Source organism: Dendrobates tinctorius, unplaced genomic scaffold (assembly GCF_039654945.1).
Source record: "Dendrobates tinctorius isolate UK_male_01 unplaced genomic scaffold, ASM3965494v1 ptg000192l, whole genome shotgun sequence".
Lineage (NCBI taxonomy): Eukaryota > Metazoa > Chordata > Amphibia > Anura > Dendrobatidae > Dendrobates > Dendrobates tinctorius.
Genome location: NW_027361859.1, coordinates 4,243,925 through 4,316,013, shown reverse-complemented (window position 1 = coordinate 4,316,013; position 72,089 = coordinate 4,243,925). Strand labels below are relative to the sequence as shown.

Genomic DNA, 72,089 nt, shown 5'->3' with positions numbered 1-72,089 from the left:
TTATTTTAAAAAAATGAATTTATTGGGGAATATTTTTTTTTTTTTTTACTAATTTATTTGGCGATTTTTTTTCATTTATTTTTACACTTTTTTTTTAATTTTTTTTTACTTTATTACATAGTCCCAGGTGGGACATCACTGTCCTGTGACAGATCAGCAATCTGTCACAGGCAGTGCACAAGGCTTCCTCATGCCTGCGCTTTGCAGGCACTGAGGAAGCCAGCTTCCCCAGGCCCCCGAAGGCCCCCGTCGCCATCTTGGATTCGGGGGCCTGGAGGATAGGAGCCCCCCGCAGCAGCGCTGCACATTGCGCTGCCGTGGGGGGCTCAGGGAAGCACGGAGGGAGCCCCCTCCCTGCCGATGCTTCCCTTTAACTCCCGGTACACCGCGATCGCGTTTGATCGCGGTGTGCAAGGGGTTAACGTGTCGGGGGCGGTCCGTGACCGCCCCTGACACATTGTGCCGGGTGTCAGCTGTGATAATCAGCTGACACCCGGCCGCGATCAGCGGCGCTCACCACGTGGGCGCCGCTGATCGCGGTAGACGTACTATCCCGTCCCCGGTCATACGGGCCCGGGTACCGTGGACGGGATAGTACGTCTCATGTCAGGAAGGGGTTAAACAGATGACCCCAAAAATTAATTTCTCATAGCTAAATGAAGGCATTGCTTTTCCTTTGTCATACACAGCAGTACAGTATCAGAATATAGTACAATATAGAGGCCGCTACTCCCTTGCTCTGCTTTCTGAAAGAATCTCCTCTTTACACCGCTCATCATCCCTCACATATGTCTCTGTAGTATTAATATGGGTCAGATCTTCACCCTGAAACAAATATTGTAAAAGTCACAGACAGATGGAGAAGTCACATCTATGATCAGCTCTAATCCTGCCATCTCCACCGTTCTCATTACACAAGTATAAAACATATAATACTGGTGGATAAAACAAGACTGAGCACAAGACCTTCACAGCCGTCTACACATCATAGGGGAGATCTCCTGACACCTTCTCTCCATCTACCTGATGATCCTGAAGAACATTGGGATCTTCTTGTTTACAATCCTGTGGAAGAAGAGGACAGGGACATCTCTCTGGTGTTGTCCTCTTACTGGATAGATCTGGAGGAAACACATACAGGGACTGAATTCATACTTTATATAAGATAATTATAGGCCATGTGTATTTACTCCCATCTATTACCTGGTGATGTGAGGGGCTGGGGAACCTCCATCTTGATATCCTTGTATAGATCTTTGTGTCCTTCTAAATACTCCCACTCCTCCATGGAGAAATAGACAGTGACATCCTGACACCTTATAGGAACCTGACACATACAATGATACCATCATCCCCTGATCCCTTCATAGCGTTACTGTATAATGTCCCAGCATTCCCAGCAGTGTCACCTCTCCAGTCAGCAGCTCAATCATCTTGAAGATGAGTTCTAGGATCTTCTGGTCATTGATGTCCTCATGTATCAGGGGGTGAGGTGGAGGCCCCGTGATTGGGCTCAGGGGTCTTCCCCATCCCTCAGACACAGGGTCCTGACAGCGCTCACTAGAGGTCTTCTTCACTACTGTTCAATCCTGGTTATGGAGAGACACAATAATAAATCTCACTACAGACATTTCCAGAGTCCTCACCTCTCCAGTTCTGTCCATCTGTTATTCCCATAGATAAGAATGATGTAATGTGACGTCATCAGAATCTCTCACCTCTCCAGTAAGCCGGAAGAGGATCTCTAGGGTGAGGTGTAATATCCTCTCCACCATCTTGTCTCTGTCCATATCCATCCTTGATGGGTAAATCAGGAAAATTCTCTTACATAGAAGATCTTCACTGAGAGGATCCAATATTGTAGGGACCTGAATAGGAAGATGAGCTAATGTAACATCATAAAGAATCCTGTGTAATAACACAATTACTAGAAACTTTATATCCAATCGCTGGCAGCAGAAATGATGCTGACATGTATGGCACGCAGGCCCATACCAATTTAGTTATGCCTGTTCTCATTAAAAAAAAAAAAAAAAAAAAAGAGAAAAAAAGTAAAAATGTTCTACTCTGGGCCAGTTTGGAGACCAAACATGGCCTTTTAAATTATTGGATTTGAGAAACAAAAATGTGGTCAGCATATAGATGGCATCTGCAAACGTTATGCTTGCCTCGCGCATGAGCGCATATTCTTCTCCTCATAACATTGATCATCTGAAACCGGATGTACACGCCCCGGGTTCAGAGAGGTGCTCTGCACATGATCAGAAGTCTTCTCCGTCATTGACTCTGACCGTATCAATATCTCGTGGGGGTTTACGGTTCGTTGAAAAGGCTTACCTAGATTCAAGGGCAGCTGGAAATTTCATTCCGCAAGAAGTGGTAGATCGGTAGCAAATTCCCATTCGACGCCTGTCTTCGATTTTCCCATTGACCTGTTCCCAGGATATTCACCTCCTTGAGGCCGCATCTATCCTTTGTCACAAGCGGAGACCCTAGCCATGTATGAATATGTAAAGGAGAATCTGGCTAGAGGATTCATTCTTCTTCTCCTCCGGTTGCAGACGACTTCTTTTTTATTAAAGGGGTCGTCCAGTCAAAATTGAAAAGTCTGCAGTCACTCTGCATTGTGCGCTGTGAGGATTCGCAGGTTTCAGTCCCATGACCAGATGGTATGTATGAGTTATACATACAGCCAGCAGGTGTGGCCTCACTCCATACACTTGTATAGAGCTAAGGCCGAGCCCCATCTAGTGATGCGGCCGGCCAGTGGGCATGTCCAACCAGAGGGAGCGGCTTGATCTATACAAGTGTATGGAGAGCGTGGCCGCACCCGCTGTCTGGGAGTATTATAACTCATACATACCCTCCCGGTCCCGGGTCTGAAACCGCAAATCTCCTGTGTGGATTTCATAAGACGGTCCCTAATTCTGACTATGCTGCCTACATAGTAGATACAGTGACGGGTCGAAATGTCTGAGTTATTTTTGTCGCTTTTAGAATGTTTACTTGTTTTGCTCGCATGAACCTTTTGATCCTGTTATATGGACTGTAATAAATATCTTCATCATTTATCTCAAGAGTGTGCAGTGAACTTTTGATTATATAGGATCTTCACTAAGTCGGATCTTAGAGGCGTGATATCCGAGTGAAGCGTGATGTTTCACACTCACCCATAGACATATGGGTGGGTGTGTGCGATCCGAATTCAGCATGTAATTGCAGCATGCCGCGATTTTTTTCATGTCCTATTGGAGCAAGAAAAAAAGATCACAATTGAGAACAGAAACTCCGATTGCATTCTTCCAATTTAATCGCAAATGGGAGCGAGCCTTTAGTCATATACTCCAAAAATCTGGCCATTATGAAAAATAGGCAAGAAGAAAGCCAGTTTTGAAAATAAGCCATAAGGAGTCCTATTTGCAGTTTGCAAAAAGCCATGTAGGGGACACAGCTAGCATGAGGTAGAAGGTGCTCTGGGCAAATTACCAAAGCAGAACATTTTGGGCTGATGCTACATACTATGTGTGGTGGAAAACTAACAATGCATCTCATCCTGAAAACACCATCCCCACTGTCACACATGGTGGTAGTAGCATCAAGTTGTGGGGAGGCTTTTCTTTAACAAAGGCAGGGAAGCTTATCAGAGTTCATGGGAAGATGGATGGAGTTAAATACAGGGCAATAATGGAGGAAAAAATGGTAGAGGCTGCAAAAGACTGGAAACTCTGAGGTCGGTTCACTATCCAGCAGGACAATAGCTCTAAACATCCTGTCAGAGCTACAATGGATGGTATAGAATTGATCAAGGTACGAGTGCATCTCACAAAATTAGAATATCATCAAAAAGTTAATATATTTCAGTTCTTTAAAACAAAAAATGAAACTCATACTATATAGAGTCAATACAAACAGAGTGATCTATTTCAAGTGTTTATTTCTGTTAATGTTGATGATTATGGCTTACAGCCAATGAAAACCACCATGAGTTCATCGGAATTATTACTTATAGGGGTACACCACGTCATTTTTTGTGGGTATCCCCCATTTTAATAGCCAGTAAAGGCTAAGTATACATCTGTGAGCTGATATTAATAGCCTGGCAAGCTCAATGGGTACTACCCCCTTCCCAGGCTATAAACATCTGCCCCCAGCCATCGGCTTACACTCTGCTGGTTATTAAAATTACGCGGGAGCACACGCAATTTTATTTCTTTAATTTACTTAAATTTAACAGTTGCTGTCTGGTTACAGCCTATGTACTTTTGTGCTGTTAACACTCCTACATAGGCTGGTGACAATGTGTGCGTAGGTTTGTGTTTACTTATCAGCTTATAAATGAGGGTGTCAGGCTGAGTGTGAGCGTGTGCGTGAGCGTGTGCGTGAGCGTGATACAGCGAGCAGCACCAACTAATAGAATCCTTGCTGCCTGCCATCCTCGGTGACTGTCTACTTGTCAGTATAACTTTGCAGTCACCAACAAAATGGCTCCGCACTGTGTTCCTAAATGTCATCCTCTCTTATCCCTCAGCAAACACCCAGGAGGGGAGGAGAGGAGTGACATCACACTCATGTCATCAGCTCCAGCCCATATTTACTGCAGTGCTGTAATGTGAGCTAGTTGTACACTAAGTTTTTGTGTAAAATTTCAGTAGCTGCTCCCCCTAGTGTTTAAAAGTGGAAATACCAAACCTTTTAAAATTGTTTTTCATATTTTCCTAAATTATGAACAAATGATAATATTCTTAAAGAAAATTTAAACATTAATTTTTTACATTTTTTTCAACTGCTGAAAAAAAAATGTTTTTGATGGCACCTTCCCTTTCAAATAGATCACTCTGTTTGTAATGACTATATAATATATGAGTTTCACTTTTTGTATTGAAGAACTGAAATAAATTAACTTTTTGATTATATTCTAATTTTGTGAGAAGCACTTGCATATCCATGGGTGTGAATGGCCCAGTCACAGTCCAGACCTAAATCACATTGAGAATCTGTTTCAAGACTTGAAAATTGCTGTGGACAGACATCTCCAACCAATCTTATGTAAATAGAGCCATTTAATGAATACCATATGAGTAGAAAACCCCAAGAATACTAATTATAGTAAAGTATCCCCTATCCATTGTACAGTGACTTATGTTGATGGACTCCCAGGAATCTTGAGCGTAAAGCCCCTGGAAACAAGACCTTCAGCACTCTATACTAAATAAAGTGAAGGTGCACAGGCTCATTCTCCTCATCATTCACTGTATATGGGACTGCCAGAGAAAGGAGAGTATAATGCTCATATAATTCCTGCAGTCCCATAGAAAATGAATAATGCCCAAGCCGGAGACCTAGGCTATGTGCACACGTTGCAGATTTGCCTGTGGAATTTTCTGCGCGGATTCTTCCTCTCTTGGCAGAAAACGCAGTTAAAAGTCTGCTTATTTTTTATGCGTTTTTTCCTGCGGATTTGTCTGTGTTATTGTAAATTAAATAAAGATGTTATTAAACAAAAAAAAAAAAAAAAAAAGAGAAAAGTTGTGATGTAATTTCCTTGTCCAACCTCTTCTTGTACATACTCTATTGAAGAATGTTTACACAGATAGATCTATAGATTGATGGATCTATCGATAGGTAATACCAAGCCCGATATCAAATATATAAAGCTCAAGTGTGTGTATGTGTGTATGTCCGAGATTGGCATCCGCACCGTCACAGCTACAGCCACAAAATTTGGCAGAGTCACACGTCTGGACCCCGAGAGCGTCATAGGCTATGTTGTGAGGCAAAATTTTAACCCCGCGCGTTCCAATTCACCAAACAATTTTGCCCCTATCTACATAATGGGGAAAAAGTGTGTGTATCAAGCCCCGCCCCTCATTATGATGTCTTAATGGTTGCCATGGCGACGCTGATGTCCTCATAGGTTGCAAGCCCCTCCGCTCATTATGATGTCTGTTATGAAAGAGTCACCGTAGGAGGCAGACACAAAAATAGAAGCTACGTCCAGAAAACCAGAGAAGTTGGCAACTATCAGATTGCAGACCCCTGAACCTATCAACACAACTAGCAGTAGCCGTGGGGGGTTCCTACGGTGCCCTAGACCCCTCGATCACAGCCGGAGAGCTAAATAGCCTAAAGACAGAAAAGGAAATCTAAACTGCCCCAGAGCAGACCCCAAAGTAAAAGGCAGCCCCCAACATATAATGACAGTGAAGCAAGATGAAAAAACACTCACACAGACAGAAAGATAGGCTGAGCAAACTATGGGGCCCAAACTAACTAAACAGGACAGGAAAGGAAGGTTGCTGTCTGCAATCTGCCAAAACCCTATCAAAGACAAAAGCCAACAGGCTGATATGGAAAAAGACCCTGAAGCAGCTAGGCTTCAAAAGCTATATCAGCACTCAGGTACTTTCTGAAGACAGAGCTAAAGGAATTCAGCTCACCCCAGCAGGGAATGGCAGAAATCCAGAAAAACAAAGCAAAACAAAGTCAAAGCACAAATGCAAAAAGCAGAGCAGAAAACTTAGCTTTAGAAGAGCAGGAATTCAGACTGGTCTCCAAGGATCCCACAGAGAAATCACCCGCAGGGCACAAGGGCGTCGGCGGCCTTATATCCAGTCAGTCACTCCACTCAGCCAGTCATCATCATTAGGCTCAGGTGCTTGATAATCAGGCTCACTACCTTTCTTTACCAGAAGAGGGAGTTCATCGTGCCTCAGTAGTGAAGGGGAAAATGAACTCACAACAGATGTCATAATGGTTGACTATGGGATGGTGGATGTGTGATGGCCCTGGGTATATGGGCACTGGACCATGGGATTGAGGGATATGTATAACGTGTATATGGGCACGGGACTATGGGATGGAGGATATGTATGATGGGTATATGGGCATGGGACTATGGGATGGAGAATATGTATGATGGGTATATGGGCACGGGACTATGGGATGGAGGATATGTATGATGGGTATATGGGCATGGGATTATGGGATGGAGGATATGTATGATGGGTATATGGGCACGGGATTATGGGATGGAGGATATGTATGATGGGTATATGGGCATGGGACTATGAGATGAAGGATGTGTGATGGGTATATGGGCACTCGACTATGGGATGGAGGATATGTATGATGGGTATATGGGCACAGGCCTATGGGATCGTGGATATGTATGATGGGTATATGAGCACAGGACTATGGGATGGAGGATAATTATAATTTGCTATATCTAACCACAGTTAGTTACTATGCCCTGGCAGCGCCGGGCTCTTCAGCTAGTATAGCAATAAACATAATAAAATGGTACATAAAGAGTTAAAAAAACCACACAAAATACAAAAATCTGCGTCAGGCCGGGGTCACACTTGTGAGAAACTTGCATGAGTCTCGAACCTCAATATCCGGCACTGCCACTGGCACTCAGTCCGGAGCGATCAGCTGCATAGAAATACTAGCAGCCGCACACTCCAGTCCCGAGTGCGAGGGGCAGTGCCGGATATTGAGGTGCGAGACTTGTGAAAGTTTCTCGCAAGTGTGATCCAGGCCTTAAACACAATATCTGTTTAATTAAAAAAAAAAATAGAAAAAAATGGTGTCTACTCCCGCACAATTTTCTGCGCCAGAGAGGGAAAGCCAGCGAATGGAAGCCGATGTTTATAGCCTAGGAAGGGGGTAATACCCATGGAACTTCCCAGCCTATGAATATCAGTCCGCAGCTGTAAACTTAGCCTTTACTGGCTATTAAAATAGGGGAGCCCCCCAAAAAAACAACGTGGGGTCCCCCTATAATTAATAGACAGAAAAGGCTATGCAGACAGCTGCGGGCTGATATCCATAGCGTATTAAGGGACCATGGTTATTGCCCCCCCGGCTACAAACACCAGCACACAGCTGCCCCAGAAATGGCGCATCTCTAAGAAGCACCAATTCCGGCACTTAGCCTCTCTCCTCCAACTGCTGTGTAGAGGTGGCATATGGGGTAATAAGGGGTTAATGTCACCTTTGTATTGTAAGGCGACATCAAACCCGGCTTAGTAATGGAGAGGTGTCAATAAGACACCTATCCATTACTAATCCTATAGTTGTTAAGGGGTTAAATAAAGACACAGCCAGAATAAAATATTTTAATGAAATAAAACACTACACAGTTTTCCCATTTTATTGTAAGCCTAATCCATGCGACGCCCTCGATCTCCTGGAAAAAAAAAAAAACACATACTCCCTGTTCCTATGTAGTCCATTTAATAACGAGTATCCCAGGACAATCTCCCTTGTAGAACACTGACATCGGGAGATGTCACTGTTCTACAGGGCCTCCCACGATGCACTGGCAGGGAACACTTTGAGCCCTTGAGAGGCTAATGCAAAGAATCAATTGCAAATGTTAATGTCGGCTATGCCACCTCAGGGATCATGAATGGTCCAAAACCTGCGGGCTCCACACAGCAACATTTAAGCCCAAGGTTGAACTAGCAAGATTAAGGCCGAGTTCACACGTAGCTTTTTTTTGCAGTTTCACAGCGTTTTTAAACGTGCGATTATGCCACGAAAACGCAAAAATAGTATCCCATGCAATCCTATGGCATTCTGCACATGCTGTGCTAATGCTGCAGATTTTTCCACGGCGGAAATCGCGAAAAAATACGCAGCATGTTCATTCTTTGTGTGGAATCGCGGGAAAATCCGCACACATAGGAATGCATTGTTCCGCATACTTTGCATGTGGCTGTGCCCACCATGTGAAAAGTAAGTGGAAAATTTGCTGATGGCACCCACGGTCCGGAGGAGAGGAGATTCTCCTCCAGGCTCTGGGTACCATAATCCTATAAAAAATAGAATTAAAATAAAAAATCATCTTATTCTCACCTTCCGACGGCCCCTGCAGCGTCCCCAGGCCTCAGCGATGCTCCCGCCAAGTCCCGTTCCCAGCGATGCCTTGCGACAATAACCTTTGATGACGTCGCGATCTCGCGATACCCTAGCGGTCTCGCAAGACCGCGACGTCATCAAAGGTCATTGTCGCAAGGCAATGCTGGGAATGGGACTTGCCGGGAGCATCGCGATGATCGGGAATGCTGCTCGGGACGCCGGTAGGTGAGAAAAACACAATTTTTTATTTTTTTTTATTATTTTTAACATTAGATCTTTTTACTACTTATGCTGCATAGGGGGCCTCAATAATAAAAAGTTGGTCACACTAGTCAAGCACAATGTTTGACAAGTGTGACCAACCTGTCAATCAGTTTTCTAAGTGATGCTACAGATCGCTTGCAAATCGCTAATTTTTCCGCGGGAATATCGCGGGAATTTAAAATGCGGATTTCTCGTACATTTCCTGCGGAATGGAATTCCGGAATACCTGCAGAAATTTCCTCGGGAATTCCACATGTGTGCACATAGCCTAAATGTAAGCAAAGGGGAGAGAGCCAAATAGTGATCACGCCCTATAGAGCACAGGCAGCAAAAGAGAACAAAAAGATTCCAACCCATACGACAATGTGACCCTACCTGTACCCATAGGGGAAGCATATTAACGGCTGGTCAGCCTCCGTGGCCAAAAGACAGAGATCTGGACTGGAGGGGTGGGTAAAGGAGGAGAGGGACAGGGCACGAAATGCTCAGCACACTGCGATTAATAAATACATGAAATCATTGAGAAATGTAAGGTACTGCTATGCTAGCGCAAAATCCTCCAACCACCACGTCACGGTGACCTTTACTATGGACGGTGCCCATCACTAATGACCTCTCCATGTGCCGAACATCTGAACGGAGGGGGGAGATGAGTAGACCTTGTGTGGGAAAGATACTAAGGTCCGAACATTCTTAACGATTACAGCAATATTGGCCTCCATGTAGTCATATAAGTCACAGGTCAGACCCCAGCGACCGGCAACGGGGGAGAACGTGTGTATTCAGGGGGGAAACATGGAAAATGGAACAGCACAGAGATGGTAAAGAGCATTTATTATATGGGGAGGAAAAATGGCCGAGTGTGACCAGCGGCTAATCCTGAGAGAGAATAACGGGGCTCCAGCACCTGCCTCCACCTGCAGAGCCGCACTCCACATATATTCGTGATGGGTCCTTCATGAACGATCTGAGACAAAGAGCCAACTCCCTGCTGTGAACGATGGGAGCCAGCAGCCCAGTGACAGCCACTGAATTCTCATACTGACTCACTCTCACTGCGCATAAATTTACCAAGTTCGGCAGACGTAACCCCGCCCACCTGAAAGAAACCCAGCCTATTCATCAATTTAATTGGCTGGCTGCACCTTAGATATGTGTTCAGGGTGATGACAATTTTAAAAATTTTGCAAAACAAAAATGAAACCCCTTACATTGGAGGAACAATTGCATTCAAATGACGTTAGTATCATCAAATTAGTAAAATATTCAAAAAAGTTCCCCCTCTTTTTCAAAAGATTTTTCGTCTTTTAATTTTAATCTTTAAAGAAAATATCTTTCTAAGTTGTAACAAAAAGTGGTATTTTATTCACATCTAGAACATTCTGGAATATTTTAAAATATTTTGGAACTCAGTATTATCTTTTCATTTTCAGAGCAAAGCTTCAAGTTTTACGATCAAGAAGTGCATTCAGAAAATGTCTTCTAGAAATTCCAGCAACAGTGTAAAAGCAAACAGGTCTATCTGGACGAGGAATCTGCCCTCCTATTGTCAACATAAAAGATAATAATGCAAAATTGCATGTCCTTTTTTGGCGGAAAATTTTTTGCCTTATTTCATTTGAATGAAAGGGGGAACTTTTTTTTAAAAAACAAAAAAAAAGCAATACTTATTCTTAAATAACCCATAAAAGTTCCTCCATTGCACATGGTTTCATAAAAAAAATTTTTTTCTCATTACACTATGGTGAACACATCTAAAAAGGTATCCATTTAGAACCCAAAAAGAGCCGACTCTTCTTGGTGAGCGAAGCCATGAGACCCGGATCACCAAAAAGAGCCGGACTAATATATGGCTGCTCTGTGCGCACAGGACCTGGGATGAGGTCACAGGAGGGGAGGAGTCAGGGGTCACATGATCAGGGGCCTCAGTGTATGCAGGACTCTGCTGTGCTGGTTGTCATGGTGCTGGATGAGGGGAAGTTTCTGTGTGGGATCAGGAGGGGTTTACAGGGTGGATGTAGCAGAGCCGCGTGTGTGTACGAGGGGTACGGAGCAGAGCCGTGTGTGTACGAGGTGTATGGAGCGGAGCCGTGTGTGTACAAGGTGTACGGAGCGGAGCCGTGTGTGTACAAGGTGTACGGAGCAGAGCCGTGTGTGTACAAGGTGTACGGAGCAGAGCCGTGTGTGTGCGGAGCCGTGTGTGTACGGAGCGGAGCCGCGTGTGTACAACGTGTACGGAGCGGAGCCGTGTGTGTACAAGGTGTACGGAGCAGAGCCGTGTGTGTACGGAGTGGAGCCGCGTGTGTACGAGGTGTACGGAGCGGAGCAGAGTGTGTACGAGGTGTACGGAGCGGAGCCGTGTGTGTACGAGGTGTACGGAGCAGAGCCGTGTGTGTACGGAGCGGAGCCACGTGTGTACAACGTGTACGGAGCGGAGCCGTGTGTGTACGGAGCGGAGCCGCGTGTGTACGAGGTGTACGGAGCGGAGCAGCGTGTGTACGAGGTGTACGGAGCGGAGCCGTGTGTGTACGAGGTGTACGGGGCGGAGCCGTGTGTGTACGAGGTGTACGGGGCGGAGCCGTGTGTGTACGAGGTGTACGGGGCGGAGCCGTGTGTGTACGAGGTGTACGGGGCGGAGCCGTGTGTGTACGAGGTGTACGGAGCGGAGCCGTGTGTGCACGAGGTGTACGGAGCCGAGCCGTGTGTGTACGAGGTGTACGGAGCGGAGCCGTGTGTGTACGAGGTGTACGGAGCGGAGCCGTGTGTGTACGAGGTGTACGGAGCAGAGCCGCGTGTGTACGAGGTGTACGGAGCGGAGCCGCGTGTGTACGAGGTGTACGGAGCACAGCCGTGTGTGTACGAGGTGTACGGAGCCGTGTGTGTACGAGGTGTACGGAGCCGTGTGTGTACGAGGTGTACGGAGCCGTGTGTGTACGAGGTGTACGGAGCCGTGTGTGTACGAGGTGTACGGAGCCGTGTGTACGAGGTGTACGGAGCGGAGCCATGTGTGTACGAGGTGTACGGAGCGGAGCCGCGTGTGTACGAGGTGTACGGAGCAGAGCCGCGTGTGTACGGAGCCGTGTGCGTATGAGGTGTACGGAGCAGAGCCGTGTGTGTACGAGGTGTACGGAGTCGTGTGTGTACGAGGTGTACGGAGCGGAGCCGTGTGTGTACGAGGTGTACGGAGCAGAGCCGTGTGTGTACGAGGTGTACGGAGCAGAGCCGTGTGTGTACGAGGTGTACGGAGCGGAGCCGCGTGTGTACGAGGTGTACGGAGCACAGCCGTGTGTGTACGAGGTGTACGGAGCCGTGTGTGTACGAGGTGTACGGAGCCGTGTGTGTACGAGGTGTACGGAGCGGAGCCGTGTGTGTACGAGGTGTACGGAGCGGAGCCGCGTGTGTACGAGGTGTACGGAGCAGAGCCGCGTGTGTACGAGGTGTACGGAGCAGAGCCGCGTGTGTACGAGGTGTACGGAGCAGAGCCGCGTGTGTACAAGGTGTACGGAGCAGAGCCGCGTGTGTACGAGGTGTACGGAGCAGAGCCACGTGTGTACGAGGTGTACGGAGCCGTGTGTGTACGAGGTGTACGGAGCCGTGTGTGTACGAGGTGTACGGAGCCGTGTGTGTACGAGGTGTACGGAGCCGTGTGTGTACGAGGTGTACGGAGCCGTGTGTGTACGAGGTGTACGGAGTAGAGCCGTGTGTGTACGAGGTGTACGGAGCCGTGTGTGTACGAGGTGTACGGAGCAGAGCCGTGTGTGTACGAGCTGTACGGAGCCGTGAGTGTACGAGGTGTACGGAGCGGAGCCGTGTGTGTACGAGGTGTACGGAGCAGAGCCGTGTGTGTACGAGGTGTACGGAGCGGAGCCGCGTGTGTACGAGATGTACGGAGCACAGCCGTGTGTGTACGAGGTGTACGGAGCCGTGTGTGTACGAGGTGTACGGAGCCGTGTGTGTACGAGGTGTACGGAGCCGTGTGTGTACGAGGTGTACGGAGCCGTGTGTGTACGAGGTGTACGGAGCCGTGTGTGTACGAGGTGTACGGAGCCGTGTGTGTACGAGGTGTACGGAGCCGTGTGTGTACGAGGTGTACGGAGCCGTGTGTGTACGAGGTGTACGGAGCCGTGTGTGTACGAGGTGTACGGAGCGGAGCCGTGTGTGTACGAGGTGTACGGAGCGGAGCCGCGTGTGTACGAGGTGTACGGAGCAGAGCCGCGTGTGTACGAGGTGTACGGAGCACAGCCGTGTGTGTACGAGGTGTACGGAGCCGTGTGTGTACGAGGTGTACGGAGCCGTGGGTGTACGAGGTGTACGGAGCCGTGGGTGTACGAGGTGTACGGAGCCGTGCGTGTACGAGGTGTACGGAGCCGTGCGTGTACGAGGTGTACGGAGCCGTGTGTGTACGAGGTGTACGGAGCAGAGCCGTGTGTGTACGAGGTGTACGGAGCGGAGCCGCGTGTGTACGAGATATACGGAGCACAGCCGTGTGTGTACGAGGTGTACGGAGCCGTGTGTGTACGAGGTGTACGGAGCCGTGTGTGTACGAGGTGTACGGAGCGGAGCCGTGTGTGTACGAGGTGTACGGAGCGGAGCCGTGTGTGTACGAGGTGTACGGAGCGGAGCCGTGTGTGTACGAGGTGTACGGAGCAGAGCCGCGTGTGTACGAGGTGTACGGAGCACAGCCGTGTGTGTACGAGGTGTACGGAGCCGTGTGTGTACGAGGTGTACGGAGCCGTGGGTGTACGAGGTGTACGAGGTGTACGGAGCCGTGCGTGTACGAGGTGTACGGAGCCGTGCGTGTACGAGGTGTACGGAGCCGTGCGTGTACGAGGTGTACGGAGCCGTGCGTGTACGAGGTGTACGGAGCCGTGCGTGTACGAGGTGTGCGGAGCGGAGCCGCACATGTACGAGGTGTACGGAGCAGAGCCGTGTGTGTACGAGGTGTACGGAGCAGAGCCGTGTGTGTACAAGGTGTACGGAGCAGAGCCGTGTGTGTACGAGGTGTACGGAGCGAAGCCGCGTATGTGCGACGTGTACGGAGCGGAGCCGTGTGTGTACGGAGCATATGTAGCAGAGCTGCGTGTGTATGGAGGGTATGTACAGAGTCGTGTGTGTACGGAGCGTATGTAGCAGAGCCGTGTGTGTATGTAACAGAGCTGTGCGTGTACGAAGCGTATGTAACAGAGCCGTGTGTATCTGTCCCTCTCATTGGTTTCCTATCATTGCTGTCCCTCTCGTTTCTTCTCCATGAGACTTCTCACAAGAACTGCAATCACATCTGTGTTTGTATCCAATATTTAATACAGTTAATGATTTTCGGTATATTTAGGTGAGCATTGATTATTCACTGAAGGAGGATAAGCTGAGTGGGGAATAACCTGTCGGACCTCAATCCATGGTGCTTTCGGTGTCTTCAGTAATCCGGCTGGATGCACTGATTTGAGACTCTCCAAAAATAAGTAACGTCACTTGCTATGGGTCTCCCCTTGGGAAATAAACAGCAGTCCGTTATTCTAGCCTACGCATTTCGGAGGTAACATCCGCCTTCCTCAGGGAGTGTCCCAAATCAGTGCAGCCGGACAGAGCACTGGAGACACCTAATGTAGCACAGACAGAGGCCTGACAGGGTTATTCCCACTCCACTAATCCTCATTCATTGAACCATCTCTGCATTCTAACAGATCTAGGAATGACCCAATTCACAACTAAGCACAGGTAGGCAAAGGTTTTATTTTTTTCTTGCAGGATTTTATGCATCTATTATAGAGTATAATGATTTATTATATTTTAACTATATTCATTTAGCTTTGGGTGTAAAGAGAAAACTTTAAAAAAAAAGCCTGCAGACTCGTTCTCACATTATCTTCAAAGTTCATCTACTTTCTCTGCACCTATAGCCTTATTTTCCCCACTCTGCCATCCAGTGCCCCTGCTCAGCAGTTTGCAATCCTCCTCATGGTAAGTGGTCATGGAAGCCTTGTCATGACTAAAAAAAATATTAACATTCGAGAGTAGGGAGGGGAGGGCAGGGCCGGTTTTAGGAAAAGTGGGGCCCTAGGCAAAGTTTAAAATGGGGCCCCAAATGCTGACATATTGCATCACACAGAAGCATTTCGATTGTATTTACATGCGCTGAGTTCAGGCCGCTAAATGAGCGTGATCGACAATACTGAAGTTCGTTCAACACTTTCCCGGCCTCTTTCCACCGTCTGAGAAAGAATGATGGGGACAGAACAATCACTAATAGATCACTAACAGATCACCATACAGTATCATGTTATCAGCAGCACATCTACAGTTTACACCCCATAGTCCTCTGATATAAGGTGCCCCATAGTCCTCCATATAGCATAATACATTCCCTATAGTCCTCCATATAATATAATGTGCCCCATAGTCCTCCATATAGTATAATACACTCCTCAGTCCTCCATATAGTATAATACACTCCCCATAGTCCTCCATATAGTATAATACACTCCCCATAGTCCTCCATATAGTATAATACACTCCTCATAGCCCTCCATATATTAAAATACACTCAGTCCTCAATATAGTATAATACACTACTCAGTCCTCCATATAATATAATACACTCCTCATAGTCCTCCATATATTAAAATACACTGCTCAGTCCTTCATATAGAATAATACACTCCTCATAGTGCTCCATATAGTATAATACACCGCCAGTCATCCATGTAGTACAATTCACTTCCCATAGTATAATACACCCCATAGGTCTTCATATAGTATAATGTATTCCCCATAGTCCTCGATACAGGATAATGCAGCCCACATATAGTATAATGCAGCCACCCCATAGAGCATAATGCAACCACCCCAGAGTATAATGAATCCCTGCCATACAATATAATGCAACGCCCCTTAGAATATAATGCAGCCCCCCTCTTATAGTGTAATGCAGCCACCCCACAGAATATAATGTAACCCCCCATAGAATATAATGCTGCCCCCCTCATATAGTATAATGCAGCCCCTCCATAGAATATATGGCAGCCCCCTCAGAGTATAATGCAGCCTCCCATAGAATATAATGCAGCCCATTATATAGTATAATGTAGCCCCTCCATAGAATACAATGTAGCCGTCCTCATATAGTATAATGCAGCCCCAATAGAATATAATGTAGCCCCCTCATAAAGTATAATGAAGCCCCCATACAATATAAGCTAGCCCCCATAGAATATAATGCAGCCCCCCATAGAATACAATGTAGCCTCCTTATACAGTATAATGCAGCCCCCTCATAGAGTATGATGCAATCACCCCACATAGAATATAATATAATACAGCCCCCCCATAGAATTTAATGTAGCCCCAAATAGAATAGAATACAGCCCACATCCCCATATAATATAATGTAACCCCCTCCATATTATATAACACAGCCTCCCCCATAGAATATAATGTATAATGTACCCCCCATGGTATATACCACAGCCACATAGTATATAGCACAGCCCACATGGTATATAGCATAGCACCACATGGTATATAGCACTGCACCACATGGTATATAGCACAGCACCACATGGTATATAGCACAGCACCACATGTTATATAGCACAGCCCCACATGGTATATAGCACAGCCCCACATGGTATATAGCACAGCCCCACATGGTATATAGCACAGCCCCACATGGTATATGGCACAGCCCCACATGGTATATAGCACAGCACCACATGGTATATAGCACAGCACCACATGGTATATAGCACAGCCCCACATGGTATATAGCACAGCCCCACATGGTATATAGCACAGCACCACATGGTATATAGCAATGGTATATAGCACGGCACCACATGGTACAGTATATAGCACAGCACCACATAGCATATACCCCCCCTCCGGAGAATGGTGCCACAGTCCGGTACTCACAGTTAAATTTAAAAAAAAAACAAAACACAATCCTCACCTCTCCTCGTGCCCGCGCTGCTCCCGGGCTCCTGTCTCAGCGGCTGCACTGCCTGGCACAGTGAGTGCACGATAACGTCATCGCGCACCCGCAGTGTCAGAGGCATATCGGGAAATGATGGGAGAGGGAGCATCAGCTGGCGCTCTCTCCTTCATCATTGCTTTGAACTGTACCGGCATTTATGACGCTGGTATAGTTCAATGCGGCGGCGGAGGGAGTCGGCGGTGGCGACAGGTGGGTCCCCTGCCTCCGTCACGGGCCAAATAGCAGCTGCGTGACGTGCAGTTAGCTGGGGGCCCCTGGGGGAGCGGGGGCCCTAGGCAGCTGCCTGGTCTGTCTGCCGCCAACACCAGCCCTGTTCATGGGAGCAGGACACGCTTTAGAATTTACAATTGCACCGTATCCTGGTAATGCAGGCAGAAACAACCCTCCATCCACCTGAAAAACCACCGCTTTGTCTCTCTGGAGGAGTTGCTTGATACCTCTCTCCCCACCACAGTCATGCCTTTCTTTTGAGCTGGGCATTATTGATGTGGTCTTCCTTGGCTTGACAAATGGTAAGGTTTTTAATATTAGAGTTAGGACTGTCCCAACTACTGTCGCCGTGAAGAAGTGGGATGGCTTTCACATCTTTTTTTGAATAAAAAAACATGTTAGCTAAGTACCGTATATTATTTTCATGCACTAGGCTATTTATTTACTGCAGGGTATTTAACCCTTTCCCGACATGCGCCGTACTAGTACTGCTCTGCGGGATATGCATTACCGCAAACAACAGTACTAGCACCTTGCACCGATCGCATGGCCTCACGCTGAGCGTGGCGGAGATCGGGTGCAGTGTCAGCTGTGACAGCTGACACCCCGCAGCAATGCCACGATCAGTGCTAGCATCGATCGTGGGCATTTAAACCCACAAATGCCGCTGTCAGTTAATACAAATAGAGAAGTGGTGGAAGTGATGACTTAAGGCCCCGTCACACTAACGCTGATTTTGTGACACATCAGTGATCTCGCCAGTGAGATTGCTGTGACGGGGATCAGCGACCGGTCCCCCTGCCGGTTATCGCTGATCATGCTCGAGCGGCCTGGGCCGTTTTTCGATCGCTGGTCTCCCGCTGCCCAGCACGCATCGCTGCGTGACAGCAAGAGACCAGCGATCAGCGACGCTGGTTTCTAATGTAAACGTCGGGTATCCAGGAGCCGCGGCTCATGGATACCCGCTGTTTACCTTGGAAACCGGCGTACACGCTGGTTTACAAGGTAAACAGCGGGTATCCAGGAGTCGCGTGGCTCCTGGATACCCGACGTTTACATTAGAAACCAGCGTCCAGCGTCGCTGGTCCTGATCGCTGGGGCTGTCTATGTGACAGCTCACCAGCGATCAGCCTAACGATGTCCCAGCAATCCCATCATGTCGGATCGTTGGTGGGATCACTGGGACATCATTTAGTGTGACGGGGCCTTTAGTGAGCTGGGGTCAGTCTAGTGGAGGCGTGAAGTGTCTCCATGTAGCGAGTCATAAATCCAGGGGTTAGATTGAGTCCTATTGTCAAAGACTTGAACATCCTTATCAGCTGTAATTCCCAGGTTTTTCAATCTATGCCTTCCTTAAATTGACCTTTCAGTATTTAGACCTTTAAATCTGTCATAATGTGTCCAGTTCCAGAGAAATATTTTCCTGCTCATTCCTTATAGTGTGTCTGTGTAGATTCACTTTTATGTGTAGTTTTTGCTTAGTTTCCCCAATTGATTGAACCACATACTGGACATTGCTAATATATAAATACACACACACCAACCCAAAGTGTCCATGGTATTAGCAAGAGAATGAATAGCAGACCATTCGGAAAACTTAAGTGCACCAATAAAGAGAAAAACCGAACATATGGACTAAAAAAATATGTGGGAACAATAAGATTAAAATAAAATACCTTTATTAATACAAAAATACATGGTAATAATTGACACCATCACACAAGGGTGTCCGCACAGAGATAAATAAAATATTTGTTACACAATAAAAAAGGATAAACCTAGCCAAAGCACAGAGCCACCAGGTAAACTATGTGAATCCTAGAGTGGAAAAATATATACACCTACTAGAGATAGAGGGCATACCAACAAGTACATAACATCTGCAGGAGATGATTAAAATGTAAACATTCACTGTGATCTCATAAAATAGTGAGGCTGTGCAATCACTGGATGAGTATTCAGATAATCTGTATATTCAGCAAGAATGACTCCATCCATAGGTTAACTGCAGATTGAAAAGAAATGTGTGGCAGAGAATATAATGGACCTGTACATTCGCCAAGGCAGTGCCACTATCATCTGGTGCAAAATTAGGAACGGAGAATGGTGATGTATAAATACCTGGTGAATGATGGCTGGCTGTGCGGTACACTCCCCGACGCACGTTTTGACAGGGTCCCCTGTTGAAGGACTGTGATCCGAAACGCGTGCTCTTCTCGCATGGTAATGAGAGGAGACTCCTTAAAGGGGTGGGGTCGAAGGCAAAATCCTTTTCCTCCTAACTCCCTAAGGAAGGTCTGTGAGATGGGGGAAAGATGATCAGTTCAGATTTGTCCACAATCAGTTTGAGGAAGCGGGAGGAGGATATGACTGATAGACACTCTGGGATTCTGGAGAGCAGAGAGGTGACGTCTGGGCCAGAGAGGTAGATCTGAGTGTCATCAGCATAAAGGTGGTACTGGAATCCATGGGACTTTATGAGTTGCCCCAGGCCAAGTGTATAGATTGATGCCATAATCTAAGCTATTTTCTAAATATACTTGCTTTAAAGATTTCCTATAGTTTCCTAACTGAACTGTCTGTATTTTTTTTTCACTTCCTGTTTGATAACAATTCATTTGAGAGCCCGTAGTTCATCCTGGGATACTCAAGTGTCATCAGAGCAGGTGGCAGAGGCTGTGGTCACTGTCACAACCTCTGCCCCATCAGTAAAACGAAGCATCATCTGTGACGCTCGTTTAAGGGGTTGATCCCTGCTTTGTCCTCTGTCTACTGTATGCTGGGACATTATATCCACACAACAGTTAAGTATGGCGTTTCTTTATTATATGTTAATACGTCTGTGCTAGCATTTTGTTGCTTATGTTCATCTTTGTAAGAGCATTATACCAAACGCTGGACACTAAAAGGGATCTATATTGATTACCTTTTCTTCTTATCATGCACTTCATTTTTATAATATATAACATATTCTCAAACTTTTTGTCAGAATGATTTTCTGTCCCTTATATGTTATATACTATTATGAGCATTAATATAGGGCTATATATTCGTTTAGTTCACCACTGCTTATCCTTTTTTCTTATATTAATCATAATTCAGTACCAATTTTGTATGTGTGTGTAGGGAGATGGACCGGGCTAGTAATACTTCTCTCATACCAAGGCCATAACTATTGGGGCTGTCACCATTGTTGCCGGGGGGGGGGGCGCTTTCTGACCTGGACACAACTTTGCCCTTGGCTGCAGGGGGCGGGTCAGTGATAAAAGGGACGGAGCACGTGAAAGTGGGGTCTTTGGCAGGAAGGCAGAGTGCGCAGCAGGAGAAGGTTGCCTCATTCTCCGCAGCACGATGCCCGGAGACCAGGCCGCATTACCGACTATCCTCACACAGACAGATGGTGAGCAACACTTGACTGTGGACCCGCTCACCTCCGATTCTGGGGAGATGTCCTGTACCGTCCCGCTGACTGTAGATGGTGTGCGCTGCAGACCTGACCAGGGCAAACACGCAGAGTCGACCAGCATTTCTCCGATCCTTGCCACGGACTTCCATTCTTCTGCACTGGCGCCACAGACGCCTCCTCTACAGACACTCCACTCCGCTAGTACAAGGCTGCACCTAGGAGAGCCAGGATACGTCACGGCTGTCAGGAAACAGTGCCTCTCAATTCTCCAGGATCAGGCCAGAGACTTCACGCATCACTTACGGCGCCACCGCAGGATCTCCAAGCCTCCCTCCTCTGGAAACATCAGACTGATAAGTTTACCCATTTATTGAACACTTATTCTCGTTTTGAACCTTAACCTCCATATTTCCCTTATCCCTTCCCTGCGTAAAGTATTTCCTGTATTAAACACCGTTTTACTCTTGATCTGCCTCCTGCTTATCACTGCATCCCACGCTCTTGCTTTATCTTACACTTGGCGTAGTCGGCATGATGCAGTCTAACAGCATGGAGGCAGCAGATCAAGCAGTTGGGGTCAGCCCAAGGACCAGTTTTTCCCTGTTAGGGAGCTGGACTGAACGCATTAGGGGGATGATGAGAATGCACCCCATGACACCTGCATTAGAAGCCAAGGAGGCCATAATGGCGTTAGATGGAGAAGCTAGAGAGTTATGGAGCTGGACTGAACGCATTAGGGGGATGATGAGAATGCACCCCATGACACCTGCATTAGAAGTTAAGGAGGCCATAATGGCGTTAGATGGAGAAGCTAGAGACTCAGTGATGCTACGACCCCCTCAGAGAACGGAACAGCTTTAATAAGGTGCTGAAAATTTTGGAAGAGACCCATGGAGACCCCACGGACGTAGGGGAGCTGAGGATGTGTCTGTTTAGTCATAAGCAGAGGGAGGGGGAGACGGTGACCCAGTACATGAATGCTCTTCAGGAGATACACACTGCTATCGTTAGAAAGGACAGCATAGGCATAGGCCCTACTGACGTAATGCTGAAGGATCAGTTGGTGACGGGCTTGCGGGACGTGCTGACAAAACAGGCCCTACGGGAGCGCTGCAGGTAGACCCTTGCCTGACTTTTTCTGAGGTAGGAATCAAAGCACGTACACTGGAACAAGAGCAGGGAGTGACAGTCCCAGTAGGTATTTGTAAACAAGATCACCTAACCCCAATGGGTGGAAGAATTGCGGAGAGAACTTCAAGATATAAGAAGGGAGTTGGCTGAGGTAAAGAAGTCTTGGGGTATCCCGAATCTATCAGGGGGCAGAGATGACCCAGATCTCCGACGGGAATCAAGAATGTTCCACAGACAGAGGCCCCTCACCTGCTTTAATTGTGGAGAGTTTGGCTAGAGAGTGTCCACGTAGGGGGAGACCCCAACAACCTCGACCGTTAAACTAAAAGGCTCTGAGCCTGGGGGATGGCACCCGGAGTCTGAATAGTCATGAAGGAGTAGTCCCACAAATCTAGTCTCAACATGCCCTCTGGTATGGGCCAAAATGGAGGGACGAGCAGTACGTTGTCTGGTGGATACTGGCTCGCAGGTGACTACGATACCTGAAGCCTATTTCCGGCAACATTTTCCAGCAGCAATGCGGCCTGAGTGGGGCCCGATGATATAGTTGACCGCTGCCAATCACTTGCCTATTCCAGTTGCAGGAGTGCTGCAGATGCATATAACTATTTCTGGCAAGGACCTGGGACGAAAGAGTACAAAAACTTGGCACTCAAAAGAAAAATTGATTTGACAGTTCCTTTATTGTAAAAGGCATCCAGTTAAATATACTTCTTTTACTTCTTTAAACGTTTTCGGTCACACAATTGACCTTCATCAGAAACAGAATTTTTTCACAGTTGGTTTTAACTAGAATGAGTTTACAAGAAGACAAGACAGTATGGTTAGTGAACAAATAAGTATATAACAAATATCTGAGCAACAGGATGCTGATAATGACCGTATGAACATCATGTAAAGTTTAGACGGAATGGTCCCTGTACGCTGTGTCAACTTAGGAGAACAAGACATCACAATTTCCTCTAGGAATGAAGTAGCTTGGATTAGGGGTGTGCCATTGAAGTGATACCATCTCAGGCTGTGCAACTGATGGTAAAGGAGGGAGACCCCTGGACAGTGGCCGTGGAATCCTCTGTGGCACCAGAACCTCAGCATATTCTGGAAGGATGACAGATATTGGAACAGATGCGGGCTGAACTCTCCAACCTTACTTTGTCACAGGTCCAGCAGGTGGAGGCTCTACTGGGGCAATTTAGGGACGTATTTGCACATCACGAGGATGATTTTGGCTGCACTATGGCCATCACTCACGAGATACCAACGGGAAACGCCGCACCCATAAGAGAGCGATACCGACAAATCTCTCCACAACTGCACCAAGAAGTGAAAAGTATGCTTAGCCAGATGCTGCAGAAGGGCGTCATCAGGGAGAGTCAAAGTCCGTGGGTTGCCCCTATAGTGCTAGTGAGGAAAAAGGATGGCACACTACGTTTTTGTGTGGATTATCATAAACTCAAAGCCAAATTCATTTCAACGTTGGACCTTGCCAGTGGATACTGGCAGGTGCTGATGTCGGAGCAGGACCGGCCCAAGACAGCCTTTATACTCCCAATGGGTCTGTTTGAGTTCAATTGGATGCTGATCGGGTGGGTTAGCCACTGCTCCTGGAACATTTCAACGATTAATGTAGAGGTGCTTAGGTGATCTAAATTACGAGGCCACACTAATCTATATGGATGACATTGTAGATGGTCCTTGAAGGAAGCGGCATAAACTAAGACAGGCACAGGTGCTAAGACGCCTTCAGAGACACGGACTAAAGGTGAAACCAAAGAAATGTAATTTGTTCCGCACCCAAATTGAATATTTAGGCCATGGTGTCTCTGCTGAAGGAGTAAGGCCATCCAGAGAGAAAACTGCTGTGGTACATGACTGGCCCACACCAGAGACGGTGAAAGACGTCTGAGCCTTCTTGTGACAGGGTATTACCGGCGTTTCGTGAAAAATTTTGCCCACATAGTGAACCCACTGCTGGAACTTTTGAAGGGAGTGTCCTCAGGTGCAAAGAACCGGACTATCCGTTGAGGAGAATGACAGGAAAAGGCCTTTCAGGATCTGAAGAGGGCACTGACAGAAGCGCCGGTATTGGCTTAAGCTGATTTTTTTCAACCGTTCATTCTCCACATGGACGGGAGCCTGCATGGGCTTGGGGCTGTGTTGTCACAGATCCAGGACAGGAGAGAGAAGGTGATCGCTTATGCGAGACGGTCCCTTTATGATTCCCAACGAAATCTGAACAACTACAGTTCCTTTAAAGGGGTTGTCCGAGCTTTTCACATAATCTCAGTGCATATCTGGGCTGCAGAATGTTGACAATAAGTAATTTACCTTCTGTGGCCAGTTTGCAGGGTTTCCAAGATATCACTCTCTTGCTTCTAAGAAAAACGTCCAGGGAGGGTGTGTTCTGGCATTGAAATGAGAACTGGTCGTTTCCTCCTCACTAGTTTCCCTTTCCATAGATCACTGTTCAGCGTGTGTCTGGGGGAGGAGCAGCTGGGTGGTTCTGCTCTCTGCACTAAGGCTGCTAGAGGGGGAGGATTTGATACTGTGTGAGGAGGGCTTGCTCATGTGGTCGGGGAGGGCCTGTTGCTATGGAGGGTGGGGTTGTTGCTATAGAGGGCAGGTTTTTAGTAGAGTAGGAGGAAACGACCAGTTCTCATTTCAATGCCAGAACACACCCCCCCTGGACGTTTTTCTTAGAAGCAAGAGAGTGATATCTTGGAAACCATGCAAACTGGCCACAGAAGGTAAATTACTTATTGTCAGCATTCTGCAGCCCAGACATGCACTGAGATTATGTGAAAAGCCCGACAACCCCTTTAAGCTAGAGCTGCTGGCATTGGTGTGGGCTATGACGGAGAGGTTCGCAGAGTACTTGTCCAGGTCTGAAGTACTGGTGCGTACTGACAACAACCCACTTGCACATCTGGAAAATGTGAAGCTGGGAGCTCTGGAACAACGATGGGAAGCCAGAATGACAAAGTTTCGGTATAAGATCGCTTACAAAAGAGGGGCTGAGAATACTCATGCTGACGCCTTATCCCAGATGAAACATGCAAAACCTGGTTGGAGTAGGGATTTGGAGTTATAAGACCAGGAGACCCCAAAGTTCCAGGACTCTGCCAGGACGGTGGTGGCTACGCAGGAGCAGGAGCAAGTGCAGGCTCAGGAAGGAATCTTCGGGCGAACGCGTGATGAGTGGGTCTGGTTACAACAGAAAAATTAAGAACTTGCCCTAATGAGACAGTGGGTGACGTCAAAGACACTTCCCAGTCTAGAAGAAATGCCCTCTCTCCAGAGACCCTAAGGATTCTTCGGCAGTGGGAATGTCTCCAGATGAAGAATGGAATGTTGTACCGAAAAGTCCAATTACAAAAAGAGTTAGGAGTCATTTGGCAGGTGGTAATTCCAGAGACGCTACTACTATTAAAGGTGGCCACTGAGGCACATGAAAGGGGAGCACATTTTGGTCAGGAGAAGACCTTCCAGTGGTTGCAACGGTTTGTTTACCATCCTCGGCTGAAAGCTGTAGTGGAAGAAACTTGTCAGCTCTGCAAAACTTGTGATTTAGTCAAACCACCAGAACAGAGAGCTCCCATTCAAACTATTGTGTCATCTGCCCCTCTGGAAATGTTAAGGATAGACTATCTGACCATCGGGCCAGCTCACCAGGGGTATGAACATTGCCTGGTGATGGTGGACCACTTCACGAAGTTCGCCATCGTGACCAGACTCGAGATCAAACCGCGGAATCAGCCGCACATGCCATCTGCAGAAACTTTATTCAGGTCTACGGTTGTCCAAAGCGTATCCATTCGGACCAGGGGGCCTGTTTCCTAGGGAAAGTGATGGAAGAACTACACAGAATGTACCAAATTGAGAGTCTCGTACCATGCCTTATCACATCCAGGGTAATGGAGCCTGCGAACGGTTCAATCGGAGGTTAATTCAAATGTTGAGAAATCTGGAGGAAGACCGGAAGGCCCTGTGGCCTGAGTACATAGCCAAATTAGTTTGTGTATACAATAATCGGGTACACTAGACCACCGGATATACCCCATACACTATGCTGTTTGGTCGCGCAGGGAAAGATATCACCGAGCTGGACTCAGAGGAGGACTACCCACGGATGGGGGTGTCCACCTGGGTCCGAGAACATTGCCATCGTTTACAGACTTTGCATCGTCTGGTGCAGACCATATTTCAGAAGTTAAAGCATGCAGAACAAACTCCACTATGGGGGACAGATCTCCAGATTGCCAACCGTGCATTAGTGCGAGAAAAAAGCCCTAGAGACAAACTGGAGAACTGGTGGGAGAAAAGCCCATATCAGGTAAGACGGCGGATCAACTCTGAAGGTCCTGTATATGAAATTCAGCCCGAGGGGGAGAAGGTCTTGCTACTCGAGTGGTCCAATGGAATATGCTTCGGCTCTGTCTGTCAAAAGATCCTGTTCAATAGGAAGAAATTACAGATGTTCCTGAAATATCCCCACCAGTTGTAGTAGAATGTGAAGATGATGATGACGACTCGGTCACCTGAAGATTTACAGGAGACAAGCACCTGAAGGCCCCAAAGAAACTGCACTGGTAGAAGCCGACACACCATCACCCGCTCTTATGTAACCTGACTCGACCACTCTAGGTGGCAACTACTCCTTCTGACCTACGGTGCTGGGAGCGAGCTACAGCTGGGATACCGCCCCATCGTTACAATCAGGATCAATTTGTTTGGCGGCAGACTGTTCAAGAAGAAAAAGCTGTTCATGTTTACCATAACACTCGCCCGTGGAATGGCGAGCAATAGGAGAGGGGGAGTGTAGCGAGATGTACTGGACTAGTGGTACCTCTCTTGTATCAGGGCCGGAACTATTGGGGCTGTCACCATTGCTGCTGGGGGGAGCGCTTTCTGACCTCGACAGACCATTGCCCTTGACTGCAGGGGGCGGGTCAGAGATAAAAGAGACGGAGCACCTGAAAGCGGGGTCTTTGGTGGGAAGGCAGAGCCCGCAGCAGGAGAAGGTTGACTCACTCGCTGCAGCACGACGCCCGGAGACCTGGCCGCATTGCCGACTATCGACACACGCTCAGACAGATGGTGAGCAATACTTGACTGTGGGCCCGCTCACCTCCGATTCTGGGGAGACATCCCGTGCCGTCCCGCTGACTGTAGAGGGTGCGCGCTGCAGGCCTGACTGGGGCAAAAACGCAGTCTACCAGCATTTCCTCGGTCCTCACCGCTGACTTCCATCCTTCTGCACTGGCGCCACAGATGCCTTCTCCACGGACACTCCGCTCCTACAAGGCTGCGCCTAGGAGAGCCAGGATACGTCGCAGCTGTCAGGAGACAGTGCCTCTCATTTCTCCAGGATCAGGCCAGAGACTTCACGCGTCACTTACGGCGCCACCGCAGGATCTCCAAGCCTCCCTCCTCTGGAAACATCAGACTGATAAGTTTACCCATTTATTGAACACTTATTCTCATTTTGGACCTTAACCTCCATACTTCACATATCATCTCCCTGGGTGGAGTATTCCCTGTATTAAACACCGTTTAACTCTTAATATGCCTAATGCTTGACTCTGCATCCCACGTTCCTGCTTTATCTTACATGTGCAATTGTGCTTTGCAGCAATTTATAACTTTTATACTATCTAGAGGATTATCAGCCATCTAGTAGTTGGTAATTGTGTAACCTATATGTATTATCTATTTGGATTACTATACATGTCCCTCTTTAGCATAGCACGAATGAACAAGCATATTACATGTAAGAGGGTAGAAATAGAGTTATCAATAGACGAATGTCAAGTACCGCTCATATACATGCATATATAGGACCATATCAGGGCCACCTGCATCTAAGCATACCAGTCAACAAACAGACAGTCATAAGGTCCCATAGAAAATGTAAACTTTATTAAATACAAAATATACAATAATAGGTACGAAGGTAGAGGAGGGGATAAATATGCATACTCCAAAGGCCACACAAAGGCTAATGGGCTTAAAGGACCAACCACCCCTGCATCAAGATATTAATACATAACTAGTGTAATTGCATATCATGGACTGCAAATATGATACAGCAAGTGCTAGCAGATCAATGATTAATACCGGGAAAGAGCAGTCATGAATAGAAAAATCAAGGTAAAATACCTGGTGGATGCCTACAATTTCCATGCATAACTCAGATGATATGTTGGCTTCAAATCAGTAGCAAACTTTTTAACCACACACATACATCAACTATTAAGAAGGACTTTTCACAAGTTTGAGCATGTCAAACTGGCCACATCATGTTATAGTGGCTGCGGCACTTCGTAAAACCTAGCTGTCACGGGGTCCTTCTCGGATACCACACAATCAACAGAGCGAAGGAAGGGTGAACAATCCCAAGACCTTTATTACAGGCAAAATTAGAAGGTCCATAAACAATCCACCACACTGAGGATACAATAGTCCAGAACAAGAATGTATTCCAGTAACAGGATAAAATGTCCAGGGAGATGAGAGTCCAAAACTTTAGCACCAGAGGATAAAATGTCCAGGGAGACGAGATTCCAAAACTCTAGCACCATAGGATAAAATGGGTCCTTTTCTCTGAAGTGCAGTCTTTACACGATCCTCGCCACACAGGAACTGACTTGACCAGCTCCTGTCCTCCCCACCCCCTTCCTTGTGTCCAGGGGTAGTAAAACAGGTTGGGGCGGTTTCCAGGCCTCCCAGAGGAGAACAAAGGAGCCTTGGGGATTAAAGAACTACAGGGGGTCATCAAGAGACAGATACAGTCAGGCTATAGACATACAAGAAAAACACTATGAAAATAAGTGAAATAGAAATATACACAAAATGATATCCACATAGCCTATCACACCATCACAACCTCTCCCCCCCATAATAAGTGAGCACGCTATGAGGTCTACACAAACCTCTGGCCTGCTCACTTTAGTCCACATTGCTCAACCATTTATAGTTCCTTGTACAGTGGCAGGGGTAGGTCGGCCTGGGGAGCCTATGGTTCTTTTTGTCGAGACAGACCATTGGCGTTCTGGTGTTGGCTTCCCCGCTTGTATTGGATGGAGAAGCTGTAGGGTTGTAAGGACAAGCTCCACCGCAGCAATCTTCCATTGCAGCCATGTGAGGGGGTTGTGGTCTGTAACAATTGTAAAGTCTCTGCCATACAAGTATGGCTGCAATTTTTTTAGCACCCATACGATGGCAAGGCACTCCTTTTCAATAGTGGCATAGGCAACTTTCCGATCCAGTAGTTTCCGACTGGCAAAAGGAACAGGATGTTCTTCTCCGGCGGCGTTCACTTGGCTAAGTACTGCCCCAATCCCAGAGGTGGATGCATCTGTCTGCACGAGGAACCTGCGCTTATAATCCGGGGCAGCCAAGACAGGAGCAGTGACGAGGGCAGTCTTTAACGCTGAAAAGGCATCCTCGCATGCAGTCGTCCACGTCACATTCCTAGGCATGTTCTTGCGGGTCAGGTCGGTTAGGGGCTTGGCCAAGGTGCTGAAGTTAGAAACGAATTTGCGATAGTAACCAGCAGTTCCTAAAAATGCAAGTACCTGCTTTTTAGTCTGGGGTCTACACCAGTTGCTAATGGCTTCCACCTTGGCAGGCTCAGGCCTTAGGGTCCCACTCCCTACTCTATGCCTGAGGTACTGCACCTTAGCCATCCCTATTTGGCACTTATCAGGGCGAATGGTCAGTCCTGCAGTAAGGATACAGCCCAGCACTATGCCCAATTGTTTAAGATGTTCCTCCCAGGTTGTGCTAAAATAATAATAATCTTTATTTTTATATAGCGCTAACATATTCCGCAGCGCTTTACACTTATTTTCATCACTGTCCCTGATGGGGCTCACAATCTAAATTCCCTATCAGTATGTCTTTGGAGTGTGGGAGGAAACCCACGCAAACACGGGGAGAACATACAAACTCCTTGCAGATGTTGTCCTTGGTGGGATTCCAACCCAGGACTCCATAGCTGCAAGGCTGCAGCGCTAACCACTGAGCCACCGTGCTGCCCAAAAATGGCAATGTCGTCTAAGTAAGCACAGGAAAAGTCCTGACATTGCTGTAACAGTCGATCTACCAGTCTCTGGAAAGTAGCGGGGGCAGTTTTCATCCCAAAGGGCATTCCAAGGAACTCAAAAAGCCCAAATGGAGTAATGGAGGCCGAGCGCTCCCGAGTGTCCTCCGTTAAAAGTATCTGACAGTACCCCTTGCTCAAGTCTAACGTGGTCACAAATTGGGCACTGGCCAGATGATCCAATAGATCATCAATCCTGGGCATGGGATAAGCATCACTCTTAGTGGCATAATTTAATCGTCTGTAATCAACGCAGAATCATGTTGTACCATCCTTCTTGGGGACCAGGACGACAGGAGAGGCCCAGGTCTATGGCTCTCTCCTGTAAACTGGATTCAGTCCAATTTCTGTACTCACTCTGTGGGTGGTTCTCCATTGGGTTATGCTCCGTTGATCCCACCACTGCCACCAGTTGTCACGGGGTCCTTCTCCGATACCACACAATCAACAGAGCGAGGAAAGGGTGAACAATCCCAAGACCTTTATTACAGGCAAAATAAGAAGGTCCATAAACAATCCACTACACTGAGGATACAATAGTCCAGAACAAGAATGTAGTCCAGTAACAGGATAAAATGTCCAGGGAGATGAGAGTCCAAAACTCTAGCACCAGAGGATAAAATGTCCAGGGAGATGAGATTCCAAAACTCTAGCACCAGAGGATAAAATGGGTCCTTCTCTCTGAAGTGCAGTCTTTACGCGATCCTCGCCACACAGGACTTAGAATCAGAGAATCATAGAATCGTAGAGTTGGATGGGACCTCCTGGGCCATCTGGTCCAACCCCCTGCTCAAAGCAGGATTCGCTAAATCATCCCAGTCAGATGTCTGTCCAGCCTCTGTTTGAAGACTTCCATTGAAGGAGAACTCACCACTTCTCGTGGCAGCTTGTTCCACTCATTGATCACTCTAACTGTCAAAAAGTTTTTTCTAATATCTAATCTGTGTCTCCTCCCATTCAGTTTCATCCCATTGCTTCTAGTCTTTCCTTGTGCAAATGAGAATAAAGTTGATCCTTCTGCAATGTGACAGCCCTTTAGATATTTGTAGACAGCTATTAAGTCTCCTCTCAGTCTTCTCTTTTGCAAACTAAACAATCCCAAATCCTGCAACCTTTCCTCATAAGACAGGGTTTGCAGACCGGTCACCATTCTGGTTGCTCTTTTCTGAACTTGCTCCAGTTTGTTGATGTCTTTTTTAAAATGTGGTGCCCAAAACTGGACACAATATTCCAGATGAGGTCTGACCAAAGAGGAGTAGAGGGAAATAATGACTTCATGTGATCTAGACTGTATGCTTCTGTTAATACATCCTAGAATTGCATTTGCCTTTTTTGCTGCTGCATCACACTGTTGACTCATATTCAGTCTGTGATCTATTAGTATACCCAAGTCTTTTTCACATGTGATGTTGCTTAGGCCTATTCCTCCCATTCTGTATATGCTTTTTTCATTTTTATTGCCCAGATGTAGTACTTTGCATTTTTCCCTGTTAAAAACCATTCTGTTAGTTGCTGCCCACTTCTCCAGTTTATTTATAACTTTTTGAATCCTCTCTCTCTCTTCTCTAGTATTAGCTATCCCTCCTAGCTTTGTGTCATCAGTTTACCCTCAATTCCTTCATCTAAATCGTTGATAAAGATGTTGAACAATACAGGGCCCAGGACAGAGCCCTGTGGTACCCCACTTGAGACATTCTTCCAACTGGATGTGCAGCCATTTACGACCACTCTCTGGGTCCGATCACTAAGCCAGTTATGAATCCACCGAACAGTTGCCTTGTCCATTCCATACTTAGTCATTTTTTCAACAAGGATTGTATGAGATACTTTGTCAAATGCTTTGCTGAAGTCAAGATATACTATATCTACAGCATTTCCTTGATCCACCCAATCAGTGATTCCATCATAGAAGGAAATTAAGTTAGTCTGACATGACTTATTAGTTACAAACCCATGCTGACTCTGTTTAATCACTTCATTCTTATCCAGGTACTGACATACATGTTGTTTAATAATTTGTTCAAAGATCTTTCCTGGTAAAGAAGTCAGACTCACCGGTCTATAGTTGCCTGGGTCCACCTTCTTCCCCTTTTTGAAGATACGAACAACATTTGCTCTTCTCCAATCTTCTGGGACTTCTCCTGTTCTCCAAGAATTTTCAAAGATTATGGAGAGGGGTTCAAAAATTTCTTCTGCTATCTCCTTCAGTACTCTGGGGTGTAATTCATCTGGACCTGGAGACTTGAATTCATTTAGGTTAGCTAAGTGTTTCCTAACTATCTGTCTGTTTATAGATATCCTGGATTCTTCTATTCCCTTAATAGGACAGTGAAGAACAGTTGGTGTTACATTTCCTTTCTGAGAGAAAAAATATGCAAAATAGGAATTTAAAAGTTCGGCCTTCTCAACATCCTGTCTTACCATTTCATCATTTTCATTCTGTAAAAATCCTATAGCATCTTTGACTTTTCTTTTACTTTTGACATATCCCCAAAATCCTTTATTATTGCTTTTGACATCTCTTGCAAGCCTCAATTCATTGTCAGCTTTAGATAATCTGATTTGTGCCCTGCTGGTTCTGCAGACAGCATATTCTTCTTTAGGCTGGTTTCACATTTGCGTTTTTTTTCGCGGTAATTTAGCGCTAAATAGCGCATGCGGTTTTTTTTCCTATACTTTGCATGGGATGCGCTTATGTGCGCATACACATGCGTTTGTACGCGTTTTACCGCGCATGCGTTTTTTTGCGGTATGCGCTCGGGCGCACAAAATGCAACTTGTTGCATTTTTTGTGCGTCCGATTTGCCTCAAAAAAACGCATGCGCGCGCAATGCGTTTTTTTACAGCAAGACACCCATTATAAGTCTATGGTGAGCATATGTGCGCATTGGCATGCTTATGTATGCGTTTTTTTGCACATGCGTTTTATTTTTTACCATTAGTTTAGACAATGGAATTTAGGGGTTTGGGTAAAGTTAGGGTTAGTTAAGGGGGTTTAGGGTTAGGGTTAGGGTCAGGGTTAAGTATGGTTTGGTTAAGGGTTAGGGTCAGGGTTAGGGTCAGGGTTAGGGTCAGGGTTAAGTATGGTTTGGTTAAGGGTTAGGGTCAGGGTTAGGGTTAAGTATGGTTTGGTTAAGGGTTAGGGTTAGGGTCAGGGTTAGGGTCAGGGTTAAGTATGGTTTGGTTAAGGGTTAGGGTCAGGGTTAGGGTTAAGTATGGTTTGGTTAAGTGTTAGGGTCAGGGTTAGGGTTAGGGTCAGGGTTAAGTATGGTTTGGTTAAGGGTTAGGGTCAGGGTTAGGGTTAAGTATGGTTTGGTTAAGGGTTAGGGTCAGGGTTAGGGTCAGGGTTAGGGTTAGGGTCAGGGTTAGGGTTAAGTATGGTTTGGTTAAGGGTTAGGGTTAGGGTCAGGGTTAGGGTTAGGGTCAGGGTTAGGGTTAGTAAAGTCATGGTTTGGGTTAGTGTGAGTGGCCACCTAATGTTGGAAAAAAACGCAAACGCGGTAAAAACGCACTAAAAACGCATACAAACGCTTAAAAACGCTGCGTTTTTTTCATGCATGCTCATAAAAATGCTTGAAAAAAACGCAGCAGTTGTATGCTTTTGTATGCGTTTTTCAATGCGTTTTTTTGCGGGAAAAACGCGCTGCAAAAAAAAGCAAGTGTGAAACAGGCCTTAGATATGCCTCCCTCTTTCCATTTTATAAACATTTTTTTCTTCCTTTTTAGCATGTGCTTAAGTTCTGTGTTCATCCATCCTGGCTTCCTTAAATGCTTCCTATTCTTCCCTCTTTTCGGAATTGTTAACAACTGTGCTTTGAGAATTTCATTTTTCAAGATTTCCCATCCTTCCTGGACATTTTTGTCTTTAAGGATATCCAGCCATTGGATCCCTCCAATTCTCTTTCTGAATCCCTTAAAATCTGCCTTTCTGAAATCTAACCTTGACGTCTGAGTCTTCACAGGTCTTCCTCCTCTAGTTATCCAAAATTCTAAAATAGCATGGTCGCTACCTCCTAGGGTCCCAGCCACTTTTACCTCCTCAACCATTTCCTCCCTGTTTATAAGGATTAGATCCAAGGTAGCAGTTCCCTTTGTTTTCTCCCCTACCTTTTGGAAGAAAAAGTTGTCAGCAAGAGAGGATAAGAATTTCCTTGACCTGTTAGTTTTGCCTGAGAGAGATTCCCAACAAATGTCTGGATAGTTGAAATCTCCCATGACAACTAAGTCATATTTTTTGGAGAACTTGGCCATTTGATGCATAAAGAGTTCATCCATATCTTCAGCTTGCACAGGCGGCCTGTAGTAAATGCCTACAATGGTGTCCTTTCCATTGTTCTGTCCTTGTATTCTTACCCAAACAGTTTCCACAGAACTCCCAGTCTCTGAAGCTTCAATCTCTGTGCAGATATACGCGTTTCTAACATACAATGCGACACCTCCTCCTCGTTTATCAAGTCTGTTTCTTGCAAATAAGTTGTATCCTTCTAGCCTTGTATTCCAATCATGTGTATTGTCCCACCAAGTTTCAGTGATTCCAATGACATCATATTTCTTTTCCTGTGTTAGTAGTTCCAGTTCTCCTTGTTTGTTGCCCATGCTTTGTGCATTAGTATAGAAACATTTTAGTTTGTGATTGGCTTCTCTTTCTCCAACATTTTTATTAATTAGATTCTTTTGTCTTTGTTCTTCCTTTCCACTTCTAATAGCAGAGTTCTCAATAGCATTTGTCAGGTGTATGGCTTTTTCTGGTCTTTTGCTTCCCTTCCCATATTGTTCTAGTTTAAAGCTCTCCTTACAAGTGTAGCAAGGCGACTTCCAAATACATGTTTTCCAGTCTTCGTAAGGTGCACCCCATCTCTAGCAAGTAGTCCATCGTAAAGGTAACGATCCAGAAATCCAAATCGTTGCTGACGGCACCATCGACGTAGCCAGTTGTTCACCTGCAGAATCTTATTCCACCTCCTTGTTCCATGGCCATCCACTGGGAGGATGGAAGAGAAGACCACCTGCGCTCCCAGTTCTTTCACTTTCTTGCCTAAGTCTTCAAAGTCTCTGCAGATGGTTTCCAGGTCGTTTCTTGCGGTGTCATTTGTCCCCACATGTAGTAGCAGGAATGGGTAGTCATCTGTAGGTCTGAAGAGTCCTGATATCCTGTCAGACACATCTTTAATTTTTGCACCTGGAAGACAGCACATTTCTCTTGAAGTTATATCAACTTGACCAACTCCTGTCCTCCCCACCCCCTTCCTTGTGTCCAGGGGTAGTAAAACAGGTTGGGGCGGTTTCCAGGCCTCCCAGAGGAGAACAAAGGAGCCTTGGGGATTAAAGAACTACAGGGGGTCATCAAGAGACAGATACAGTCAGGCTATAGACATACAAGAAAAACACTATGAAAATAAGTGAAATAGAAATATACACAAAATGATATCCACATAGCCTATCACACCATCACACTAGCTATTATTTCATTTCTCTTCTATATTGCAAATATAATAGCTAAAAACAAAACAAACAAAAAAGTGGGATGTGAATAACAAGAAAAAAAGCTTACACTCTTGAGTGTCAACCCTGCCACCATAAGCTGGTTGTCTTCACTCTGCAACCCGTGCGGTCAAACAAACAAAACAGGAGAGCCAACCGACATGGCAAGAATGGACTGCAGATATCCAAACCACGACAAGACAGCACTTACTCAGTGAGACTCTCTTCCCAGCGCTCCTTCTGAATCCCAGCACTAATCCTGCCTCCACCGACTGTCGTTCGATGAGATCTGGAAGGGTTTGTACTGATACAGAGCTCTGCGGCATATCTTCATAGAATCTGCAGATATCAGTCAGAAGAGGAGGGCATGTTCTTTTCTCCCCTGTGTGATGATGCCTACTTATGATTGTCAACCCCATTCAGGGAAAGAAGTACAAGTCCCCAGAGACAAATCTCTCATAACACCCAGTTGAGCTATAACATAAATAATGGCCTAAATTTTACAAGCTAATATTCCAGCAACAAAGAAAAATAAAAAAAAAAAATTAAAAGCTACATTTTTACTCAGCTCTGCAGCCACTATTCCATGACGTGGCCAGTAACAATGCACAAACTTGTGAAAGGTCCTCTAGAAACCTTACAGCGCAATACAAAGCTGGGTAATTATACTAGTCTCCTATACAAGGATAATTTCAAAAACGGAAAAATGTCTTAACAAACCTGAGCTCCTTAATGTAATTCTGCCCTCAATACTTCTATACAAGCCATACCAGCTGTCCCTCAACTACACAGGTCTTAAGGCAATATCTTAACATATAAACATAAAAATATACAGTTGTTCAGTAATAAGTGGTTAGAAGTTTTAAAGGGGTGGTCCGACACCTCTCTCTTCTATGTGGTCTGGTATAACATGTGGGTAGATGCTGTTGAACTTGATTAGGACAGTTGAAGAGGGAACCATCCAGTCCCAACTTGGTCTCACCTGATTAATGAGACATCATCCTTATTAGATGTGACGTTTGATGTCTGACATTTGCTTCAGCAACTGTCCTGATCATGTAAAACAGAGAAGGGTCAACCCCTTTAAGATGCAGTTATAGTGTTCAGATAACAGTAAAAGTATTCTATATATATAGTGAAATATTTCGGATTGTTATATGCATTACACTTCCTGATCTTTATTGGTCATTGCATACAATACTTTTCCTAATCACTATCATTTAGTGTTCTAAACTGCTTTCCCTTTTAGACGTGTGACTTAAAGCAAACCTATGAGTAGGATTTTGCCAAGTAACCCACAGACACTGTCAGGTTGGCACTGTTACACTGATTAAAATAATATCTGGGGTGAAGAAATCCATCTTGTGGTTCTGTAATCAAAGAAGTTTGCAGCTAATGATATGCTCGTGCTCTGGGGCGGCATTGTAGGCAGACTCTTAGGGTACTGTCACACTTAGCGATGTACCAGCGATCCCGACCAGCGATATGACGCGGTCAGGATCGCTGGTACATCACTAAGTGGTCGCTAGTGAGCTGCCACACAGGCAGATCTCACCATCGACATTGCTGGGGATGGGGGTCGCTACTTACCTGTCACACTAGGCGATCCTGCGTCCTCCTGCCCGCATCCACGCTCGTCGCTCGTCTCTCCACAGGAAGCGCCGCAGGAAGCTGACGACGAGAAACAGTCCAGCCTGTTCTCGCGCAATCAGCGGGGGAGCGGGTCGTAGGTAAGTATCAGACACCGCGATATTGCTAGCAATATCGCTATAACGTCACAAGTTGTAGCGATATTGCTAGCGATATCGCTTAGTGTGACAGGCCCTTTATCTTCCTGCTCTAAGCCAGAGAAACCAAGGAAAGACCTGCCCACAGGCCGCCCCAAAGCACAAACAGTCTGTCTCTATGAAGAGGAACATGTTTGCACTTTGGCGAGGCCTGTGGACAGGTCTTTCCTTGGTTTCTCTGGCTTAGAGCAGGATAGAGCAAAAAGATAGGACTCTGCCTACAGTCCCGGGTTCATCATTAGCTGCAAACAACTCTGATTACACAAGAACCACAAGAGAAGATTTCTTTACTCCAGGTATAATTTTAATCAGTTTAACAATGCCAACCTGACAGTGTCTGTACGTTATTTAGCAAAATGGTGCTGACAGGTTCACTTTAACTTTTACTATAACGTTTCTTGTACATTTCACCAAATCATTTTATAAAATATGAACTGGCTACTACTCTATGCAATTTCTCTGATATTTAACAAAATGTTATTTCCTTGTAAAACATTTTCCTATTCTCAATGTGAAAATGGCTTTTCCTCTCTATGTATTCTTTGATTCATAAGAGTTGATTTACAGGAACAACAATTCCCACAATCTGGACATGAAAATGGATTATCCGCTGTGTGAATTCTTAGATGTGCAACAAGATTTGATTTGTTGGTAAAGCCTTTCCCACATTCCTGACATGAAAATGGCTTCTCCCCTGTGTGAGTTCTCTTATGTCTAACAAGATTTGTTTTGTCTGTAAAGCATTTCCCACATTCTGGACAGGAAAATGGTTTCTCCCCTGTGTGACTTCTCAGATGTGCAGAAAAATTTGCTTTCTTGTTAAAACATTTCCCACATTCTGAACAAGCAAATGGCTTCTCCCCTGTGTGAATTTTCTTATGAGCAATAAGATTTGTTTTGTAGGTAAAATATTTCCCACATTCTGGACATGAAAATGGTTTCTCCCCTGTGTGAATTCTTTGATGTGCAGTAAGATTTGCTTTCTTGTTAAAACATTTCCCACATACGGAACACGAAAATGGCTTTTCTTCTGTGTGGCTTATCTCATGTCTAACAAGTTGTGATTTATTGCTATAAGATTTTCCACATTTTGAACATGAAAATGGCTGCTCCCCTGTGTGACTTATCTCATGTTTAATAAGATCTCCTTTGTATGTAAAACATTTACCACATTCTTGACATGAATATGGCTTCTCTCCTGTGTGAAGTCTCTGATGTACTGTAAGACTTGCTTTCTTGGTAAAACATTTTCCACATTCTGAACATGAAAATGGCTTCTCCCCTGTGTGAGTGCTCTTATGTTTAATGAGATCCCCTTTGTAAGTAAAAGACTTCCCACATTCTGCGCATGAAAATGGCTTCTCCGCTGAGTGAATTTTCTGATGTACACTAAGACTTGCCTTCTTGGTAAAACATTTCCCACATTCTGAACATGAAAATGGCTTTTCATCTGTGTGAGTTGTCATATGGCTAATAAGATTTGTTTTGTAGGTAAAACATTTCCCACATTCTGAACATGAAAATGGTTTCTCCCCTGTGTGAATTCTTTGATGTGCAGAAAGATTTGCTTTCTGGTTAAAATATTTCCCGCATTCTAAACATGAAAATGGTTTCTCCTCTGTATAAGCTTTTTGATGTTCAGCATACCTTTTGTTATTTTCATTTTGCTTAAAAGTCTGTAATGAATTAGAAGATTGGACCTGTTCATAAGAAATAGAGGACAGATTTCTGTTGTGAAGGGCTGGCTGTATATCCGGAATAATGTCTTGCTCTTCATATATATATGGTGTGGTACCATAATTAGCTGCTTCAAAATCAGTAAATGTCACATGTCCCTCTGATGCACATTCATCTGCCAAGAAAAAATATATATATAATGCTGCCTTTTGAAACAAATTGTATTTAAATTCAATAACTAGCTGATGGAGACAGATGTACAAACTGTAGACTTCAATGCAAAGACTAATACATTAAGCCAAAAGGTGATGCTCTTTCAATTTATAGTTTTTCTTCTAATGCTAGCTTTTCTATAGATTTATGTTTCCCATTACCGACGACCATGGTTGGGGGTGGTAGACCAATTCTGAGGATGAAATGTATTTCTTAAAAAGTGACCGAAGAAACACATTATGGATTTTGAAAATAGGTGGTAAAACGAGGCAAAATGCTACTGGGTTGACTACGGCGACTATCTTATAGGGACCAATGAACCTGGGTCCCAGTTTCCAAGAGGGAACATTCAACTTAATGTTTTTTGTTAGACAACCACACCAAATCTGACATGGAGAAGGACTTGGGGATCCTAGTTAATGAAAATTCACTTGGAGCAGCCAGTGCCAGGCAGCGGCTGTCAAGACAAACAGGATCATGGGGTGCATTAAAAGAGGTCTGAATACACATGATGAGAACATTATACTGCCTCTGTACAAACCCTGGTTAAGAAAAAAACACTAATACCAGATGTGGTAATATATATATATATATATATATATATATATATATATAAAATTCTATATATTACTTTGTATATAGTGCTGACCAAATGAATAATTTATTTACCCCCTGATGAAGGAAATATACCGAAACGCGCGTCGGGGTACGCGTTAAAGGGACATGGTGACCTTTAAAGGTATATGATCTTTTTTATGCATTCCTCCACTATTGCATTGCACTTTATCCAAAAGTCACTGTGGCTCTTTTTTCATAGGAGATGGTAACACATGGTTGTTTTTTTGCACAAAGCATGCTACACTTTATATGGTAACAATTTATCAACTTACCATTTGCTTCAATTGATATATCTTATTCATGCACATGCACTTTTTTGCTTATTAAATATTTTTTATGCAAAGTTATTTTTCACCCTTAAATATATGATGAATGCATATTAATATAATTGGGTCCAATTTTATAGTTTTACAAATGTTTGTAAAAACTGTCCCCGAACGTGTACATTGTTTTTAATTGGTCTTATATGAAACCACCAATATAATAAAGATTATTAATTATCTATATCCTGTTTGGTACTTTCTGGTTGATAGGTCTTATGGTTGCTTGCTTTCAAACAAATCCCTGGTTAGACCGCACATGGAGTACTGTGTACAGTTTTGCGCACCGGTGCTCAGGAAGGATATACTGGAACAAGAGCAAGTACAAAGGAGGGCAACAAAATTAATAAAGGAGATGAGGGAACTACAATACCAAGAGAGATTAGCAAAGATAGGATTATTTAGTCTAGAAAAAAGACGACTGAGGGGCGATCTAATAACCATGTATAAGTATATAAGGGGACAATACAAATATCTCTCTGAGGATCTATCAATACCAGGGAATGTGACAGTCCCAAGGGGGCATTCTCTGCGTCTGGAGGAAAGAAGGTTTTTCCACCAACATAGAAAAGGATTCTTTACTGTTAGGGCAGTGAGAATCTGGAATTCCCTGCCTGAGGAGGTGGTGATTGCGAACTCAGTCGAGGGGTTCAAGAGAGGCCTGGATGTCTTCCTGGAGTGTAACAATATTGTATCTTACAGTTATTAGTTTCTTTAGAAGGACGTAGATCTGGGGGTTTATTCTGACAGAATATAGGCTGAACTGGATGAAAAAATGTCTTTTTCCGGTTTTGCTAACTATGTTACTAATGGCCGTCGTCTGGTGGTGGCTCTGAAGCTTGGCAAGCTCACACACGTACCATGCCTGGCCCACATACTCAACTTAGTGGTTTAGCGGTTTCTGAAAACCTACCCATATTTGCCTAAACTACTTCTGAAGATACACCGCGTGTGCACCCATTCCCGCAAGTCAGCTACTGCAGCAGCGCTTGAAAGTACCAGCTCATTGACTGATTTGCGACATGACCACGTGCTGGAACTCCACATTACACATGTTGGCAAGGCTTTGTGAGCGGCAGAGGGCAGTAGTTGAACACCAGTTGCAACATGCCTGTCGGTATTCCAATCAGCCCCTGCATATAAAAACCGACAAGTTGGCACAAATGTCTGACATCTGTGAGGTTCTACCAAACTATGAGGAATCAAAGAAATGGTGAGTGGCAATGATGCCATAATCAGTGTAACCATCGAAAGGTTCAAGAGAGGCCTGGATGTCTTCCTGGAGTGTAACAATATTGTATCTTACAGTGATTAAGGACATAGATCTGGGGATTTATCCTGACGGAATATAGGCTGAACTGGCTGGACAAATGTTTTTTTTCGGCCTTGCTAACTATGTTACCAAATCATCAGCACACAGGTCCGGACCAGCCAAGCCTTTCCGATCAGCCATACTCTTATATTTGGAGCCCATCATCCTTAAATTAAGAACACCCTGCCACACAGAGGTAATAGATGAATAAAAACTTCTCCTCCCCAGGAACAATTGCCATTAAAGGTGCAGAATTGAGGATGAAAGCTATATGTCCCGCAGAACGGGGACTTGTCTGTAGATTGATAATGACAATGATTCACTGTGAACTCTGCTAAAGATAAATAAGTGCCTAAATCTGTCATAGAAAATATTAAGATACCTGAAGCTACTAATGAAGGAACATTCACCCCCCTCCCACCTCCTCTCTCTTTTCCAGGAATGAAGAAGAGCTTACAATCGAAATAGAATTGCACAGTGGATATAGGCAAATGGGTAAATTATCTATAGTTGGGAAGTGACAAATTCAATTAAAATCCATTTTAAAGCCAAGTCTCCTAGAGTACAGGTAATTAGACAGGAAATATCTTTCCTGAAATTCAGATAACAAAAGGGACATGTGTTTACGCATAAATAGAAAAGTGTAGATGTCCCCCTTGTCCCCAAGAAAGACATCCTGAGGTGAATGGAAACTTTTGTTCCCTTCAAAGGAAATGTTACACATGCAACCAGACAAAGAGTTATGAATATCGGGGTTTGTATAGATAGGATAGTAATGGGACTTACATTTTCAATTTCGGGACTAATTGGGGAAAAATATGCATATTGGGTTATCACTGTGACATCTGCCTATAAGCCCCAAATCAATAGTGGCCAGATCACTGACAACAGCCATGTCATGTTTGGTCTCAAGGTAAAATCACGATAAAAAATATTGCATTGATCTCAAACTTTTGTGATTGTCAGGAGGGAAAACATTGTTAATGTTGGGAATTTCTTAAAATTCTTAAGGCCTGAGAACATCCCACATCCTGTCCTAGACGTGAGGTCATCAGGGGGGGGGGGTGGTGTGGGTATAACTTAAGTGCTGATAAAAGGCTAAGGTGAATTATGATCTGTGCTCAATGCTAAGGAAGATAAATATCAGTGTAGGTTTGATCCCATTAACAAGACGTTTCTAATCAGATTTTTTCCATGTGCTAGCTGAGCTATCTTTGTGTCCAGCGTAGTAAGTTTCTTTATTAATCCTGTTTATTTTATGTAATTGTATATGCTGTATTGATTTGTTCTCTTTGTAAAACCTAGTGCATATTTTTTTATTTTTTTTTTTATAAACACTGCCCATCGTTCTGGATTAAATATAAAAAGTAGTATTTATGTTCTTTTTGTTCTGTAAACCGCACCCCGAAGCCATACGCTACCAGAACCAGGCGTCCAGTCAGCCTGTATAAAAATGACTGGTCGTGGCAGTAAGTAGTTCTTGGGTTATCGTGGGGATAGCCATGACCGTACAAGAGGTATATACACATATCCCATGCGTGGGAATTAGAGGTGTATATACCATACGCTTACTGTTAGTTTCCCAATAATTAGCCTTAGTGGAAACAGCCACAGCCTCTTCCATTAATCATCGGTCAATTGCGTAATTGTGCGGACAATAGGGGGCATCAAAGGGCTGTTTGTGACTCAAAGATAGCAGCATGAATGGTTCAGTTACAACCCCCCCTGGCCGCAATCTTTGACAGTTGGTGGAAAGGAAGCCTGCACAGCTACCTGGAAGGCAAAGCATAGGCTGGTTTCACATTAGCGTTTTTGTGCACAGCACATCGTGCGCATCAGTGCGCATTAGGGTGACTGCAAAAAAATTGATGTCGGAATTTTGTCCGTCTGGACCCCACAAAACGATTCCCCTTTCCAGATATTGAGATAGCCAAAATTTGAGCTCGATCAAACGACGTTAACCCGTGCCGCTCGTCGCTCAAAGTTTGAAAAAATCCAAATTGAGGTATTTTAAGATTTAGGTATTTTGCATAGTCTGTTAGACTATAAAGAATGTGACAACAACATTGCAGAAATAGCCCTGACCAAATTTTCGAACCATTTGTGGTATTTGAATGCAGAGTTGGTGGGATTATCGTTTTTTGATCCCACCATTACAGACAATGAAAAGTTGTTAATGGCTAATAAATTGCTCAGTAGCACAGATGAACCATCAGAGCACGCTAGGGTTGTAAATCCAAAAGTTAGGAAAGAAAAATTAAAAGAGGTAGGAAGTAACCGACTTTAACGACCTTCTGACAAAAGATGAAGAACAAAAGCAATATGTCCTGCAAGTTGTAAGCAAATGCCGAGCATTATATTCTGACGTTTCAAAAACTACTTTAACAAAAGCTCTAGAATAGATTAGATAACTATGTAAAATTATCAACTCATGTAGGTTAGCGTGCTCTGATGGTTCATCTGTGCTACTGAGCAATTTATTAGCCATTAACAACTTTTCATTGTCTGTAATGGTGGGATCAAAAAACGATAATCCCACCAACTCTGCATTCAAATACCACAAATGGTTCGAAAATTTGGTCAGGGCTATTTCTGCAATGTTGTTGTCACATTCTTTATAGTCTAACAGACTATGCAAAATACCTAAATCTTAAAATACCTCAATTTGGATTTTTTCAAACTTTGAGCGACGAGCGGCACGGGTTAACGTCGTTTGATCGAGCTCAAATTTTGGCTCTCTCAATATCTGGAAAGGGGAATCGTTTTGTGGGGTCCAGACGAACAAGATTCTGACATTTTTTCCCCCCCATATGAGATCCGGTCACCCTAGTGCGCATGCGTCATGTGTACCTATGTTTAACATGGCGTACGCATGGTCTTGCGTTTGCATGCGTTCGTCTGCATTTTCGTGCGCATGTGTTTTTTCAAGGTGTGCGTCTAGACGCGCCAGACGCAACCTGTTGCATTTTTTGGTTCGCCCAAAGGCGTAAAAAAAAAACATGCGTACGCTTGCGCACGGAATGCGTCAAAACAACGCATTACAGTCTATGGGAAAGCAGGCGTGAGCATGGACATGCGTACACATGCATTTTACGAGTAAACATGTGTAGACACTGGTTTAACACTTAGAGAATGAATGTGCAAAAAAAATGCAAACGCATGCAAAAACACATGATGTGTTTTTGCATGCGTTTCTACTTGACGCAAATGTGAAACTAGCCATATCCATACAGAGTAGGGCACGTGTAGCCAGGTGCCGTGATGTTCTGACCCTTGAACAGCACTGGTGTGGATGCTTCACGACGCGTGCACAATTTACGTGGTCTCCTAATCTATTTAACCATAGTACACCAACTCTGTCTTTGATCTCCAGACTGACTTCTATTTTGTTTGACATTCTTGACCTTGAATTTGTGACCGATATTTCAGCAAAAGTCTAAATCTCTATTTCGAATATGCAAATAAAGTCTGTGGAACCTCATTTAAGAGTCTCAAACACGGGACTAGCCAGATTTTCCTCCAGGGAAGGACCCAGCCAAGGAGTGGCTCCTTTCGGAAACCACCATTACCACCATATTAAGTGGCCCTTTAAGTCAATATCCAGCTCTTTACGAGTTTACAGATATGACAAGGGAAATACCAAGGTATCCATCCATAGACAGCTGTTTCGGGGTGTTGCCCCTCATCAGTGTGGAGTAGGAATCTGGCTAGGTGGGAGCACTGCCTAGTAGACCAACATCACAAAACAATCACTGACCTCAGGGAGACCAGTCAAAGAAAATGAGGCTCCACAGACTTTATTTGCATATTCGTATTTCCCAGGGAGCAATGCACCTAGGATTTCACTGATTGAGCGCCTTTGCCGGCTGCCGCAGTGTTTTCTTTGACTGGTCTCCCTGAGGTCAGTGATTGTTTCGTGGGTAAATACCAGGAATCTCTTGGAATCATCAACTGGTGAAAATTTGACCAAGCTCACGGTGGTTTGCCTCACTATGCTGGTAAGCATAATCCTCAAACTATGTGCCCACGTTGCAGAAATGCTGCGGAATTGTCCGCAGCATTTCCGCAACTCCCCGTCACAGGTAAAACGCATCCGGAATTCGCATGGGTTTTCCAGCAAAACACAAGCGTTTTGCAAGTGTTTTTAGCTTGCAGAATGCTTGCTTGATTTGAAGCATCGCTTAGAAAAGTGATTGACAGGTTGTCCACACTTGTCAAGCATAGTGCTTGACAAGTGACCAACTTTTTACTATTGATGCCTATGCAGCATCAATAGTAAAAGATAGAATGTTAAAAATAATTAAAAAATAAAAATAAAAAAAAAAATGGATATACTCACCTCCTGGCGGCCACAGATCTCCGCAGCGGCGATCCCGGTCCTCATCGGCGCTGCCGGCAAGTTCCGTTCCCAGGTGTGCTTTGCAAGAATGACCTTTGTGACGTCGCGGTCGCGTGACCGCTACGTCTTTAGAGGTCATTCTCGCAAAGCACGCCTGAGAACGGAACTTGCCGGCAGCGTCGCTGAGGACTCCAGAGGCCGACAGAGGGTGAGTATATCCCTATTTTTTATTTTAATTCTATTTTTTACAGGAATATGGTACCCAGGGCATGGAGGAGAGTCTCCTCTCCTCCAGACTGTGGGTACCATCCGCACATGAAGCGTTCACTTTACGCATGGTGGGCATAGCGAGCGTTTCAATGCAATCCTATGGCGGTGATTCCGCAGTGGAAAAATCCGCAGCATTGGCACAGCAACTGCAGAATCTTATAGGATTGCATGCAATGTATTTTGTTAGCGTTTTTTTTAAGCGTTTTAGCAGCAACAAAAACGAGGCGGAAACGCTTAAAAAACGCAACGTGAGCACGCAGCCTAACAAGATAACTGTCAGAAACTGTTAAGAATGGACCATCTGCAATCTATGGTGGATCAAGTCAATGGAATGCTGGAGAGTGAATGGGCCAAACAAAATTCAAATTGGGTGAGGCTATTCCTGAACTCAAGCTAAACTCACCCTATTGATTTTCTGGAGAGTGCATGATATTCATGCTTTTCCTGGTAAAGTTATAAATGCTTTGCCCTCAAACCTTTGGCTTTGAACAACCTGATAGACTTGCTATTTCTGTATTACAGGAGAATCCTTACATGGGCGTATTCTTGCTGTCTCTTGGGTCTCTAGAGTTAAAGGGAAGGTGCCATCCCAAAAATTTTTTTTCCAGCAATTGAAAAAATGTAAAGAATTAATGTTTAAATTTTCTTAAAAAATATAATCATTTGTTTATAATTTAGTAAAATATGAAAAATAATTTTAAAAGGTTTGGTATTTCCACTTTTAAACACTAGGGGGAGCAGCTGCTAAAATTTGACAAAAACCTAGTGTACAACCAGCTCACATTACTGCACTGCAGTAAACATGAACAATTTCCACTGATACATGTCACTGCATAGAAAAAGAAAAATACATATTTCACGGACACAAAAATCACTAAGGACACTCCAATCAATATACCGTATATAAGCCGACCCCCCTAATTTTGTCACAAAAAACTGGGAAAACTTATTGACTCACGTATAAGCCTAGGGTGCACAGTGAGTGGCCCCAGATAATGCTGCACAGTGAGTGGCCCCAGATAATGCTGCACAGTGAGTGGCCCCAGATAATGCTGCACAGTGAGTGGCCCCAGATAATGCTGCACAGCGAGTGGCCCCAGATAATGCTGCAGAGCGAGTGGCCCCAGATAATGCTGCAGAGCGAGTGGCCCCAGATAATGCTGCACAGTGAGTGGCCCCAGATAATGCTGCACAGTGAGTGGCCCCAGATAATGCTGCACAGTGAGTGGCCCCAGATAATGCTGCACAGTGAGTGGCCCCAGATAATGCTGCACAGTGAGTGGACCCCGATAATGCTGCACAGTGAGTGGCCCCAGATAATGCTGCACAGTGAGTGGACCCCGATAATGCTGCACAGTGAGTGGACCCCGATAATGCTGCACAGTGAGTGGCCCCAGATAATGCTGCAGAGCGAGTGGCCCCAGATAATGCTGCAGAGCGAGTGGCCCCAGATAATGCTGCACAGTGTGTGGCCCCAGATAATGCTGCACAGTGTGTGGCCCCAGATAATGCTGCACAGCGAGTGGCCCCAGATAATGCTGCACAGCGAGTGGCCCCAGATAATGCTGCACAGCGAGTGGCCCCAGATAATGCTGCACAGCGAGTGGCCCCAGATAATGCTGCACAGCGAGTGGCCCCAGATAATGCTGCACAGCGAGTGGCCCCAGATAATGCTGCACAGCGAGTGGCCCCAGATAATGCTGCACAGTGAGTGGCCCCAGATAATGCTGCAGAGCGAGTGGCCCCAGATAATGCTGCACAGCGAGTGGCCCCAGATAATGCTGCACAGTGAGTGGCCCCAGATAATGCTGCACAGTGAGTGGCCCCAGATAATGCTGCACAGTGAGTGGCCCCAGATAATGCTGCACAGTGAGTGGACCCCGATAATGCTGCACAGTGAGTGGACCCCGATAATGCTGCACAGTGAGTGGCCCCAGATAATGCTGCACAGCGAGTGGCCCCAGATAATGCTGCACAGCGAGTGGCCCCAGATAATGCTGCACAGTGTGTGGCCCCAGATAATGCTGCAGAGCGAGTGGCCCCAGATAATGCTGCACAGCGAGTGGCCCCAGATAATGCTGCACAGTGAGTGGCCCCAGATAATGCTGCACAGCGAGTGGCCCCAGATAATGCTTCACAGTGAGTGGCCCCAGATAATGCTGCACAGTGAGTGGCCCCAGATAATGCTGCAGAGCGAGTGGCCCCAGATAATGCTGCACAGCGAGTGGCCCCAGATAATGCTGCACAGTGAGTGGCCCCAGATAATGCTGCACAGTGAGTGGCCCCAGATAATGCTGCACAGTGTGTGGCCCCAGAAAATGCTGTACAGCGAGTGGCCCCAGATAATGCTGCACAGTGAGTGGCCCCAGATAATGCTGCACAGCGAGTGGCCCCAGCTAATGCTGCAGAGCGAGTGGCCCCAGCTAATGCTGCACAGCGAGTGGTTCCATCATGTTGCTGCTGCTGCCTCCATTACAAAAAAAAACAAAAAAACACTGTATACTCACCTCCTGCTGCCTATCAGCGTTGCCGGCTCTGGAACGGGGACAGGTGAATATGGCTCCCCCCCGTTCATACCTCCTCCTGGCGCTCGTCTCTGCAGCCCCCTGCTTGTTCCATGTTCTCGGTGCCGCTGCTCTTCCTGCTTCAGCGGTCACATGGTACCACTCATTAAAGTCATAAATATGCTCATATTCATGAGTTTAATGAGCAGTACCATGTGACTGCTGAAGCAGGAAGAGCAGCGGCACCGAGAACATGGAACAAGCAGGGGGCTGCAGAGAGGAGCCAGGAGGGGGTGAGTATGATCCGCCAATCCCCCCGGCATATGACTCGTGTATAAGCCGAGGGGGGGACACTTTCAGCCCAAAAAAACGGGCTGAAAATCTCGGCTTATACACAAGTATATGCGGTAGATCCTGCACTAGAAAAACGAAGTACATACGTCCAAGGTTGTAAAAATACCAAGAAGATTTTATTAATAAAAATATCCACAAATGACAAAATAATGTAGTATACAGACTCAGAGACACAAAGCGTACACCAAAAGCTCATGTGTGAAGGTCACAAAGAACACTGTTGTAGCAGCATTGGCAAACAAACCTCACCTAGGTTTTACATAAAAAAGAGAGAAATGGCCTCATAACAAGTAAATCACAAAAAGGTGCATAGTGCATATAAAGTGCAAAAGTATGTCTTACCCATAGTTAAGCTGCACTAGGACATATACACTGGCAGATAACTATGGGTAAGACATACTTTCCTTACTAGGGTCTTTATCACTATGATCTGTATGAGAGTGACAATGATTTAATGGCTCCTTGGCATTTCACTTGAAAGCCCTCCTTTTGCACTTTATATGCACTATGCACCTTTTTGTGATTTATCAGTATCACACGAGAGGATTAGATACACAGCTCAGCATACAGTATCATACAGGAGAGAATTAGATACACAGCACAGCAGATAGTATTACACAGGATTTATTTAGATACACGGCTCAGCAGACAGTATCACACATGGGAGGATTAGATACACAGTTCAGCAGTCAGTATCACAGGAGAGGATTAGATACACGACTCAGCAGGCAGTATTACACAGGACGGGATTAGATACACAGCTTAGCAGACAGTATCACACAGGATGGGATTAGATACACGGCTCAGCACAGTATCACAGGATAGGATTAGATACACAGCTCAGCATACAGTATCACACAGGAGAGGATTAGATACACAGCTCAGCAGATAGTATCACGCAGGAGAGGATTAGATACACAGCTCAGCAGTCAGTATCACACAGGAGAGGATTAGGTACACAGCTCAGCAGACAGTATCACACAGGATGGGATTAGATACACAGCTCAGCACACAGTATCATACAGGAGAGAATTAGATACACGGCTCAGCACACACAATCACACAGGAGAGGATTAGATACACAGCACAGCAGATAGTATTACACAGGATGGATTTAGATACACGGCTCAGCAGACAGTATCACACATGGGAGGATTAGATACACAGCTTAGCAGACATTATCACACAGGAGAGGATTAGATACACAGCTCAGCAGACAGTATCACGCAGGAGACTATTAGATACACAGCTCAGCAGACAGTATCACAGGAGAGGATTAGATACACGGCTCAGCAGGCAGTATTACACAGGATGGGATTAGATACACAGCTTAGCAGACAGTATCACACAGGATGGGATTAGATACACGGCTCAGCACAGTATCACACAGGATAGGATTAGATACACAGCTCAGCAGTCAGTATCACACAGGAGAGGATACACAGCTCAGCAGATAGTATCACGCAGGAGAGTATTAGATACACAGCTCAGCAGTCAGTATCACACAGGAGAGGATTAGGTACACAGCTCAGCAGACAGTATCATACAGGATGGGATTAGATACACAACTTAGCAGACAGTATCGCACAGGATGGGATTAGATACACGGCTCAGCACAGTATCACACAGGATAGGATTAGATACACAGCTCAGCACACAGTATCACAGGATAGGATTAGATACATGGCTCAGCACAGTATCACACGATAGGATTAGATACACAGCTCAGCAGACAGTATCACAGAGGATAGGATTAGATACACAGCTCAGCAGTCAGTATCACACAGGATAGGATTAGATACACGGCTCAGCAGACAGTATCACAGTATAGGATTAGATACATGGCTCAGCACAGTATCACACAGGATAGGATTAGATACACAGCTCAGCAGACAGTATCACACAGGATAGGATTAGATACACACAGGATAGGATTAGATACACAGCTCAGCAGACAGCATCACAGAGGATAGGATTACATACACAGACAATCCCAGACAATAGGACTGAGCTGTGCAGACTCCTCACCCCCCACAGCTGCAGGAGCTGAGACAACTCACTGCTGTATGTGTGCGAGTGAGAGGAGCATTCACCGGTCAGCTGCTGCTGTCTCTTCACTGCTCCTCCCCCCCCCCCAGTCTTCTCTTATAACAACGCGGCTCCTGCAATTATAGGGGGAAAGCGGAGCTCACAGATACACTGTGGGCTCCAGAAAAATGGCGCCGATGTCCTCCCTTCTCAATGATCTGGACAGCCCAGGGGGCGTGCCCAGATCACAGCAGGGAGCATCTCAAAGCTAGCCATATTTGCAAAGTGTAAGTGTCTCTTAGGGTAAGTGCACACGTAGTTTGTAGGTTGTGCGGATTTTGTTGAAAAATCCGCAGGTAAATCCGCAGGACTATCTGCGGTTTTGCCCTGCGGTTTCACACCTCATAATGGATAGGTGTGAAACTGCAGCGAAATCCGCACAAAGAATTGACATGCTGCGGATTGTAACCCGAGGAAAAATCCGCAGCATGTGCACAGAATTTTTCAGTTTACCATTGAAAACAATGGTACTGTACAACGCACCTAAATCTGCTGCGGATCCGCAGCAGAATCCGCACCGTGTGCACATAGCCTTACACTCCTGCGAAGCAAAATAGCAGCACCCACTGGCTGCAAAAATAATTAATAAAAAAACATATTTGAAAAAAATTTAATTTTATATTAAAAATAATTGTTTATATAAATAATCATTTTTAATACAAAAAAAAAAAAATTGCGGCACCTTCCCTTTAATACCTGTGCATACGTTTTAAGACCAAAACAGCATGACAGTGTAGAGTGCGAAACTATTGCTCTTTTTGATCACTGGGTTACAAATTCTCAGTGAAATGATGTTGTAAAACCCAATATGGAGGACAGCAAAGGGCAGCGGCCACAGAGGAACGTAGCCGAGCATGGCCAGGACAGGTGAGTAAGACAGCAAGCTCCAATAATTAGATCTACCAGTGGAGACTGGCAATTTATCAACAGCCCCATAATTCCACTGCCGCAGTCTGCTTGTTCATAATGATCCAAACTATACTCAATAAGTAGCCAGCGCTAAATAAATCTTCTGACTATTATGTTTCAAATTGTACTGCTGCTACTAACACCCCTAAAAAACCAGAAATCTTTTCCTTTCTATTATGTTCCATGCTGTGCTGCTCTTGAGATGGAACGTTGCCCTGCTCAGGGTAAATCTAATCAGCTCCACAAAAGGGATAATTTTTAGACGGCTAAAAGATGCCATTGCTTCTTTATATTGAGGATGGCTATAAGGTGCAATGATACACTGCACTGCTGTAGGTATAATTCAAGGAGCTTTATTGGCGCCTACGCGTTTCCTGAGCTGTCCCAGCTCACTTCATCAGGGCACCTGATGAAGTGAGTTGGGACAGCTCAGGAAACGCGTAGACACCAATAAATTTCCTTGAATTATACCTACAGCAGCGCAGTGTATCATTGCACCTTATAGCCATCCTCAATTACAAGTCCTTGGACCCTGTGCAGAGTGCAGCAGCTGTTTCATGCGTTTGTAGGCGTTGTGACCGAAGTTTCACAACCCTATCAGGTGAGTCTCTCCTTGCCTCACCATTAAAATTGTGGTTTAAAGGTTTTACACAGTGGATGCACCCTGTTTTGTTTTTCTTATTGCTTCTTTATGGCCTATACTGATCTTCTCCTGGAAGTGATGCCTACCCTGCACTGGAAAAAAACATATACTCAACCATTAAACAGCTGCACCCCAAAAATATACTTTTTTTCAATGCCTAAAATAGAATTAGACCTACCGGTAATTCGGTTTCTAGGAACCTTCCACAACAGCATAGGAGGTCGTCTCCACACCTTAATGGGGGACAGGAAGCACAAGAGGTTAAAAGCCCCTCCCACCTCCTACTCACCAGTGACTTACAACACCTTGGCACTGGTTACCTTTAGATTCCCAGAAAATATCCAAGGAACGAATTAGTGCTGTCGTGTAAGGTTCCTAGAAACTGAATTACCGGTAGGTCTAATTCTATTTTCTCTAGTCACCTTCCACGACAGCATAGCAGGAATACCAACCAATTCTGCACTAGGGGGACAACGGCCTGAAGTACTTTTCGGCCAAAGGATAAATCCCTATTGGATAATAAGTCCAATCTATAGTGTCTGGCAAAGGTATGAAGTGAAGACCATGTAGTGGCCCTGTAAATCTGCTCGGTTGATGCGCCTGTTCTCTCAGCCCAGGAGACTGAGGTAGACCTTGTAGAATGAGCCTTGACCCCGGAGAAAGGGTGTCATGTTCTGGGCCAGATATGCTTCAGATATGGCCTTCTTGATCCAATTTGCGATGGTACTCTTCACCACCTTCTTCCCTTTATTTTGACCCGATGGATGAACAAATAAATTTTGTCAACTCTCCATGGTTTGGTTTGCTTTAAGTAATGCAAAATCGTACGCCGAACATCAAGCGTATGGAATTCCTCCTCCTTTGGATTTGTTGGATTCTGGCAAAAGGAGGAGAGGACGATGTCTTGTTGTAGTTATAGCGACTAGGAAGGCTGTCTTGAATGAAAGAAGCTGAGGAGTACAGGAAGATAGAGGCTCAAATGGTAGCTGAGTGAGGCCTTTGAGGACTAAGTTTAGATCCCAAGAAGGGACAACAGTTTGCCTCCTGGGACGTAGTCTAAGGGCTGACACCATGAACCTTTTAATCCAACGATGGTTGGCTAAGTCCTGATCATATATAGAGCTCAGTGCAGAGACCTGAACCTTCAAGGTACTAGGCTTGAGGCCTAACACTAGCCCTTTCTGTAGAAAGTCCAATATTTGTGAAATGTTGGGATGGGAACCTCTTCCACACCTTGTTATACTGTAAATAGCGTTGGTGACTGACTTCCTGGACTTTTGTAAGGTAGAAATTACTTTGTCCAAAACCCCTCGTGCGCGGCACGCAATACCTTGGCTTCAGTAAGTTCATCCTTTGAAGATTCAGATGACGAAGAGGTCCCTGAGAAAGAAGGTCGGCGTCTAATGGCAAAAGAACTGGACTGTCTATCTGGAGATCGATGAGGAGGTTGAACCAGCTCCTTCTTGGCCACATAGGAGCCACTAGGACGGTTGTTACCTGATCCCTCTGGATCTTGCTACTAGCATCTGGAAGATTCCCTTGTTCAGGCTCCATTTTCCTGGCTGTATGTCCCAGTGACTCAGGAAATCTACCTGGAGGTTGGAGGACCCCTTTAGTTGGACGGCTGTCAGGGAGAGAAGGCGTTTTTCGGCCCAACAGAATATTCGGCTTGATATGTCCCTCAAGCTATTGAACCTCATGCTCCCCTGATGCTTGAGGTTGGCTACTGTAGTGATGTTGTCCGAATATACCCGGACATGACAGCCGGAGACCAGGCTGCCTGCTGCCAGAAGGGCTTCCTCCACCGCCTTTAGCTCTCTAAAGCTGGAGCACCTGGCACTTGTCTCTGGACTCCAGCGTCTCTTGAAGGGGGTATGGGATGCCACAGCACCCCAGGCTCTCTTGCTGGCATCGGTTGTTACGGTGACCAGAGGTGATTGAGACCAGGTTACACCTCTGCGAAGATTTTTGGGGCTCAACCACCAAGCTAGGGAAGCCTTTACTCGGATTGGGGTCTGAACCCTCCAGTTCAGCGAGTTGGGATTCCTGTTCCACCTCTCAAAAATATGAGCCTGCAGAACCCTGGAGTGGGCCTGAGCCCAAGACACTGACTGAATACAAGAGGTCATAGAGCCCAGGACGGACATAGCTGCCTGAAGGGTAGGGGACCTCTGTTTCCTGAAATCTGAGATTTTGGATATCACAGCCAGGCGATGATCCTCCGGTAGAAGGACATATGTCTTCCCGAATCTAGTAGGACTCCCAGGAACCTCCTCATCTTGGAGTTGAGATTTTTTCAGATTTAGGAGCCACACCAGAGATTGTGGAATTACCAGAGACTTTGCTACGTGACTCCTGAGAGTTTGAACAGAAGGGCCTATGATTAGGAGATCGTCCAGGTAAGGTACAATGCAAATGCTCTGCCCCCGGATGTAGGACACTACCTCTAAAAATTATCATGGAGAACACCCTTGGCACTGAGGAGATGCCAAATGGGAGCACGTTGTATTGATAGTGCCTCATTTGCTGGTTCTGTAGGACTGCAAACCTCAAATACTTCCTGTGTCGTGGATGAATTGGCACATGAAAGTAAGCAACCTTCAGGTCGATGGTTGCAATGAAAAACTGAGGCCCTATCAGGGGAATAGCTGATTTTACTGACTCCATCTAGAATCTGCGATATAAAATGTTAAGGTTGAGAGCCTTCAAATTTATGATGATGCGTACCTCCCCTGAAGGTTTTTTTTACCAAGAAGAGTCGGGAGTAGTGACCCTGTCCCCACTCATCCACTGGTACTGGGGAGTTTGCATTTGATTTTAGCAGATTCTGTAGACCAGATATCAGCAAGTTTTGGGCTCCTTGATATGGTAGGGAGGTGACTCTTAGAACCCGAGGAGGGGAGGACTCAAACTCTATAAAAAGGCCCTCCTTGATGACATTGAGCCCCCACCGGCAATAGGAAATAGACTGCCAACGGTGGAAAAAATTCCCCACAGAGTCGGGAGTCATTGCTTATCCTGTTGGTGTCACTGATGGGCAACAAGGATGTTCTTGCCCTTCTCTTTAGCATTGCTCCACCTCCCGGTTTTCCCCTTACCCTTAGTTTGGGGGGCCTGAGGCAAAGAGGCACGAAAAAAGCGGATCCTGGAAGGCTTTAGTTCGGGAAGAGCCTTCTTTTTATCTGTGGCCTTCTCTCGTCATGAGCTGGTCCAAAGACGTAATCACCCTTAAAGGGGATAGAGCATAACTTAATTTTAGAAGTGACATCCCAACTCCACATTTTAAGCCAGAGGGCTCTTCTGGTGGAGTTAGACTGAACCAGGGACCTGGCAGCAATACGAATAGATTCCATAGACGCATCAGCCAAGAATGCAGTCGCCTTTTGGAGTATAAGAAGAGAGTCCAACAACTCCCGTCCTGAGGTTCCCTGAGAGATGTAATTCTCTATCTTCTCCAGCCATCGGAAGAGGGATCTGGGAACACAGGTGGAAGCTATGTTGGACCTGGGTGCAGAGGTGGAGGTTTCCCAGGATTTTTTCAGCAGACTTTCTATCTTGCTATCCATTGGATGCTTAAGCTGTTAAGAATCCTCAAAGGGGAGTGCAGTTATTTTAGCTACTCTCGCCACTTTCATCCTCCTTAGGAACATCCCACCATGCTGATTCGCCCTCCAGAGGAAACCTATGCTTACATTCCGAGGGGGTGCTCAGCCGTTTCTCTGGAAACTCCCATTCCAGAGAGATCATATCCAGGATGTTTTCATGTACCGGGAACCCTACCTGTTTCCTTGCTTTTAATCCTCCAAACATTTCATCCTGAACAGTCAGGGGACTGATTCCTCCTCTAACCCCATAGTGGAACAGACCGCACTAACCAACTCCTCAATATACTCTGAGGAGAAGAGATACTTTCTAGCCTCCAACATCCTATGGGCTCCCATTTTCCTGAAGCTGAGTCATAAGAGTCCTCAGATTCGGAGTCAAAATCCTCGATTTGGATCCTTCTCTTTTTGAAGGGTGAAGGTCCTGGGGAAGGAGGTGGAGGTGTAAAAGCGGCCAAGGAGGACTGAACCTCCTGTCTGACAAGGGTACGAATTTCATCCAGGAGAGGGATGTTCAGCTCTGACCACTTTATCCATACACTCCTAACAGAGCCTTTTCTCCCATAGAGAGGGAAGCTTCCTACTACAGATGGCACATTTAGGAGCCTTCTTAGCAGGGTTTCTATTGGCAGATTGTCTCCCTAGGAAAAAAAGGGAGAGTAGTGTAACTAAAGGGATCCACTAACATACTACACCCAGGACCCTGGCTAGAACCTACCCAACACACAGACTTACTGAGGCTGGGGCAGTGTGGAGCTCTGCAGGTGCAGGGTAGGGAGCAAACACACCAACCATCCATACTGCAGGGATCAGTCATAACTGGAGGTGTCTTCCGGCATGTTGATGTAGAGGTAAACTCTACCCCCAGCGTCATCAAATTTCCCTCCTCCCCCTCCGAGTCCCGAACAGGTTTCAACAAGTTCAGCTCTGCACACTGTTCGGGAGCCGAGAGGCCCCACAGCACCTGTGTTTAACCCTGGAACGCAAAATCCGGATGTGACACACGCAGGGTTTGACATCACTTCCGGGTCGCGCTGAATGGCATGCATGGGGGGAAGGAAGCCGGGGAGCTCAGGGAGGCCCCCGGCTATGGGGATCACTGGCCCGCTTTACCCCCGACGTGAGCGCAGGTGGGTCAGGAGGTCCCGAATCCTCTGCAAGGAGGGAGACGGGAGCAGCACGGAGGAGGAGAGCAGAGCCCATGACCACCACTCCCCGGCTACAAAAAACAGGTATACTGTGGTTGCCGTCTACGCAGCATACAACAAAAAAACCTCTTCATGCCCCTTGGGGGACAGGAAAGACACTGGTGAGTAGAAGGTGGGAGGGGCTTTTAACCTTTTGTGCGTCCTGTCCCCCATTAGGGGTTGGAGACAACCTCCTATGCTGTCGTGGAGCGTGACTATGCATTGCTTCTTCATTCATTGTTCTATTTGCAAGGAAAAAAATTACCTTACACTGGTAAAAAATAATATGTAAAAACACACACGAATCTGCTGCCAAAGCAGTGAAGATCACTGTGGGAACAGCGTTTTGTTAAATATAACGCTCTAGACCTACTACATGTATTGGGGATAAGGAGATTGATGGTATGCACTGATACCAGTAGTAGAACCAGAGTGCTGTATATCACAAATGCTGCTCATACAATAATCTTCAATGCTCCAGACACTGAAACCCTCCTCCTCTTCCGGCGCTGTAATGACAGAAAGCAACATGGGTGAAGAGTTCTCAGTGTGGTCAAGCTAAAAATGCCTGTTTTGACATTCTCTGTGATCTTTTGTTTTTTCACCCTTTTTGACACTACCTTCCTACAATTGGGCAATGTCATAGAGGTGAAAAGTAAACCCTTTCGCAAAGGAATCTCTGCTAAAACTCCTTTGGTTGAAGAGGAATTTGGAAGGAAAGGAAAATTTGTATAATGGGCACCCAAAACTTCAACAACCCATATCACTGCAATATAGCGGAAAAAAAACTGAGTAATCAGCATCACTGCAATTTTTAGTGATATATACCATTTAAAGTAAAAAAATTATTAAAGGTCCTGCAGATTGGGGGATATCCAGTTCCTGAGAACCGAACCAATTGCAAAAAAGACTGCTAAGTAGTGCATAGCTTGTCAGGCAGGACAGCAAAACATATACAATAATTCAAAAGAAGGCCTACAAAATCAAAGAAAAGAATTGTACCAACCAGTGAATAAGTAAATATAAAGGTCACTACTCACCTGCACTGTCATCTGTAATAACCTCCACTTTAAACCAATCATCAGCTCTCTCATATATTTCTGTATTATCAATACTATTCAGCTCTTCACCCTGAAACAAATATTGTAAAAGTCACAGACAGATGGAGAAGTCACATCTATGATCAGCTCTAATCCTGCCATCTCCACCGTTCTCATTACACAAGTATAAAACATATAATACTGGTGGATAAAACAAGACTGAACACAAGACCTTCACAGCCGTCTACACATCATAGGGGAGATCTCATGACACCTTCTCTCCATCTACCTGATGATCCTGAGGAACATTGGGATCTTCTTGTTTACAGTCCTGTGGAAGAAGAGGACGGGGACATCTCTCTGGTGTTGTCCTCTTACTGGACAGAACTGAAAAAACACATACAGGGACTGAATTCATTCTTTACAGATAATTACAGACCGTGTGTATTTAGTCCTGTCTATTACCTGGTGATGTGCGGGGCTGGGGAACCTCCATCATGACGTCCTTGTACAGATCTTTGTGTCCTTCTAAATACTCCCACTCCTCCATGGAGAAATAGACGGCGACATCCTGACATTTTATAGGAACCTGACACATACAATGATACCGTCATCCCCCGATCCCTTCATAGCATTACTGTATAATATCCCAGCATTCCCAGCAGTGTCACCTCTCCAGTCAGCAGCGCAATCATCTTGTAGGTGAGTTCTAGGATCTTCTGGTCATTAATGTCCTTATGTATCTGGGGGTGAGGTGGAGACCCCGTGATTGGGCTCAGAGGTCTTCCCCATCCCTCAGACCCAGGGTCCTGACAGCGCTCACTAGTCTTCTTCACTACTGTGTAATCCTGGTTATGGAGAGACACATTAATAAATCTCACTACAGACATTTCCAGAGTCCTCACCTCTCCAGTTCTGTCCATCTGTTATTCCCATAGATAAGAATGATGTAATGTGACGTCATCAGAATCTCTCACCTCTCCAGTAAGCCGGAAGAGGATCTCTAGGGTGAGGTGTAATATCCTCTCCGCCATCTTGTCACTGCTCTTTTCCATCCTTGATGGGTAAATCAGGAATATTCTCTTATAGATGTTCTCTGATGTTGTAGGGACTTGAATAAGACAGTTTGTCTCTGTAAAATCATAAAGAATGTAATATTACAAATTGCTGAAGACTTTATATCCAATTGCTAGCCAGAGAAATTATGCTAACATGTATGGCACATCACTATTTTATGTGTTCACCTGTTTTGTTTTTATTGTTCACCATTGAGACCGTGGTTTGGGATTTCCAGATGTTTTTGGCCAATTCATCAACTGCAACTTTTTAAAAAGTCACAAATTTTGTCAGAAATGTACTCCAGTTCATCCCCAAGCTATTTTATGTATCCTAGATATTTGGGTGCAGATTTTGTGCCATTAAGCAAAACATGAGACTTTTTGCGTAAGAGATTTTTATTTTATGCTAAATTCATGAACTATGTGCGCCATTTCAAAGAATTTGGAGCAAAAAACTTCATTAAATACCGTATAGCAAAAGAAGTGAATTTAAAAAAAAAAAAAAATCACAACTGATGAATTGAGACCCAAGTTTTCTGGTACGGAGCCTGTTATACCAAGAAAACAAAAAAAATTGTTTTCGGAACGGTCCTACACTGTCTAATATTAAAAACCTTACCATGTGTCAAAGTTGACCTCAGAGTGTGAATAAGGGCAGACAAAAGGACCGGTCCCAACCAGTGGTTTTTATATGCCCGTTATACCAGTAGACCAGAGGAGACTAAAGTCCTTTCATAAATATTCAGAGAAGAGAAAGCTTTTTAGCTTTCTACGTAAATCCAATCTCTTCCTTTGAAGTAACTGCCTCTAATGCCTTACGACAATGTTCACAGGGCGCATAGGAAATAACCAGTTTCATCCAGAAAACTTGAACAATTTTTTTCTTATTTGTCATATGTGCAATTTGTTTTGTTTTTTTACATCACTAGCTATCAATTCTTTTTAAGACCATTTACAATTTCCTATGTTAAAGAATCGCAATGTATCTATAAAAAAAATGGATGCAATATGGCAGCTCTATTTGGAATCCCATTTTTTTTGCGCACCCATAGATTTGCGCACCTCATCCAATTTACTGAAGAAACTAGGGCATGCAGTAATAATTTGCTTCACATGCAGATTTGGCTAGTAAGAAAAAAAAAAAATCACTCATCTGCAAAGACACATTGAAAAACATACTAGAGGTTAGGACCATCTCAGTGACGACACCGCATTTCTTTTAACTACGCCAGACGTAAATTGTGTAGGCCCAGAATCTTAAACTGTTGTCTGAAGTATTGACTCTTTTTGTAGGACGAATATTTACCTCTAATATCATCTCCTACAGTTTATTTTCTGTTATCGTTGCAATGCAAAACAGTAATGCATGGCCACTGAACAATGTTTGCTGATATGTTGATTACATACATTGTCCATGCTACACAGTTTGTTGGCATTCCCAAACAGAGGAGGAAAAAATCTATGCAAATAGATTACATAATCAAACAATGTAGATTGGCCTCATTCACATCTCTCTCTGACCTCTGGATGCTGGTTGAAGGCCAGTTGTGAACTATATAAAGAGACTTTTTCTTCTGGTCCGTGTGACTCTTGAGGCTCTCAGCTTAGAGGACTATGGCCCCAGCTGCAAGAACACAGGACTGCTTCATTGACCATCACTGAAACCCCAGAGACATCTTAAAGAATCCAGTTTGGGACAATTGGGTCACCTGGCCACATACCTCGCTGCTCTCAGTTAGCTTCTTAAGCTTGTCGTTCCCTCCTCGCTGTGGGGGCCCGCCAAAAGAAGGCCCCCACAGGTGTTTACCAAGTCCCTTATGTTGTTTATTTTCGTTATTGCAATTACTTCAGCATGGCTCTCCTTTGCTTCTCATTGATGAAAGGCTTTTTTCTACCTTTACATGACTTGAGCCCTGCCTCTAGGAGCCTGTTACGAACTGTTTTTGCCAGGCACTTCACCCCAGCTGCCATTTGCCATTCCTTTTGTAGGTCACTTGATGTCATTCTGCGGTTGCTGAGTGACATTGGAATAAGATGACGGTCATCCCGGTCAGCTGAGAGTTGTTTTCGCCCTCTGCCTGTCTGTAGCTTTGTTGTCCCTATATTTCTGCTGCTTGTTGTAATGGACGGCCGTCTTAGAAATTTTAAGGATGGAGGCAACATGACCCTCACTGTATCCCTCTGCTAGTAAAGCCAGAATTGAGCCCTTCTTTTCCTCACTCAAGAAAGACTTTTTTTTTACAACTCCTTTGGCATGGTTAAAAGTTATTTTTTAATTCCTATTACTTTCCATACCATGTAATAGGCCCCATATATTGCTCCATACAGTATAATGAGCTCCATATATTGCTCCATACTGTAAAATGTTCCCCATATAATGTTCCATAAAGAAAAATGTTCCCCATATATTGCGTCTTACATAATGGGTCCCATATAATGTTCCATACAGTACACGGTGTTCCAAATTATTATGCAAATTGGATTTAAGTGTCATAAAGATGTTATTTTTTGTTTTTCAAATAAACTCATAGATGCTATTGTGTATCAGGGCTCTTTGGATCACTGAAATCAATCTCAAATGCCTGTGATAATTAGTTTACCAGGTGAGCTCAATTAAAGGAAAACTACTTAAGAATGATGTTCCACATTATTAAGCAGGGCACAGGTTTCAAGGAATTTAGGAAATAAAAAGGATCTCTCTGCTGCTGAAAAGCATCAAATAGTGCAATGCCTTGGTCAAGAGATGAAAACATTAGATATTTCCCAAAAATTTAAACGTGATCATTGTACTGTTAAGAGATTTGTGGTTGATTCTGAGCACAGACATGTTTGTGCTGATAAAGGCAGAATGAGGAAGGTTTCTGCCAGGCAAGTTCATTGGATTAAGAGAGCGGCTGCTAAAAAGCCATTACAAACCAGCAGATATTTAAAGCTGCTGGTGCCTCTGGAGTCCCTTGAACCTCAAGGTGTAGAATCCTTCAAAGGCTTGCTGTGGTGCATAAATCTACTATTCGGCCACCCGTAAACAGTGTTCACAAGCAGAAATGGTTGCAGTGGGCCCAGACATACATGAAGACTAATTTTCAAACAGTCTTGTTTACTGATGAGTGTTGAGCAACCCTGGATGGTCCAGATGGATGGAGTAGTGGATGGTTGGTGGATGGCCACTATGTCCCAACAAGGCTGCGACGTCAGCAAGGAGGTGGAGGAGTCATGTTTTGGGCCGGAATCATGGGGAAACAGCTGGCAGGGCTCTTTAAGGTTCCTGAAGGTGTGAAAATGACCTCTGCAAAGAATATAGAGTTTCTGACTGACAGCTGTCTTCCTTGGTATAAAAAGCAGAAACGTGCCTTCAGGAGCAAAATCATCTTCATGCATGACAATACACCATCTCATGCTGCAAAGAATACCTCTGAGTCATTGACTGCTATGGGCATAAAAGGAGATAAACTCATGGTGGGGCCACCATCTTCCCCTGACCTCAACCCTATAGAGAACCTTTGGAGTATTATCAAGCAAAAGATCTATGAGGGTGGGAGGCAGTTCACATCAAAACAGCAGCTCTGGGAGGCTATTCTGACTTCATGCAAAGAAATACAAGCAGAAACTCTCCAAAAACTCACAATTTCAATGGATGCAAGAATTGTGAAGGTGATATCAAAGAAGGGTTCCTATGTTACCATGTAACTTGGCCTGTTAAGCTATTTAACTCCAAAATATCCTTTTTGTTTAGTGAATGTGACCTCCTAATGCTGCAAATTCCACAAATGAGCATTTTCAGTTCTTTAAAACATATCAAATATTTAAAAATTCTACTGTGCATAATAATTTGGAACAGTGCAATTTGAGTTTTTATTCATTTTGGAGATTATACTGTTATTATTGGGAGGTTTCTTCAATAAAATTTGATGTATACTCTAACCGGTGATGACTTTTATTAGACTGACTGTCATTTGTACCGACTATTTAGGAAAATCAGAGAAAAATATCATTTGCATAATAATTTGGAACACAGTGTATATGATGGGCTCCATATAATGCTCCACACAGTATAAGATGGGCCCCATAGAGTATAAGAAGCCCCATATATTGCTCCATACAGTATAATGAGTCCCATATAATGCTCCATATAGTATATGATGGACCCCATATATTGCTCCATACAGAATGGCCCCATACAATGATCCATACAGAATAGGCCCCATATTTGATGCTCCCGTATATGATGGGCCCATATAATGCTCAATATATAATGTGCTCCATATATGATGCTCCAGTGTATAAGTGTATAATGGGCCCCACATATAATGGGCCCCATATAATGCTCCACACAGTATAGGATGGGCCCCATAGAGTATAAGAAGCCCCATATATTGCTCCATACAGTATAATGAGTCCCATACAATGCTCCATATAGTATATGATGGACCCCATATATTGCTCCATACAGAATGGCCCCATATAATGATCCATACAGAATAGGCCCCATATAATGACCATACAGAATAGGCCCCATATTTGATGCTCCAGTATATGAGGGGCCCATATAATGCTCAATATATAATGTGCTCCATATATGATGCTCCAGTGTATAATAGGCCCCACATATAATGGGCCCCATATATTGCTCCAAACATAACAAAATAAAAATACCTCTCGTCGCTGGCCGCTGCTCTGCTCTGGACACAGGAACAGGTAAGTATTGCAAGTGCCGGGACCCTGATCAAGCGGGGGGCCCCAACACGGGCGCCCGTCTGCTCAAGGCCCCGACACTTGCCCGGGTGCTGACGCCGGCCCTGGTACCACTCTTAAAAAAAAGCACTACGAAGTGAACAAAATGTTATATATACCCCCAAATGGTACTAATAAAATCTACAACTCAGCAAGAAAAGCCCTCATACAGCTCCATTGACTGAGAAAAAAAGGTGATCAGTCTCAGAAAATGACGACACAAACCAATTTGTTTTTTGTTAAATAAACTGCAGAATTTTTTTAGGTCACAGAAATAACTAACAGAGAATTATATATATTCCATTTTAAATGAGTCGCCCTTTTCTTAAATGGAACCTGTCACCCCCTGGGACATATATGACCTATCAATATAGGCATACAGGTAATAGAAATGTTACACTAGTCCTACCTGTATGCCTCATATTAATAACATTTCTTTGCAACAAGACCATTAATATGAGACATACAGGTAGGTCTAGTGTAACATTTCTATGACCTGTATGCCTATATTAACCCCTTTCTGACATTAGACGTACCATCCCGTCCATGTACACTGGGCCCACATGCCCATGGACGGGATAGTACGTCATGGGCAATCAGCTGCACTCATGGGGGGAGCGTGGCTGACCGCGGCCGGGAGTCAGCTGATTCTCCCAGCTGACACTCGACACTAAGTGCCAGGAGTGGTCACGGACCACACCCGGCACTATAACCCCCGGAACACTGCGATCAAACATGATCGCAGCGTTCCGGAGCCGGCAGAGGGGCTGACAGCCCCTCTGTCTTTGGATCGGAGACCCCGCGGCATGACCCGGGGTCCCGATCACTGCCATGGAGACCTGACCTGAGACACTTCCTGTCATGCGCAGTGATGACCAGGAAGTCTCTCAGGCCAGTGAAAAAGAAGCTGTAGCGTTGACAGCTTCTATAACATGCAGATCTGCAAGCTATAGAAGCAATCAGCCCTCACAAAATGAGTGTCCCATAGTGGGACAAAGTGTAAAACTTAGAATGAAATAAAAAAAAAATTGAAATAATTGTAAAAATATAAAAATAAAAAAATCAATATTAATTCTCTCACTAAATAAAAATTTTAATGAAAAAAAAATGTAAACAATAAAAGTACATATTTAGTATTGCCACGTCCATAACGACCCGACTATTAAAACTGTCCCACTAGTTAACCCCTTTAGTGAACCCCATTAAAAAAAAAACAAGGCAAAAAACAATGCTTTATTATCATACCTCCGAACAAAAAGTGGAATAACACGAGATCAAAAAGACCGATATAAATAAACGTGGTACCGCTGAAAACGTCATCTTGTCCCACAAAACACGAGCCACCGTACAGCATCATCAGCGAAAAATTAAAAAAGTATAGCTGTCAGAATAAAGCGATGCAAAAACAGTTATTTTTTCTATAAAATAGTTTTTATTATATAAAAGCACCAAAACATAAAAAAATGATATAAATGAGGTATCGCTGTCATCGTACTGACCCGAAGAATAAAACCGCTTTATCAATTTTACCGCACGCGGAACGGTGTAAACGCACCCCCCCAAAAGAAATTCATGAAACGCTGGTTTTTGCGCATTCTGTCTCCCAAAAATCGGAATAAAAAGTGATAAAAAAATGTCATGTGCCCGAAAACGGTACCAATAAAAACGGCAACTTGTCCCGCAAAAAAATAAGACCTCACATGACTCGGTGGGTCAAAATACGGAAAAATTATAGCTCTCAATATGTGGTGATGCAAAAACTATTTTTTGCAATAAAAAGCGTCTTTTAGCGTGTGACAGCTGCCAAATATAACAACCGCCATAAATAGTAAATCAAACCCCCCCGTTATCACCCCCTTAGTTAGGGAAAAATAATAAAATTAAAAAATTTATTTATTTTAATTTTCCCATTAGGGTTAGGGCTAAAGTTAGGGTTGGGATTAGGGATGTGCTGGGGTTAGGGTCCCGTCACACTTAGCGATGCACCAGCGATCCCGACCACGATACGACCCAGTCAGGATCGCTGGTGCATCGCCAAATGGTCGCTAGTGAGCTGCCAAACAGGCAGATCTCACAGCGATGCAGCAGCGGTCGTTACTTACCTGTCAGACGCGGCGATGATGAAGTCCTCTGTCCGCGTCCACGCGGCGATCGTCGGCGCCAGCAGGAAGCCCAGCAAGAAGCGGCCGACGAGAAATGGTCCAGGACGTTCTCGCGCGATCAGCAATAGACAGCGGGGGAGCCGGTTGGAGGTATCACACATAGCGATATCGCTAGCAATATCGCTGCTGCGTCACAAAATTGGTGACGCTTAAGCGATATCGCTAGCAATCTCGCTTAGTGTGACGGGGCCTTTAGGGTTTGAGTTAGAATTGGGGGTTTCCACTGTTTAGGCACATCAGGTGCTCTCCAAACGCAACATGGCGTCTGATCTCAATTCCAGCCAATTTTGCATTAAAAAGTCAAACAGCGCTCCTTCCCTTCTGAGCTCTGCCATATTGGGTATCAGCTTACTCAGGACAAACTGTACAACAACTTTTGGGGTCCAATTTCTCCTGTTACCCTTGGGAACATTTTTAATAAAATCAACAGATTCAATTTGTTTTATCATTCCAAAAACTCCTGCAAAGCACCTGAAGGGTTAATAAACTTCTTGAATGTGGTTTTGAGCACCCTGCGTCGTGCAGTTTTTAGAATGGTGTCACTTTTGGGTATTTTCTATCATATAGACCCCTCAAAGTGGCTTCAAATGTGATGTGGTCCGTAAAAATAAAAAAATAAAATGGTGTTGTAAAAATGAGAAATCGCTGTTTAAGGCTATGTACCCACGTAAGCGTTTTTTTAAGCGTTTTTACCAGCAAAAACGCTTACAAGAAGCATCCCATTCATTTTAATGAATTCCGCACTTTTTGTGCATATTGATGCATTTTTTTTCCGCGAAAAACAAGCATCGTGGTAAAAAAACGCAGCATGCTCATTAATTTCGCAGAAAAATCCGCATTTCTAACTAAATTTTATGAGACTGGGGATGCTCTGGAAAAAAAACGCATAAAAACGCGCAAAAAACGCATATTACCTGGGAAGGAGTCCCGTTTTTAGTCAGGAATTTTCTGCATACGTGGGTACATAGCCTAACTTTTAACCCTTATAACTTCCTAACAAAAAAAATTTTGGTTCCCAAATTGTGCTGATGTAAACATGTGGGAAATGTTAGTTATTAAGTTTTTTGTGTGCCGTATCTCTGTGATTTAAGGGCATAAAAATTCAAATTTGGAAAATTGCGAAATTTTCTAAATTTTCGCCAAATTTCCGTTTTTTTCACTAATAAATGCAAGTTATATCAATGAAATTTTACCACTAACATGAAGCACAATATGTCACGAGAAAGCAATGTCAGAATCACCGGGATCCATGGAAGCGTTCCAGAGTTATTACCTCATAAAGGGACAGTGGTCAGAATTGTAAAAATTGGCCCGGTCATTAACGTGCAAACCACCCTTGGGGGTAAAGGGGATGATAGGTCATATACGTCCCAGGGGGACAGATTCCCTTTGAAATATTCATCTGTAGCTGTTTTTTTTTTTTTTTTTTTAATATATTAAATGTGTTCACCATCTCCGTTCAAACAGTGAGACTCTGCCTTTGCTCCTGGTGTCCAGTACTCAAAAAGGTATCACTGTTATCTGTGGCGTTACATAGGACTGCAGGTGACATCTACTACATAAACGGTGGTGTTACATAGGACTGCAGGTGACATCTACTACATAAACGGTGGTGTTACATAGGACTGCAGGTGACATTGCTACATTACCTGTCCTCAGGGTGTCACCGCTGTTATCTGTGAGGAGGCTTTTTATTCTCTGGTAGAGCAGCATAATCTACGTCTCGCGGCCGCTGAATTTTTTTGACCTTAACAACACCCCAGTCACCATAACCCCAAAATGCAAAAAAAAGTGATCAAAGACGGAAATAAAGACTAGAAATAAAGCCGCAAACAGATAGAAGAATTTAAATACAAAAAATCTTGCGCTGCCTATACCCACAGAAGGGTGGAAGACTGCGGAGGAAAGAAGAGAACAGTAAGGACTGTTTCACACTTCAGTTTCTGGCGTCAGTCAAAACCCGCCGTTTTGACAGAATGACGGATCCGTCAAAACTGCAGATTTTGTAATGTAAAGGAACATGATTCTGGAGAGAGAAAGGAGAGAGAGAGAAAGGAGAGAGAGAGAGAGAGGAGAGAGAGAGAAAGGAGAGAGAGAGAGAGAGAAAGGAGAGAGAGAGAGAGAGAAAGGAGAGAGAGAGAGAGAGAAAGGAGAGAGAGAGAGAGAGAGAAAGGAGAGAGAGAGAGAAAGGAGAGAGAGAGAGAAAGGAGAGAGAGAGAGAAAGGAGAGAGAGAGAGAGAGAGAGAAAGGAGAGAGAGAGAGAAAGGAGAGAGAGAGAGAGAGAGAGAGAGAAAGGAGAGAGAGAGAGAGAAAGGAGAGAGAGAGAGAGAGAAAGGAGAGAGAGAGAGAGAGAAAGGAGAGAGAGAGAGAGAGAAAGGAGAGAGAGAGAGAGAAAGGAGAGAGAGAGAGAGAGAGAGAAAGGAGAGAGAGAGAGAGAGAAAGGAGAGAGAGAGAGAGAGAAAGGAGAGAGAGAGAGAGAGAAAGGAGAGAGAGAGAGAGAGAGAGAGAGAAAGGAGAGAGAGAGAGAGAGAGAGAGAAAGGAGAGAGAGAGAGAGAGAGAGAAAGGAGAGAGAGAGAGAGAGAGAGAGAGAGAGAAAGGAGAGAGAGAGAGAGAGAGAGAAAGGAGAGAGAGAGAGAGAAAGGAGAGAAAGGAGAGAGAGAGAGAGAGAGAAAGGAGAGAAAGGAGAGAGAGAGAGAGAGAGAAAGGAGAGAGAGAGAGAGAGAAAGGAGAGAGAGAGAGAGAGAAAGGAGAGAGAGAGAGAGAGAAAGGAGAGAGAGAGAGAGAGAGAGAGAGAGAGAGAAAGGAGAGAGAGAGAGAAAGGAGAGAGAGAGAGAAAGGAGAGAGAAAGGAGAGAGAGAGAGAGAGAAAGGAGAGAGAGAGAGAGAAAGGAGAGAGAGAGAGAGAGAAAGGAGAGAGAGAGAGAGAGAGAAAGGAGAGAGAGAGAGAGAGAAAGGAGAGAGAGAGAGAGAGAGAGAAAGGAGAGAGAGAGAGAAAGGAGAGAGAGAGAGAAAGGAGAGAGAGAGAGAGAGAGAGAGAAAGGAGAGAGAGAGAGAGAAAGGAGAGAGAGAGAAAGGAGAGAGAGAGAGAAAAAGGAGAGAGAGAGAGAAAGGAGAGAGAGAGAAAGGAGAGAGAGAGAGAAAGGAGAGAGAGAGAGAGAAAGGAGAGAGAGAAAGGAGAGAGAGAGAAAGGAGAGAGAGAGAAAGGAGAGAGAGAGAAAGGAGAGAGAGAGAAAGGAGAGAGAAAGGAGAGAGAGAGAGAAAGGAGAGAGAGAGAGAAAGGAGAGAGAGAGAGAGAGAAAGGAGAGAGAGAGAGAGAGAGAGAAAGGAGAGAGAGAGAGAAAGGAGAGAGAGAGAGAAAGGAGAGAGAGAGAGAAAGGAGAGAGAGAAAGGAGAGAGAGAGAGAAGAGAAAGGAGAGAGAGAGAAGAGAAAGGAGAGAGAGAGAGAGAAGAGAAAGGAGAGAGAGAGAGAGAAGAGAAAGGAGAGAGAGAGAGAGAAGAGAAAGGAGAGAGAGAGAGAGAGAAGAGAAAGGAGAGAGAGAGAGAGAAGAGAAAGGAGAGAGAGAGAGAGAGAGAGAGAAGAGAAAGGAGAGAGAGAGAGAGAAGAGAAAGGAGAGAGAGAGAGAGAGAGAGAAGAGAAAGGAGAGAGAGAGAGAGAGAAGAGAAAGGAGAGAGAGAGAGAGAAGAGAAAGGAGAGAGAGAGAGAGAGAAGAGAAAGGAGAGAGAGAGAAGAGAAAGGAGAGAGAGAGAGAGAAGAGAAAGGAGAGAGAGAGAGAGAAGAGAAAGGAGAGAGAGAGAGAAGAGAAAGGAGAGAGAGAGAGAGAAGAGAAAGGAGAGAGAGAAGAGAAAGGAGAGAGAGAAGAGAAAGGAGAGAGAGAGAGAAGAGAAAGGAGAGAGAGAGAAGAGAAGAGAAAGGAGAGAGAGAGAAGAGAAGAGAAAGGAGAGAGAGAGAAGAGAAGAGAAAGGAGAGAGAGAACAGAAAGGAGAGAGAGAACAGAAAGGAGAGAGAGAAGAGAGAAAAGAGAGGAGAGAGAGATGTTTTTGTGCCAGAAAGGCTTTTGGGGTTAAATTAAAGGAACAGAAATGGAAAACTGGAATCCGATGACGGATCTGTTTTTTGACGGACAGCAACGGATCCGCTGCCCATAGGCGTCCATTCTAGCTGACGACGGATCCGTCACTGTCCGCCTTTTTGACTGAGACAAAAAACGTTCCTAGGGAGGTTTTTTTCAGCCGACGGACAGCTATTTTCCTACGGATCCTTTGTACGACGGACAAAACGTGAGGCCATCCGTCACAATCCATCACTAATACAAGTCTATGAAGAAAAAAACTGATCCGCCAGGCAAATCTGTCAAACCCGTTTTTTTCTGCTAATGACGGATTGTAACTAACGCCAGAAAACTGAAGCGTGAAACCGGTCTAATGCACGAGATTCCCTCTGAAGAAGCCGTCACAGGGACGGAGCGACGCTGATGGAGGCGAGATACCTGGAGATGAATGGCGGGGGCGGAGTTATCTTCCGGGCAATGTCCCGCCCAGAGCCTGGAAGACGTCAGTTATACAAATGGATAAAAGATGATTTATCAACAACAAAGCATCTGATATGAGGAGCCCGGGGGTCCCTGCCCTCAGCGTCTGTCACCCGCAGATTAGGGGCTCACACAGGGCCGATGTGGGGACAGATTCCCCTAATGCTGCGGAGGCCGAGCACAAACCTCCCGGACCCCCAGAGCCCGAGCTCAGGGTCTCCGGGTCACAGGTCAGACCCCAGCAATCAGCAACCGGGGGAGAACGTGTGTATTCAGGGGGGAAACATGGAGAACGGAACAGCACAGAGATGGTAAAGAGCATTTATTATATGGGGAGGAAAAATGGCCGAGTGTGACCAGCGGCTAATCCTGAGAGAGAATAACGGGGCTCCAGCACCTACCTCCACCTGCAGAGCCGCACTCCACATATATGGCTGCTCTGTGCGCACAGGACCTGGGATGAGGTCACAGGAGGGGAGGAGTCAGGGGTCACATGATCAGGGGCCTCAGTGTATGCAGGACTCTGCTGTGCTGGTTGTCATGGTGCTGGATGAGGGGAAGTTTCTGTGTGGGGTCAGGAGGGGTTTACAGGGTGGATGTAGCAGAGCTGCGTGTGTGCGAGGAGTACGGAGCAGAGCCGTGTGTGCGAGGAGTACGGAGCAGAGCCGTGTGTGCGAGGAGTACGGAGCAGAGCCGTGTGTACGAGGTGTACGGAGCAGAGCCGTGTGTGTACGAGGTGTACGGAGCGGAGCCGTGTGTGTACGAGGTGTACGGAGCGGAGCCGTGTGTGTACGAGGTGTACGGAGCGGAGCCGTGTGTACGAGGTGTACAGAGCGGAGCCACGTGTGTACGAGGTGTACGGAGCGGAGCCACGTGTGTACGAGGTGTACGGAGCAGAGCCGTGTGTGTACGAGGTGTACGGAGCGGAGCCGTGTGTGTACGAGGTGTACGGAGCGGAGCCGTGTGTACGAGGTGTACAGAGCGGAGCCACGTGTGTACGAGGTGTACGGAGCGGAGCCGTGTGTGTACGAGGTGAGCGGAGCCGTGTGTACGAGGTGTACAGAGCGGAGCCACGTGTGTACGAGGTGTACGGAGCAGAGCCGTGTGTGTACGAGGTGTACAGAGAGGAGCCGCGTGTGTACGAGGTGTACGGAGCAGAGCCGGGTGTGTACGAGGTGTACGGAGCGGAGCCGCGTGTGTACGAGGTGTACGGAGCGGAGCCGCGTGTGTACGAGGTGTACGGAGCAGAGCCGCGTGTGTACGAGGTGTACGGAGCGGAGCCGTGTGTGTACGAG

General features: G+C 45.2%; 1 protein-coding gene across 1 annotated transcript; it reads right to left on the bottom strand.

Moving 5' to 3' along the window:
* Window positions 1–37,535: 37,535 nt before the first annotated feature.
* LOC141055804 (uncharacterized) lies at window positions 37,536–59,442 on the bottom strand. The gene is made up of 6 exons (XM_073552517.1): window positions 59,292–59,442; window positions 58,986–59,162; window positions 58,780–58,903; window positions 58,604–58,701; window positions 58,315–58,405; window positions 37,536–39,090 (listed from the first exon to the last, which is right to left on the bottom strand). Exons 1-6 carry the CDS (start codon window positions 59,367–59,369, stop codon window positions 37,745–37,747), a joined length of 1,914 nt encoding a protein of 637 aa, XP_073408618.1. The 5' UTR covers window positions 59,370–59,442; the 3' UTR covers window positions 37,536–37,744.
* Window positions 59,443–72,089: the final 12,647 nt, after the last annotated feature.

What these genes read in the sequence shown, in the direction of transcription:
- LOC141055804 (XM_073552517.1), bottom strand. Translation starts at nt 59,369, where the DNA reads ATGGAAAAGAGCAGTGACAAGATGGCGGAGAGGATATTACACCTCACC. An exon ending in CCAGCCCCGCACATCACCAG is followed by an intron (nt 58,702 to 58,779) that starts GTAATAGACAGG and finishes GTGTTTTTTCAG; the next exon opens with TTCTGTCCAGTAAGAGGACA. An exon ending in TATTACAGATGACAGTGCAG is followed by an intron (nt 39,091 to 58,314) that starts GTGAGTAGTGAC and finishes TTTTCTTGGCAG; the next exon opens with ATGAATGTGCATCAGAGGGA.